The sequence below is a fragment of the Urocitellus parryii genome, chromosome 6, assembly GCF_045843805.1.
Source record: "Urocitellus parryii isolate mUroPar1 chromosome 6, mUroPar1.hap1, whole genome shotgun sequence".
NCBI classification, from domain to species: Eukaryota; Metazoa; Chordata; class Mammalia; order Rodentia; family Sciuridae; genus Urocitellus; species Urocitellus parryii.
In genome coordinates, this window is record NC_135536.1 from 174,664,887 (window position 1) to 174,721,035 (window position 56,149).

Here is a 56,149-nt window from a genome sequence, read left to right on the forward strand (position 1 = left end):
CAAAAACAAAAGCCTCCACAGTAGCCTTTTTTTTTTTTTTTTTTTTTTAAAGAGAGAGTGGAGAGAGAGAGAGAATTTTTAATATTTATTTTTTAGTTCTGGGCAGACACAACATCTTTGTTGGTATGTGGTGCTGAGGATCGAACCCCGGGCCGCACGCATGCCAGGCGAGCGCGCTACCGCTTGAGCCACATCCCCAGCCCTCCACAGTAGCCTTTTTAACCTAATAGACCACAGGGCTCAATAAAGGACTACGAATCATGTTAAATGAAAGGGTCCCTCACATAGTAGTAGGTGCTGAAACACCTGTTCCCTCCTCACTCATCAAAGGTGAGTCTCAAAGGCTAGGAATCTAAGTTTGGTAATGACTCAAACTTAAGGAAATTTTTTCTTAAATATTTTTTAGTTGTAGTTGGACACAACACCTTTATTGTATTTATTTGTTTTTATGTGGTGCTGAAGATCGAACCCAGAGCGTCACACACGCTAGGCGAGTGCTCTAATGCTGAGCCACAGCCCAGCCCCTCAATATAAGGAAATTTATAGGCCTAGAAACCTTGCAGTCGGACCCATGCTGGCTCAGAAGTCAGCACCCTGGAACCCTGAAGGCCATCACAGTATGAAATTGCCATGCCGATGCTCCCATAGGAGGACTGAGTTGTGAGTGTGACCTCCCACAGACAACAGTCTAGCTACATCACCGATGTGAACAGACAAAAACTCACTCCTGATACTTGGCCTAAGCAGATCAAGATACACTCCCCCCGTTGCCAAGAATCTATTCAGGAGTGGCCAGGTGATCCAGTTCTAGCCAATTCAGATACAGGGCCAGGAAAGTAACAGTAGGTTTCTTCTGGAAAGGTTTCTTCCTTTTTAAGGGGAGACAACAGCAACTGCTATATCCCATTGTAATGCTTAGAGGCATGGCTACCACTTAGCACCAATCCAAGGACAAAACCAACATAAAGGATGGCAAATCAGAGAAGAAGGCCCAATTCCTTGAAGATAACATCGAACTCAAAATTACATAGGATGTCCCACCTCTGGATGTTCATAGAAGGTTAAAAAACATATACAGCTAGAAACAGTGGCACACACCTGTAATCCCAGTTAGTTGAGGCTGAGGCAGGAGAATTGCCAAGTGTAAAGATCAGCCTGGGCAACTTAGAAATAAAACAGGGCTGGGAATGTAGCCTAGTGGTAGAGCAACCCTGCCTTTAATCTCTGGTTCCCTCCTCACAAAAAATATTGTTTAGGGTATAGCTCAACTGTACAGCACTTGCCTAACACACATAAGGCCCTGGATTCAACTCCCAGCACTACAGAAGCAATAACAACAGGAATCTGTTGAGTCAAAGAGTTTCCAATGAGGTTGGGGTTGTGAGGCTGGGGGTTGTAGTCAGTGGTAGAGCACTTGCCTAGCATGTGTGAGGCCCTGAGTTCAATTCTCAGCACTGCATATAAATAAATGAATAAAATAAAGGTCCTTAACATCTAACAAATATTTAAAAATAAATAAAATAAAATAAAGGTATTGTGTCCAACTACAACTAAAATATAAATATTAAAAAAAAAAAAGAGTTTCCGATGGTTGTCAATGAAAGCATTGCTACAGTCAGCCCCCTAAATGGCTGGTGCACTGGAGAGGGAAGATAGCTTGAAGGGAGTTTTTCCTTCTGCTAAGGAATTCCAAGTTTCTTCTCTGGATGAGAAAACAGGCTAAGGGCTGTGAAGTGTGTGGAATCCTGGAGAGAAGGCCATGGCTGCTCTCAGGCCTATTAGCCTTCCAAGTAAGGCCTGTTCCACCACAGCCTGGTGCCAAGGAGCCCTGGTGCCTAGGAGCCCAAGTGCCCAGGTCGCACCAATGGGGGCGCCTGTAGAAGGCCCTCGGATTTAGCAACTCAGGTCAACTTTTAGTTCTGTTGAGCAAAGGCAAACAGAGATACCAGGGACTTCCTTGAATTTTTGTGCTGAAATAGCGTCCTTAGAGGAAAATATCAAAGTCCCCTGAGCTATAATCAAGGCAGTTGCAGATTACAAGTAATTACCCCAGTTTCGAGACATCTCAGATTGAAAAATAACTTGTCCAAAGTTCTTTTCCAGGCCAACAGAACAGGGCAGACAGCTGAGATGAGATGAGCAAAACCTTGGAATCCACAGCTCATGTTTGAACTCCACACCACAGCAGGAAGTCCCCTCCTTACCCTGCCACCTTCCTCCACCCTTGGCACACGTGTAAGCCACAGGACGTCTCTCTGTAGCAGGGATCAAAAATGGGGACAGAGGTATTTACTGCTCCAACTCCAAGGCTGCCTGGAAAATGTTTGCCCCTTGGATGGTGAGGAGTGTTTTGTTTTTGGTTACCAGGGATTGAACCCGAAAGGCCCTGAACCACTTAGCCTCATCCTCAGCCTATTTTTAAAATTTATTTATTTGTTTGTTTGTTTAGAGACAGAGTCTTGCTTAGTTGCTTAGGGCCTTGCTAAATTGTTGAGACTGATCTTGAACTTGGGATCCTCCTGCCTCAGCCACCACTGGAATTACAGGAGTGTGCCACCACGCACTTCGGTAGAATTCCTTTTTTTTTTTTTTTTTAATATTTTTAGTTGTAGATGGCATAATAACTTTATTGTATTTATTTATATTTATGTGGTGCTCAGGATCGAACCCTGTGACTCAAGCATGCTAGGCAAGGGCTCTGTCACTGAGCCCCAGCCCCAGCCTTAGAGTTCTTATCCCTAGAGAGTCAGGCCCAGAAGGTCCTTCAACAGGCTTATGTGCCTTGTAAACATTGTCTCCTGTCAGGCTACTTGTCTTCCCTCTGCCCACCTGAAAATTCCTCTCTAGCCTCAAGGATGTGGAGCATTCATTCATTCCATAAAGAACTACTGAGTCTCCAGCTGTGCTGAGCCTGAGGGAAGGGAGACTCGGCAGTGAACAAAACAAAGTCCCAAGAGTGTAGAGAAAAAGGCAAATGCATAAATGAAAGTACTGGATGAGATCCTGTGGTGAATGCTAAAGCAAAACTCTAATTTAAAAAAGAGAAGCCTGTGAGGTGGCATGGTGGCACACGCCTATAATCCCAGCTTCTTGGGGAAGCTGAGTCAGGAGTTCAAAGCTAGCCTCAGCAACAGCAAGGCACTAAGCAACTCAGTGAGACCCTATCTCTAAATAAAATACAAAATATTGTGCCCCTGAGTTCAATCCCCAGTACCAAAAAAAAAAAAAAAAAAAGGGAAGACGGGAACAGTGATTGAGGAAGACTTCCCAACAGGAATGAAATACTCTTTTTCAAATGTTATGAGGTACAACATTTGAGCTGAGAAGCCTTAATGAAGTAAAAAAGAGCCAGACTATAAATAATCTGGAGAAGTTTCTAGGCCAAGGGAATAGGAAGCAAGACTAGCAAGAGGCTGGTATAGATGGAAAGAAATCCGGGGAAGTGAGTAGAGGTCAGATCATGAGGGTCTTGCAGGCTGTGCTGAGCTAATTGGCTTTTCCTGTGTGAGATTGGAGTCACTGGAGGATTTGGAACAGAGAGGCACAGCTCAAATCAGTTTAGAGACCTACACTGCTATTTCCCTGTAAGCCCCTGGCATGTAATAGGTGCACAATAAACATTGGTGGTCAATATCACTGTTTTTCAACCTGGCTACTGGACCTTGAGCTCAAAAGGCAGGAACAGAATCATCTTATGCCTTGAGAGGGGTGCTGAGATGTGTGAATACACGAGTGAGTGATTCATCGGGTTCTCACCAGGTGTGCTGGTGCACACCTGTAATCCCAGCTACTCAGGAGGCTGAGCCAGGAGGATGGCAAGTTCCAGGCCAGTTTCAGCAGTTTATTGAGACTCTGTCTATAAACAAAAGATAAAGCCAGGTGTGGTGCAGTGGCACATGCCTGTAATCCCAAAGACTCGGAAGACTGAGGAAGAAGGATCACAGCTTTGGAGCCAACCTCAGAGACTCAGCAAGACCCTGTCTCTAAAAATAAAAAGGACGGGAGATGTGGCTCAGTGGTTAAGCATCCCTGGGTTCAATCCCTGGTAACAAAATTAATAAATATGGCTGGGGATACTACTGCAAAAGTGTTCTGGATTCAGTTTTCAGTACCCAAAAAAAGGGTAGGGGGTAGGTTTCTCAGCATGAAACTCATGCCCCAGAAGAGTGGAGGGAACTGTGGTAGCTTCAGAGTTACAGAGTGACAGAAGCATGTCACTGAATGTACAGAAGATAAAAACCTGTTTTACTTAAGTACCATTGTCTGGAGCTAAGAGATCACATGATGTACCTGGGTCCAAACCTGGGCTGCAGGAGCCAAAGTACACCTGCCAATCACCAGGCAAACCGCATGGGGCATCAGCTTTTAAAATCACCAGGATCTTAGAGGCTCATCCTGATTCCCCTTGGAGTGTCAGGAAAAGGTGTTTGGCAAAAGAGAACCCCAACAAGTGCAGCCAAGTCTGGCCCCTGTACCCAAAATTTGGGATTTAGGCTGTAAATCCTAAATTTGGGAGGTGTCAGAGAGTAATGTGGGCCAAGGCAACCATGGAGGGCTTCCTGGAAGAGGTACAACTTGGGAGGGATGGATAACATTCATAGTGAAGAGATCTGGAGTTGCACTCTCCTCCTCTTTCCTTCAGCTGCCCTGTGACACTCTGACCTCTGAACCACACCTGATTCCACTCCTTCCTCTCTGCAAGATAAAAAGCCTTGGCTTGGCATTCCGAGTTCCGCTTTCAGAAGTGGCCTCGGCCTACCTATCCAGCTTTGCCTCTCAGGCAGCCACTCATCGTGTGTGAACATCCCGGCATCTGCAGACGCCAGTGCCTTTGCTCATGCTGGTTGCTCTGCCAGAAGTTCCCTTCTTCAGTCCCGCTTTTCAAATTGCTGCCCAATCCTCAAGAGCCAGCTCCAGTGTCCTGACCAGAGAAGTCTCTACCCGTAGCCTCCTCCTTCTACAGTTGTGGTGAACTCTTTGCCAAGCTGGACTTTGTTGGATTCTGTCTGCTTGGGATGACCATTATGCCTCTTTTCCTGGTGTAATTATTAATACTGACTCCTTCCACCTCGAGATGTGCTTCAGTGGATGAAGTTGTGCAATCAGCCGTCACCACCCCACCCTTCCCCACCCAACAGAAACTTCAGGAGAAACCCTGCTCATTCTTTATCTTGTCGGAGCCTCCCCAGCATGGTAACTCGTTTGGATAAGGTCACTCCCTCACATGGGTGATTGTGGGGTGCTGGACACTGAACCATGTGAGGCCCAGTGGCAGACAGACCAGTACCTGTTTCCCTGACTCCTGTGAGAGGGAAGAGAAGATAAGAGATCAAGGTCTTTTTGGAATCACAAGAGATAAGAGAAAACTGTGAAGGGCTGGACAGGACCTGAACAAGTTGAGGGAGCGGGAGATGTGACACCTGAAGGGAGAAAATTGCTGAGAGGGAAAAGCAAATGCAAACACCCTGAGGCCAGAACGAGCTGGCTGTATTTAAGGAGCAGCAGGGGCTGTGTGTAGGGGCTGGTGTAGAGAGATCAAAGGGAGATGCATGAGAGATGCTAGCAAGAACCAGAAAAGGCAAGGTTTGCAGTGGCAGTAGGAACTGGGGCATTTGTGTGTGCTTGTCAAGAGAGTTTGGATGGGGGAGTAACAAGAACCAAGCCATTTTTTCCCCAGACCAAAAAGTTTTTATTTTTCCATCATGCATATAGAAGGCAAAAGTGCCACAAATCCTCTTTAGATTGGACAAAGTCAGTCTGGGCATATTTGTTAAGAAGTAGCGATATCAGTTATAGTGATGTCAATTACAACACGACTCCAGGGCACAGATTCGTCAAGACCATTCTGGAGATTATTCTCACAAAACATGGTAACAACTTCCGTGGTAGGTCCTAAAAAACCACCTTCTTCAAACTACTTCTAAGAACAGGTATAGTATCAGGCCACAACTTGATAAGAATCAGGAAGAGTCACATAAGTTTCCGAGTGACACAGAACAATTACATTGACAGTTTTACAAATGTTCTCAACTAAAAGCAACAAACAGGCCTAAACAGCTCCATTTTCCAGTGGGCTGGAAACAGAGAAGGGGATGCTTCGGTTCTTAAAAGCAGCAAAAACCCTATAGCGTTAACTTTACACACACAAGGTCATACCTGACTAGGAGGGAAAGACTGAAGTTGTAGTGCTCTCTCATTCTCACAATTTACAAAACATATTGGTGAATCCAGGAAGTTAGTAAAAATCAGGGGACTGCTCCCTCTACCCCGCAGGCCCCCTGCCACCCCACCTTTCCTACCAGCTCCAGCTTGTTGCACTGCCCTCCCCACTATTTTGTGTTCCTAGGTCCTAGGAGCAAAAGACAGGCCTTATGTGGGCAGGGGCCACCACCTCCCCTAAATAAAACAGAGACAGCCCACAGTCCCAGAGGGCACTTGGAGGAGAGGAGTAGCTCAGCCCTTGTACTTATAGAAACCTGCAACCTATGGTGGGGAGCACAGAGGGGGCTGGGTCTGGAGGAGGGAGAAGAGTTGAGACTAAAGTTCCTCCAAAAGAACATCTTGTAAAATGAAATGATTAACTCTCCCTGCCCCTGGGGACTTCCTGGTCTGCTGAGCAGCCCTGCCCACCTTTTGAAGATTCTAGGCCTTGCTAAATGGGGTGGGGCAAGTGAGCAGAGGAGGCAAAGAGAGCCCTGGCAGTTTACAGGACAAGCTTTCCCTTTCTGGAGACAAAGATGAATTCAAGAAAGTCTGTCTTCTTAGCTATTTGCAAACACTTTGCTTCTTCAGTTTTCGTTTCTGAGCTGTGACTTTAAAATGGTGAGATCTAGGCCAATGTAGACACAATTCCCAGCATCCACAACTTGGCAGCTAAGAACACGTGGGCAGGAGAGCCAGTGAAGGGTATGGATTCTCTGTGGGTCCAGAAATAGGGTTCAGGAAAGTGGGCTCCTGGAGGATCTCATCTTTGCCGCCACCTTGACCACGTGCCCAGATATGCCAACCTGGCAGAGCTTCTGGGCAATTGTGAGATCTCCTGTGCATTGGCAGGTGGCCCAGCAGGGTTCACAGACAGTTTTTGAGATTCTTATAGACCTGGGAGTAGGCCAAGGGCTGATGGCTGCCTGGGCAGAACTTATGAGAAATGTGAGAGCCAGGCATTCATGGGGCATAGTGCAGGCCTTCAAGAGCAAGCCCCGGCAGGGACCCAACGTGGGGAGGAAGAGCAGGGGAATCACAGAGTGTGCTGCCCGCTGCTCCCTGCTCCAGACCTCCCCCAGGCCTGCTCTGCCCATGCCCAACAATCCATTTGGTGGTAACCTGGCCTGTGGTCCTGAGGCCTTGGGATGTCCAAGTCTGGCTGGCAGGCAGCACCAACTGCCCCAACCATCTGAGTCTCAGCCACAGCCAGTGTGGGGAGCTGTCATGAGCGCAGCCAGCACAAACTCAAAGCCCATCCAGCTGCGGCTTTGAAGCACTAGGCGGCAGAGAGGCACGGGTCTTCCTGGTGATGCCTTGTGAGGGCCAGCGTCAAAACTGGGTGGGAAGGCCAGATCCCAGACAGGGCCAGGCCAGGAAGATGGTGGCGGATACATGGACAGCACTGGACGTGCTGGAGTAAATGCAGTGGCATGTTTCAGTCATGTGATGTTGACAGAGAACAGCATGAAGTTCACATGGAAACTGCAGAGATTGGCCACGAAGGCCACAGTCTAGGAGCTGAGTCCATTGAACATCCAGAGGAGCCAAAGGGTGCAAAAGAGAAGGCAGACAGCAGGGCACCCACTGTGGGCCTAACCTAGGTCCACAGGAGGTGGAAAGGAGTCTCTGTAGGACTCAGCCAGACTGGAACCTGGAGGCCCGAGGTGGGGCCTCTGTGGGCCACCTTGCTAGGCCTCGCCTGGCTCTGAGGGGCCTATCCCCCAGCAAATAGTACTGCAGGGGGTTAGGCCACAGGTCATCTTTGATGATCTGGGCAACCCTGTCGGCCTCTGGGAGGCTGTGCTGTGAAAACCAGCTGAAGAAGCTTCGCACTGTGTCTCTGTTCCTATGAACCAGGGCTGGGGGTTCCTGACCTCGATGCCATCGGATCCGAGTTGCAATGGACACCACCCGGCCTGAAGACCTACACTCGTACTCCTTCACTATCACCTTGTTTTGAAAGTAGGGGTTGCTCCAAAAGCGGAACTTGAACTTGCAACCTGACCTGGCATGCCTGAGTTCCCTCACCTCCAGATTCATCAGGTAGCAGAGCATGTCTTCATCTCGGGGGCTGATCATGGTTGACAGCTGCGGGTGGTTCAGGAAGGCGGTGACCCAAAACCCGGGAATATTCTGGATGATGAAGCTTCTGCGGGCTAGGTGCAACCGGCGCATCCTCCCAAAACTGCGCTCAAGCCAGAGGTAGGCCCTGTCGGCCTGGCCACTCAGGACTTCCAGCTCCCACTGGATGGCCTCCAATGGGTCCACAATGAGACCATCAAGGTTTAGGGGCCTCGGGGCCTCCTGTGCCTCCGCGCCCACCTCCAGCCTCTCCTCCCCCACCTGCTGCTTCTCCACCTCCTCCGCCGCCTCCTCCATGAAGATGGCGCCCTCCTCAGTCGTCACTTCCTCGGCCTTCCCACCGGCCCCCGCCCGAGCCCCCCACTCTTCTGCGCCACACGTTTCTGGGGTCTCATCCCCGTGGGGGCCGCTTTCCAGGCTTGGGTCAGTCGCCACCGAGGCCACTTCCCGAAGCCCTGGGGCAGGTGAAGCGGTCCCGGGGCCGGCTGCAGGGTGGGGGTCCCCGCGTCCCCCAGCTCCCGGGACCCAGGCCGCGGGGGCCAGGCGCTCGCACCCCTCCTGCGCGGACCCAGACGGTGGGCTAGCGGCAGCTTCCAGGGCACCCGCCCCCTGGTCCGCCATCACCTGCGGGCAGCCTCTTGGCTGGTGGGGCTCAGGCGAGCCTGCGGGCTCTGCGACAGGGGCCGCGGCAGTGGCAGGTCGCGGACAAGCGGCGGGGAGGTGCTGTCTCCTCCTCCGGGGCGCGCTCCGCCCCTCGCACCCCTCTTCCGGATGTGACTCGTTAGGGTCCTCCCGCGCGGGGGAGACAAGGGACCTGGAGTTCTGGTGTGTATGTGGGGGCTGCCCTGTGGGGACGTGGCCCCCGGCGCTAAACAGAACTGGCTCAGAGGCAGTGGAGGTGGGGGAAAGTGCAGGGGTAGACCAAGCAAGGGCAGCCCATCACAGCCACCACGGCTGGCATTTGTTCCCCTTGCTGGGCTCTCTTGGGGCCACTGAGGACACTTGCACTTTCACACAGGATACATTTTCACAGGCACAGCCGAGGGGCCAAGGGGTGTTCCTTGCAGAGGCTGACCACACTTGAACCCGGAGCCGAAGATAACAGTAACTGTGGCACCCAAGGTGCTCCTCTTGTGGAGAAAGGGAAGAAAATAGTTATTAATGAGTAGAAAGATCCCAAGCAAGGAAAGGCCTCAAACCACTGCAGAGCAGGGAGCGAGAGCATCAGCCTGGTCCGCATGTTCCTCCTGGGCTGGCTGGCTGAGACCAGGCGGCCCTTGCTTCATTTTATGCCAGGCCAAAGGGGTTAGTTACCTTTTGCTCAGTATCACTCATTTCACAAAGCCGGACTTGAGTCTGAAGTGATCTGTTCCTGGGTAGACCAGCCCCTGCAGTCCAGGACCGGCAAATACATCCACACTCCTATGGTCTCAGTTCCTAAACTTGTGGCATATGGAGTTCAGTAGACCTAATTCCATTTCTGCCAAATCCCTGCCACTTACTCCAGAAAGCCTTGAGCCTCTTTCCTGCCCAATGGACATGACAGCTCCTTCATCTGAGCCACCGGGGCTAGCCTAAGGTATACACAACTTAAGAAGGCAAGGTGGATTCTCCTGAGGCCCCAACTCATTGGGGTGGCCAGTGAACATGTAAGTAGAATGATGGATGAAGGGTCAGCTCGCTGCCTTTGTTCAAGCACACACTCACACCTGCTAGTGCCCTCATGGGCTACTGGGCTCATGGTTTGGATCTGGAGCCTTTGGTCCACCAAAGGCTCCTTCTCATGTTGGAGACTTGGTCCCCAATGCAGCAATATTCAAAGGTGGGGCTTTTTGGAAGTGATTGGATCACAATTCCGATCTCATCAATAGGTTAATCCATTGATAGGTTCACAATTGAATGGACTATGGGAGAAGTGGGGGAAGCTGTAAGTTGGGGCTAGCTGGGAGAAATAGGTGACTGGAGATATGCTCTTATAAAGGTGAAACCCTGGCCCTTGATGGAAGGATCTCAGCATAAAGGGTGGCGCCCAGGATGGTGATGACATTTGTTAGGACTGGCCAAGCAATGTCACCTGAAAGCATGTCAGCCTCTCAACAGTTGTTGGGCACAGGCATAGGTGCACCTTGGGCAGTGTAGGTGACTGTGGTAGACATGTATATTTTTTGGACAACCAGTTTCTCGTCCTAACAGTTGCCCATGTTTACTGTGAGAAACCATTCCTCCTTGGTTTCAGTCTCAAAGTCACCGATAGGGTCTGCTTTAGTTGATGGGGGAGAACACCACGGAAGCCAATGGAATAGGATGCTTACTGGGGCGTCTGTGAACAAAAGGACTCCTCCCAAAAGCCTGAAGATCCTCTGCTGGTCAGTCCTGTGTGTGAGTGACAAGTCAAGAATCGTGGCAGAATTCGGATCTCACACAAAGGAAGAACATACTTTGTAGAGCCTGAGGATGAAGTCAGGGCGGACACACGGCAACGCTGAGGCCAGGCATGTTCCAACCTCTGAGTTAGGCCTGACCTAAAGACTGTGCTGCTGCTGGCGTTTTCAGTTACCTGAGATGTTGCTGTTTGAAGTCAATTTGATTTGCTTTTTCTGATCCTTGCACCCAAGATTAACTGATAGAATGATACCACTTACCTCAAAGATACCCAATTAAGAGCTTCCATTTCAAACTCCATCTTTAATGCGAATGGCTACTGCTATCTGCCCTACACTCACCATCCTCACCCTGGATGCTACAGATGTCTGGAGATTCCAGTTTTTCCCAATTCCAGGCTTTCTCCAACCCTTTCCCAATTAGGTTCACAACTGCCAAACACATCATTCAGAAGTTTTTAATAAACAACTTCATTATAAAAACTTTTTTTGAAAATGTAATTCTGTAAAACATTGAAAAAAATCTACTTTAACAAAGATATGCCCTGTGCATTTTCTAATGGCACTTATATTTTACAATTAAAAACCTTGTTTTATATAAAGCCAAAAATACTCCAAGAGGTTATTCACTGTGTTTACAAAGTGCTAGAAGGTTTTTGTCTTGTATTTTTCTCTCTTTAAATAATCTGGCATTACGAAAGGGTGGCTCCGAAGCCTCGACCACAGGGAAGGAGGGGAGAGCGTGAGAAGAGATGTTCAGGAGTTCTAGTGCCGGATATGCAGAGGTGGAGAGGTGTGGGGGGAGAATCAGCGCAGGAAGTCAGCCGACACCAGAAGCCACTGGACTGGAACACTTCCACACCCTCCATGGAGGCACTAGATTATGACGGTGAACACCCCTTTCCCTCGCTAGACCCTACTCTCTGGTGGTGAAGGTCACAGCCAATTCCTTCCACAGCAGGATCAGAGCTCCAGGAGAGGCCAGGGTGGGGTTCCAGACGAATCTGGACTTTTCTGGCCAACACCTGCCTAAGGCAAAGTTTCTTATTACATAAATATCCTTGTTAAAAAGCAAAATATTGATCCTGTACAATATAACCTGTTAAAAAAAAATCGTGCTTAAAAACAGCTCCTAGATAAGAGGGGAGGTGGAGAGGGGTGGTGGAGAAAACAGCTACCAAAGGGGAGGAGGGAATTCAAAGGGGCTACTAGGGAAAGTTTAGGGTACTGGGAGAATTTCAACTTAAGACAATATCTACGAGCAAAAAGTAATCACACCTGCTTCCCGGATTTCCATTAACAAAATGCCACTTATAAAATGGTCGGGGAGGGGGGGCGCGCAGAGGGTGTTGGGGGCTGACACTCACTGGTGCATCTTTCCCTGCCTCCCAGCTCACTTAAGATGGTACAGGGACCCTTTGGGCTGACACCTGGGTGTGCCAGCACTGGGCCCCCAGTACTATATCAGCTCTGGCCACCTACTGGGCAGGGTGGGAGTTGCCTGTCCTCCTGTACAGGTCAGCTCACTGCTGACAGGCTGGAAGAGGTGGCAGGGAAAGAGAACATCACTCCTTTTTTCTGGTCCCTGACTGGTGTGTGCCACATGCCATGCATGGCTCCTGACCTGGGCACATGCCCTTCAGGATCTCATGGCCTCAGTAGGGGTACTGAAGTGAGCACAGATTAAAAATCCTTTGAACAGTGAGGCCAAAAGGGCTTTTCTGGGCAGTGGATGGGAAGAAGCTAAGAAACAGCAGGGATATGGTCCAAAGATGTAGGCAGATAATGTTCTTCTGCACTAGCAAAGTTCACAGTGACAGGAAAATTCCTTGTGGTGGTAAGGGCACTGAGGAGAGACAGGAAGAGAGATGGGAATAGGCGAGGGCAAAGGAAAAAAAAGGTCGTGGCCAGGCCCTAGTTATAAGATTTTAAATAGTTGCGCTGCCTGTCCTATGAGCTTCTCGGTATCACAAATGGAGGGGAGAGTCAGGAAAGGGCAAATGGGGCAAGACTCCCTAACAGTCCAGGACTTCATCTTGTACGGTCGGGGAACCCTGCAGAATCTGAGGGTGCAGGGAAGGTGGCAGGCAAGGCAAAGAGGGCTGCTGGGTCTAGGGAAGACCAGACACAAGGAGAATGGCAGCAATGAGTCCCTGGACTCTCACAGATCATCTCCTGTAACACCAGTCCAAATAACACGCACTGCATGCAGGAGGTGGCTGCGTACCAGGGTAGATGCTTTTAAAAATATATTTTAATTAGTCCCTGGGACTCACGGAAATAAATTTTTAGAAGCAAATCATCTAGTCTGATGATAAACTTGTTGATCATATTTATATTTGTTTTTTTAAAGGTATCCCAAGCTTCCCTGCCTAAATCAAAACATGCTTATTATTCACTCCACATTGCTTCCAGTCAAGGGTCAGGGAGCTAAAATTTTAAGGCTTTCACCTAAAACAAGGAGTACTGGCCTGGGCTGAAGCAGAAGCCTGGGTACTGGACCTGGGCAGTTCCTGATGACTCAATTCCTGAAGTAAATCTAGACAGAAGGGGTACAGGAGGCCGAGTAGGAGGGTGAGGCAGTTCCTAGGTAGTTTGTCCTGAAACCCTAGTGGAGAAGCCAGCATGAGGCACCCATTGACAGAAGTGCCCAGAAACGGCTGGCTGCATCTGTAGGAGTTAACAGTAGAGAGGTAGAAGTGTGTTTCTGAGTCAGAAAGGAGGGTCTAAGGAGGACCCCACAATGGTGGCCCCTGAAACTGCCTCCCTTCCACGCATGGGGAGAGCCCATGCAGAACTGAGATGAAGCAGGGTTTGGGGTCTGGTGGGGTTCTGGGAACGGGTTGTGCTGTCTGTTGCAGGGAGCCCCACAAATCAGAAGAACTAAATCACTTCTCTCAAGAAGCCTTGTTGGATACTAGGGGCAAAACTGAGGGGTACTGAACCATGGGAAGTTCTCGATGGAGAGCAGAGAAGCCTATGCACAGTGGCCATGAGTCCATGGGGACTGCGAAGTGGAGGAGACAGAAGGGACACTGTGGATAAGAAAAATTTTGGTATGAGAGGCAACAATGATTAGATAGGACTCAACTATCTGCCCAGTTCTAACATTCTGAAAACTCTTCTTCCAACAATTCCACAACTTCCTGGAAAAGGGACAGGCAGGAGGGAAACAAATAAAGGGCTCATTCCTTCTCCTTTGCAATTCACACCAACCTGGAACCCAGAGTCCCTCCTTCCAAGACAAAAAAAAAAAAAAAAATCAAAAAACAAAACAACAGCTCATGATGTTGCAGGTGGCAGTTAGGGGATGGGGAGGTGATGGATGTGGGCATGCCTTTCATTTCTTCCCCTCTCCAGTTCAAAAGGAGGATGAGGGGGTCATGATGTATTTGGAGAAAAACAGAATTGTAGACCTGTGAGAAAGCTGCTCCAATCTTCTTGCCTGTCTCCTGTGGACACTGCCGAGGAAGGCAGGAACAGACGCAGTCATGGAAGATGGCAGAGACTGAAGCAGTCCAAAGTCAGTTTATTTCCCCACGGGGGAAAAATGTGACCTCAAGTGAAGAGAAGTCAGCAAGACCCGACTCCGCCTTGTAAACAGGGCTCCAGTTAACACCAGGTACCAAGTGGTTCAGGCTGGTGCCAACTGAAATGGACTGGTGGGAATGGATTTATGGTGTGTAAACAGTGTTCACTGCAATCATTCTAAGGCTAACAGCGTGGTAAGGGAGGTGAAATGGTGTGTCTGAGGCAAGTGTGTAAACGGTACCGTTGCTGGACAACACTGACTGAAAACAGAGCTGGTGGTACAGTGGGGATGGGGTGATGGGAAAAACAGAGGCCTTCTGCCCGCTGGCTGGAAGCAGGTGATGGAGCCAAGTGACCTTCCACAGCAGGGCCTGACCAACTAACTGCTGTGGGGTCTGCAGGCTGGGACCAGAAGCAGGCCTCTTGAGCTATTTCTCTTGAGGTCATCCAAGGTAAAGCCCTCTGTGTCTCCAAGAAGCCTTCCTCTTCAAAGAGGAGATGGTTCTGATGCTTTGGAGAGGGAGAGGGCTAAGTGTGGCTCCCAATTCAGATTAAAAAAATAAAAATAAAAGTAAAAATACCTGAAAGTCCTATGGTAGGAGATCTTTTCACGGTGCTGGGGCTCAAAGCTCCTCCTGGAAATGATCCTGGAACCTGAACCCCCAAACCAAGTGCTCCATACAGACACTGGAATTTTTGCTTTTTTGAACCCAGCTCTGAAAGCTCAGCTGCCTTTGCAGACGAGGTGGGTACTGAGGCTCCCTGACAGAGCCAGAGACTGAGCCAAGGGCCTCCTTGGGGACTATTGGAATGCTTGGTGGAATCGAGGCAGGGTGGTGGTACTCAGGCCAGAGGTGAAGACAGGAGGCAAGGAGTGCAGAGGCCCAAAGTTCAGTGGTCCCCCAGTTCCTGGAGAATCTTGAGGCTGAGCTTGCAAAGTGGTGAGCAGGGGCTGTGCCTCAGCCTGGGAGTAGCCCATGACTAGGCCTCCTGTGGTCCCAGGCGGGTTACATGGGGGCAGGTTGAGTGGAAGAAAGCCCAGTAGGTGAGAGAAGTCCACATTAGCAGCGCAGAGGGCCTCAGAGAGGTTGGCGGGGCTCTTGGTGAGCAGTGCTTCATCTAGGAGGGCCGCAGCTGCCGCCGGCTGAGGTGAGGCGGGCTGGGGTTCGGTGGATGAGAGAGAGAGGCTTCCAGGAAGCTCCGCCAGAAAACTATCCACCTCCACTTTGGGCAATTTGTCGGGCAAGTATGAGGTAGATCCAAGCTGGTATTTTGGAGGGAGCTGAGCAGGGGAAGAGATAGGTGAGGATTCCAGAGGGTAGCTCATACCCATGGGCAGCGTGTTGTGCACCAGGGAGTGTGGTACGCCCGCGCTGGGCATGGTAGGGATGTGGGCACCATACATGCCCATGGGCAACATGCCAGGGAAGGCCTTGGCCCCCATCACGTCCCGAGAGGCCATGCACAGCACAGGGCTCAGTTCTTCCTTCACACTGACTGTGGAGCTGCAGCTGAGTAGGCCTAACATGTCCACTGGCTCTGTCTTGATCTTGAGCAGCTCCTGTGAGTGGCTCTTCTTAACATGACGGGTCAGGTGGTCCTTACGGCCAAACCTCTGGGCACAGTACTGGCACAGGAAGTCCTTTCGGCCTGTGTGCACCACTAGGTGCCGCCGAACATCCTTACGAGTATAAAACCGCCGGTCACAGTGGTCACAGGGGTGCTTCTTCTCCTTGGCACCACCTGCTACCCGACGTGAGTGTGCCTTCAGGTGCTCTAGCAGTGCCTGAGTACTCTCAAAGGTCTGCAGGCACACCTTGCAGCTGAGGTCACCACTGCTGGCAGCATGCATGGCCAGGTGGCGACGGTAGCCCAGCTTTGTATTATAATTCTTACCACACTCAGAACAGTGAAGGGCCTCTTTATTGGGGTCGTGGGTCTGCAAGTGGTTCCGCAGATGGTCCTTACGATGAAACATCTTATCACAGTACATGCACTGGTGGGGTTTCTGGGCCGAGTGGGTGGCCATGTGCCTGGGGGTAAGGATGAAGGACAGGGGAGAAAGCAGAAAGAGGGGGATCACAAGGGCTGACTGGACAACCAATGTGTCTACTAACAGGAAACTACATATAAAAACTATGGTAAAGCCATGCAATGGAATACCATGCCAACTATAATCTATACATGTCCCTGCAAAATTACTGTTATTCTTCACAGCATTGGTTGTAGTAGCAAACAAAACCAGAAAGAATCTGAACATCCAATCTATCGACAGGGAACAGGTTACATAAAATATGCTAAATCTATAAAATGAAAAAAAGAGGCACAAAAGTGCAGAGAATGATATTCTGTGTTTGAAAAAAGGTGAAAATATATGTACATTTACTTGCATTGCTGAAAATATTTCTGAAAGGATATATAAGAAACTTGAGGGGGCTGAGGATATAGCTCACTCGGCAGAGTGCTTGCCTCACATGCACAAGGCTCTGGTTTCAATCTCCAGCAACATACACATACTCACACATAAAAAATATAAAAATTTTAAAAAAAAGAAAGAAAGAAAAAAAAAAACTTGACATCATTGGTAGACTGTGGGCAAAGAATTGGACAACTCAGAGACGGGTATGACGGAGAATTTGTATTCTCATTCTCACTTCAAAAAAACTGTGCACCGGGGATGTAGCTCAGTGGTAAAGCATGCAATCCCTAGCAGTGCAAAAAAAAAAAAAGTACTTAAAAAAATTTTTTTTAAAAGGACACAATAAAGGGAAAATGAAAAATACCTAAACTTCCTGATCTGGAACAAGTTCCCAAGATATATGGAGCTAATTTAAAAAAGGAAGTTCAATTCAGAACTGTAATATGATTCTTTTTGAAAATAAAAAAGGAAGGAATACATATTTGACTGTTTCAGGAAACACACACACAAGAAACAAATCCCACTGGCTGCCTTTGGGAGAGGAACACTGGCTTCAAGTGTGTATACAACTCATCTTTCATTGCATACCCATTTATAGCATTTGAACTGCTTACCAGTAAATCAGTAACGCAGAAGAAATATTTTAGTGGTAAGGCACCTCAGTGTGCCCTTAGTTTACCTGCTCCCATCTGGTTAGAAAGCAGCTCAAAATACAGTAATTGTAATCCACAGCTCCATGTATGTTCAGAATCAACTGAGCAAGACAGGGAGGTGCTGAGTGATCCAATCTATTTTCTTCATTTTGCAGATGGGGAAACTAAGCCCCAAAGATATTTAGTAACTCACATAAAATCACAAGAGAATTATGTCAGGGATCCTGCCTCCTGGACCAGGACTTCTGCAGCCTCCCAGGCACCCAGACCACCTCTAAGAAAGACTAAGAGGATGGCCCTAACTGGAATCCCCCTAAGATATAGAAATACACAGAGAATCAAAACATGCCTGAGAACCAAAGAATGCCCTGAGGACAATCCTGGCTTCCACACTATTTAGTCGCCTATTTTAGTTCCTTCCTATCAACTGTTTTCCAGATGAGGAACTGAGGCTTTTTATGGTCCTTTGTTGATATATTCATTTGTTTACCAACTACCTCCAATTTAAAGAAAGTAAACTCAAGAAGGGCCTGTATCCCCATCTATCTTACTCACTATTCTGTCCCTAAGCAATGAATACTATATATGGCAGGGGATCAAAATAATAGTGAATGAATGGTTAGACAACTGTGCATCAGGCTGAGCCATCTCATCTGATGTGCAAATTCATGGTTCCTCTGATAGAAAGGCAGGGGTAAAGTGAAAATCGTTTTCACCAGGCCCCTCCCCATCACGGCTGCTCTGCCATATAGGCCCTAACAAAGGCTTTCACATTCCATTTCACTTTAAGTAGGGTTTCTTGGGCTTATAAGTTTCAGGAAAAGCAGTTGACCCAGAGGGCACCAGGGACTCTACAGAAACAGAGAAGTAGTCATCTGAGTCAAGCTGATTCAGTAAAAGCAGCACTAAGAAGCTATATGATCTTGGATAAGTTACATCCTTGTTCTGAACCTCCACTTTAAAATTGGCTTAGTAGTAGAGCGCTTGCCTAGCATGCGAGAGGCATTGGGTTCCATCCCTGGCACCACATAAAAATAAACAAATAAAATAAAGGTACTGTGTCCACCTATAACTAAAAAAAAATATTAAAAAAAAAAATGTATATAGTGAACCAGAAAATCTTTTCTTCTAAAGTATTAAGACTGATTTCTAATTTCTGGCTAAGATTCTGATAATTTATCTGACAGGAGTGGAGAAAGTAGTATTGAAAACAATATTCAGTCTAGTTTGTTCCCCACTGATACTGTACATACCAGAATCTAGTTACTTATTCAAAAAGACCATTACTTTTTAATGAGTGACTTCAAACTGTTAAGATTTCAGAGTATACTTTGGACAAATTAATTTCCACTCTTCTATCGCAGATAAAGCCCCATGCTTGGTGGCATCTCTCTAGCTCTGACTTCTGGGAACCTCTGGCAGGAAGAGGTACGGGAATGTGACTTACCTATACAGCTTGTATTTGGAAGCAAAAGCCTTGCCACAGTGCAGCTGTGGACAGCTATATGGTCTCTGCTCTGGATGGGGGAGGCTGTGAGGCCTCAGCTTCTCCCCATTTGAGAAGGGTGTCCCCGAGATTTCACATTGGCACTTCACTTGACTCTCTGCCTCCCGGCCCCGAGGCCTGGGAACTAGTTTCCAGCCCACTTCCTCCTCCTGCTTTGCATCTTGAATCCAGGGAGGGACGCTGGTGAAAAATGTGGTCATGGCAAGGCTAATGGCATAGGGCCATGTTATTCAGAAAGCCTCCCCATCAGCTCCACACAGGCTCTCTGATCTGTCACAGCCTTCAACACCGCAGCCTTCAGAAAACAGTCTCTTCACCTGAAATATAAGAACACCTGGTGTTAGGAAGCCCAATACCATGAGAATATGGGCTCTGGAGGAAGACAGATCCCATTCTAATCCCAGCCCTTCCACTTAGAAGCTGTGTGATTTTGAATTACTTACCTTCCTGGGCTGTTTCCTCAATTATAAAATGGGCATAACCATCACCAAAATTTTCAGTGTTTTGAGGAATAATGAGATCATAAATATAAAACACTCAGCAGAAGGTGAGGCACTGTAAATGCTTAGTGGTAAATATTATAACTGGTACTACCTAAGCTAATAAGAAACAGGAAGACAGAAGTAACTAAAAGCTCTAAAACTCTAAATTTTCTCTTCTGACTTCACTTTTACATCCTTTCTACTGAACCCAGAGACAGCAATTCTTCCTCCTCCTCCTGTTTACCCTCCCCCCTTATCCACTACTTTCTGCAATTCCCTTCACAGAGGTGCTAAGGAGCAATAAAATGTCCAAAAGGCAACAGAGAAGGAAGAAGCTTTTACTTAGGAAATTTACACCCCAAGAGCCAGCCCTGTGCCAGATGTGCTTCTTAGTGGCACACTGACACCAGGAAGTTCTGTTTGAGGAGGCAATAGCAGAACCAATACCAGTCCCATCCTGACCTCTACCACCTCTCTGGTTTCTCTTGGCCTCCAGGTCCAGTTCATACCTCTGTGGCAAAGCCTGTCCAACATCCCAAGGTGCTGGGTAGCCCCTATTACAGACTCTCAGGGCATATATGCACTTCTCCATTAGCAGCAAGTAACACACTTGCATTAGAATTTAGATTTCTCCACCTAACTCTGATTCTGAGGGCTCCTATCATCTCTCTTGATGGGTCTAGGTATCGCCATACACCTAATATCTGGAAAAGGAATGTCAACTTGAAATCTGACCCATTCTATTGTTGGCAGAAGTGGTACCAGGAAGGGAGGAGGGCAGGAACAGTGGTGAAACATCTCCTTTCCTGACACCACCTCAGAAGAAAGGGATGGGAGTTTCCATACTGACACTCAAAAGGCGGACAACAGACCTACATTCACACTCATTAGCACACCATATATTACCAACTGCAACGCACCCTGTTACAACAGGGAGATTCCCTTTGAAGAGATCATGTCAAATGTGGTCATATGGCTTTTCCATGTGAAGAGAGCAAAGGGGGTATCTGGGGACTGTCCACAAGAATCTGGGGAGGGCTCCAACTGTACAAACTAGCTGTGGGCTACAGAATGCTTGCTCAGCTCATTAGCACCTGCTGCTTACAGTGACCATTCATCCAACAGACTGGCCATGAACGAGATGATAGTATCAGCGGGTTCATGCCCCAGAGAGCTTTGCTCATCATTAACATGAGCTACATCCTGTTCAGGAACCATTCCCTCTTGTTGAAAAAACGTTGCAATGTAATGCGATAAACATTTCCCCATCAAGAGTGGAGATGTGCCTAGACAGATCTGCACACAGGTGGCCATGTTTTATGTGAATCATGTGCTGGGAGGGGGTAGGCAGCATTAAAAACTAGACCCACTTGAGCCTTCAAGTCATTATGGCATACTTGCCTGCTTCACTAAAAACCTCAAAGGCCTCTGTTCTCTGCCTTTCATTGTCTAAGTCCCCTCCTCCTTCGCAAGGGTGGAATTACCTGTTTATAATACCAGTGCTTACTATGCACCTTGGAACTGGGAAGACGTTGAGCTTGAGTGTGCGTGTCTTGTTTGGAGGGAATTTCCCCTACCTTCAAAGTCAAATTCTGTTCTCCCTTCATATCTGAAATCATGGAATTCAGCCTCTGAAAAGTTGGGAATGGCAGCCAAAGGAAAGCAAGCACACTACAATGGCTGATATGAGAGGGGAGCCAAACCCTGGAAATTCCGTATGAACTCAGAAAGAGAACGGTACAGCCCCACCTCCCACACGTCCACCTCATCTATTCTCTCAAACATGCACAAACAAGACATAGCAGTTTAGCATGCAGCTACTGAAAGAGTGAGTAATGGGCTTCTAGGAAAGAGGCTGGTAATGGCTCAGAAGAGCTCATGAGGTTGTACTGATAGAACCAAGGAAGAAGGCGGGAACCATGTGCTTGCCTTGATCTGCACTTAATGAGGTTAAAAGAAAAGAGTCACCACCCAGATCCTAGTCCCCTATAGGCCTTTTTAAAGGCACAGTGAACTGGGAATGGTGGTGCAGCCCTGTAATCCCGGTGACCCAGGAGGCTTGAGGCAGGAAGAGGACCCCAAGTTTGAGGTCATTCTCGGCAACTGAGAGAGAACCTAGGCAACTTTGTGAGACCTTGTCTCAAAATGAAAAATAAAAAAAGGGCTGGGAATGTAGCTCAGTGGTTAAGCACCCCTGGGTTTAATTCCCAATGTGCACACACACACACAAAATGGCACAGTAAAGACCTTACCTATGCCACCAACAAGCTGTTGGATAATCAAAATTGCTAGTATTACCTAGGAACCCTTTGGGAATCTAGTTCTCTGTCCTTTGTTTGAAAACTCCTGTGATCCAGAAGATTCCTGGATTTGTTTCACATAATCAGGCCTGTTCCTTCAGACTTCTCCTTCCTCCACGAAACTGTAAAAGAATTCTGCTTCTCTTTCAAAGCTGCTCTTCTGGTCTCACGCTCTAACTGTAACAACTACAGAAAGCTGACAGAACCTGTTCCCATAAAACAAACACAATCCCTCCCAGACTGGTATAACTCAGTATATTTTCAGCCTAGGATCCTTTCTGGCATCTGATCTGAAGGGGGAGGTAGTATGGAAAGAACCTTGGACTTGCTATCAGAAGAGCTGCCACTTAACTGGTTGTGAAGTCATAGGCAAGTTACTTTATTTCTCTGAAACACTTTCCTTAATTTCTAAAATAGAGATGATTCTCCTTACTTATAAAATTCTCCTAGAGGATTAAGTGAAATAATTCTCTTAGAAGTGACATGAAACATGCTGAATACATGCAATGTCCTCTCTGAGGTCCAAGTTGCATCTGCCTCTTTTCTGCACCGCACCTGACTAGTACTTCTTTTTTCCCTTTAGTATTTTCTCAAGCCTAAGAGTGAGTTTCCTTCCCTTCCTGACAACTAACCTTCCGCTTTTCCCTCACAACTAACCCTCAGCACATCCATTCTAACCAGTTCCTTCACCTTCCTCTAGCACATCTCCTGGGCCAGACTTTTCTCTTGCCTGGATAGCCACTTTTTTATGCTTTTATTGTACACTCTTCTATTATTAAGTCTCCATACCCCAAATAGGAATGTTTGCTCAAAACTGTGATTGGCCTCTGAAAGGTGAATCGGAGACATACTGCTCCTGTCTGTCCTCTGCTGAATGCCATGATGCCTGCTGCCCTCTGATGAAACTATAGTTTTTATGGTGTTACATCACCTCTATAGAAACTGCGTTCTTTCTCCATTATTAGCCAGTTTCCTCATCTGTAAGCTAAAAATACTTACTTCACAGGCTTGTTGTAAGGATTATTTTAGGCAGGTATGCAAAGAGCTCAGCATTGGGTTTGGTCTGCTATAAGTGCCCAATGAAAGAGAGCTATTACCTCTGTCTTTGTATTAAATTACATGTTCCCACTTTCTATTACCACACTCCAATTCTCCCAACTGCCCCCCAAAATCCTGTTGAGCTAGTTCCCTGTCCCTGCAAGGAAAGGGTTAATCTCTGAGAGTTCTTAACTAAAGAGACCCACAGAGGATTAACAGCTCCACTTCAGTGACTACCCTAAAATAGCTTTTATCCCTCCTGCCCAAGAGCTACTTGGGGATCTGAAGAACTCAATTCAACACCTGCCGAGGAGGAACACACCCAGGAACGTTCCTTGGGGTGGACTGAATCTTCCCTTAAAGCAAAAGTCAAAATAGCAACTAGGAAATTATATATAGAATAGGTCCTGACTTGGGATACCCAAAAAGCACACTGGTTGGCTGGAAAACAGTGAGAAGCAAAGGGAAATGGGAATAGCTGTCGTGCTCACTCCAACTCACACATACAACACTTCAGAGTGGTGGGAGAATTAAATTACAGGGAGGCTGGAGAGTCTCAATGACTTGCATCATTCCAAGAAACATCAAACAGGATTAACAGGGGGTTGGATTTACTCTTGTGCTGCTAGTTCTTCTGTCAGTGTAGATGGGCCCTCTTTGGAGTTCCTTTGATTCCCTACTTCCTCAGATTCCTGCAGCCTCCCACTCCTGGGGAGGCCTTGAGCAAATGGCTGCAACTCACTAAAGCCTCGTTTTCACCGTGAGGAAACTCCATAAGACACCCCACCCCCCAATCTTGTGGCCTCACCTTGGGCACTAGGGGAGGATTAGAAACCCAAGGCCAAACTATCACAGTCCCAAGCTCACAGGTGGAAAAACACACAAGGCAGGAGACAGGCTACACTTACAGGTGAAAAGCACCAACTCCCCCACACTGTTGGCCCTTATCTTCCACCTTACAGGAGGCCACCAAACTGGGCCACAGCATGGGGCTGGTTTTGCAGGAAAAAGCCTGCCCACCCAGACTAGTTTCTAGACCACCCCATGTAAGGTGGGAAATGTTAAATTCCCCAAGACTGGGAGATGGGAGTGGATACATGGGGAGGAAACAGAAATTCAGGATCTCAGGGATGGGAAGGAAGTTCAAACATGGTAAAGAATCATGAGAGCGAGTTATGTGCGTTTCCAAGGGACCCCCGAAAGAGAGAGAGATGGGGATTCTAAGGGTTGGAGGAGGGCTCTGGGAGTTGAAGATGTTCTAAATTCTCTGAATTTCAAAGAATCTCAAAATGGGTACCCCCGATGGAAAATGTCTAAAGTTCGTGAGAACGGTCACTAGGAAGGTTACTACACGTAGAGCTTATTTGGGTTCTCCAGACCCAGGTATTTGATGGAAGCCTCAAAGGGGGTTATGTAAACCTCGCAAATGAAACAGAGGATAAAAAGCGGACTGTTTGGAGCAGGAAAGAGGGGGTTATGTGGGTCGGGGTAGGCGTGTCTGAGGGAGGGAGCAGGTGCAGCTTATCTGCGTCCCCCAGACCGGGGTCCTTGGTAAGGTCGGCAGCGCGTTATCTGGGTCTCCAGGGAGCCTGGGGGTCGGGACAGGAGGACCCTCAGGGCTGAGCCTCTAGATCTAAGAAGGAAGGGGGCCGGCGGGGCTTCTTCGGGTCCCCCAGGCATAGGCATGAGGTCCGGGGAAAGTTTTCGGCATCCTGGGGCCTATCTCGGGCCGGGCTGGCGAAGAAGGGGCCCCCAGTCGGGGGTGTGGACGACCGCGCTAAGGGGCCCAAAATGAGGGGCGCCGCCGCCCCGGGTGCCGGCGTGCGGGCGCAGCGAGACGACCTCCCACCCCGCTCCCCGCTGTCCCCTGGAGCCCTAGCCGCACTCACCGCGCTCGGAGCCCCGCGCTGCGGGCCGGGCCGCGCTCGGGCTCCGCCAGGCCCGCTCAGGCCCCGGTAGTGGCGGCGGTCCGGCCATTGTGCGGTGCATTGTGGGAGCCGCGCGAGCGGGCGCTCGGGCCGTGGAGGGGCGGTGCCGCGGGCTCTCTATGGTCCCGCCCGCCGGCGGGCTAGAGCGGCCGGGGCGGCGCGCGGGCGGCGCGCGGGGACCGCCGGGAGCGGGGCGGACGCTCGCGCCCCTCCTTTCCTCCCCTCCGCTTCTCCCTGGCGCGCTCCGGCTCTGGAGCCGACATGGGCGCCGCCGCGCGGGCGCTGCGGCCTCTGGCACTGCGTGCGTCTTTGCTGTTACTGCTTCTGCCTCTCCCCGGGCTGCCCACGGGCTCCTGGGACCCGGCCGGTTACCTGCTCTACTGCCCCTGCATGGGTAAGGCCTCCCGAGCTCTCTGCTCAAATGGAGAAACTGAGACCGGGAGAGCAGCCACTCCTCTGAGGCGCTCAGATTCCTTGACAGGTCCAGGAGAAATCCCCAGAGCGTTGCAGGGTCTGCGCTTCTCCCCTCTGCCCTATTTGCGAGGGCACAGGGGGCCACGGTGTCCACCTTTCCATTTGATGGATGAGAAAACTGAGGCTGGGAGAGGTTATGTCATTTACTCGAGGTCTAAGCCAGCCTGGAGTTCAGTAAATGGAGTTAGTGGGGCAGGATCTGATGTCACTGATCCATGCTAGCTCCAAGCGATTTTTTTCATTCGTTCAACAAATATTTATGGGATACCTTTTCTGTGCCAGGCTGTGTTCTCTGTTCTGAGAGTACGGAGGTGATGAGACAAATAAACCCCAGCCCCTTTTAGAGCTGTGTTTTAAATGGGGAAAATAGACAGTAGAAGATAAACGTGAAAAATAAGTAAGTACATGATTTTTTCAAAGATAATGAAAACTACAGTAAAATAAAAGAGATCAGTGTAAGGAAGAATCTAAGGGCCAGCGAAGAGTGCAGTTTCAGTGGAATGAAGTATCATTGTAAAAGTAATTCCTTCTTAGAATCTTCCAATGGCCTCCAGGCTCCTGACCATGGCCCTTGGGCAGCTGCATTAATTGGTCGACTGCTGTTCACCTCCACAACTCTCTTCTCTCCTAACCCTCCAGCTGCAGCCTTTCTTTTCCTCACACCCAGGTGTGTGAGGAATGCCCTCCGGTTCACTTTTCCCCTACCAGCTCCTTCCTATCCTCCAGGTCTCAGCATAAATGTCACCAGAGAGGACTTGACTAATTTCTACCCAAGTAATCTCCTTACTAGTTTCCATCATCATCCTTTCTTTCTTGAAATTTTAAAAAAGTCATCATTATGTATTTGTTTTCATGTGTAGTATCTCCCCATCGGCACTGAGTGCCTTGAGGGGAGAGATCTTATCCATGCTTGCTCCTATATCCTAGCATGGAGATCATGCTGGGGATAGCAAAAGAAATCAGATACAATCCTTCCACCTGAGGCATTCACAGGCTGAGAAAACAGCCAGTATGAAAAGCCAGGAAATGAGAAAAGACATTTGAGGAAAAGAATTGAAGAAACTCAAATCCAAGGGCCGGGATTGTGACTCAGCGGTAGAGAGCTCGTCTAGCATGTGTGAGGCCCTGGGTTCGATCCTCAGCAGCACATTCAAAAAAAATAAAATAAAATACAATAAGATATTGTGTCCATCTACAACTAAAAAATAAATATTAAAAAAAGAAAAAAAGAAACATCCAAGTTGGGAGAATGCAACTGGGTGGGGGTTTGTGAATGGATCTTAGGGATAGGGGTAGTGTGAGAATTGTAGAGTTATGTTGGGGGAAATAGCAGGGAATCTGGAGTTGCTGAGGCTTAAGGAGCAGAACCTATAGGGCCTTGAATGCCAGACTCAGGAGTCCGACTTGCTCTCCTAGCTCTCCTTGGTATCCTGGCTCTCCCCATCCCTGGGTGCCCAATGTCCTTGATGCCCGAGGCCTCACCTTAGCCACAACATACCATTTCCAGGGCGCTTTGGGAACCAGGCTGATCACTTCTTGGGCTCCCTGGCATTTGCAAAGTTGTTGAACCGCACCTTGGCTGTACCTCCGTGGATTGAGTACCAGCATCACAAACCTCCCTTCACCAATGTGAGTACTTCCCACTGACCTTGGCCCTTGTCCACGCTTCCTCAGTCTTGCTGACTTCTGCTTGACCTCCAAGTCCTCTGGGCTTTACCTCCTACTCCTCTGACTTTGTCTTACTCTCTACTCAGAACTCTTTTTCCCTGGAATAACAATGGCTAACATTTTTCCAGTACCTGCTGTGTGCTGACTCTATTCTGAGCACTGCATGAGGATTAGCTCATTTCTCCCACCTCTCATCCTCATGAGGAAACTGGGGTTTAGAGAGGTTAGGTAACTTGCCCAAGGTCACACAGCTTATAGGAGTAGTAGACCTAGAATTTAAACCCATGTCTGTCTGACTTCAGAGTTTGAGACCTAAAGTTTCCATTTCTAGTCCTGATTGATTCCACCATCTGTGCATTCCCATTAGTAGGTGATGGGTGCAGGGCACAATAGTGTATGCCTATAATCCCAGTCTGAGATAGGAGAATGGTAAGTTCAAGGCCAACCTCAGCAATTTAGCCAGACCCTGTCTCAAAATAAAAAAATGAAAGAGGCTGGAGATGTGACTCAATGGTTGAGTACCCCTGGGTTCAATCCCTAAAAAAAAAAAGATGGATATAATTATCAGTTTTGAAGAAGAAACTGAGGTTGCTGAGTTCAGTGGTGCATGCCTGTAATCCCAGCAGTTTCTCAAGCTGAGGCAGGAGGATTGCAAATTCAAAGCCAGTGTTAGCAACTTAACAAGGCCCTAAGCAACTTAACAAGACCCTGTCTCAAAAAATAAAAAAAGGGCTGGGGATATGGCTTAGTGGTTAAATATCCCTGGGTTAAATCCCTAGTACAAAAAAAAAAAAAAAGAAGAAGAAGAAGAAGAAAGAAAGAAACTGAGGCCAAGACCACAACCCCAAGTATTCTGGTTGCAGTACTGCCTCTTATCCCATCAGGGGACTCCCTCAGCATGGTCTGCTTAGCATCCTCTGATTCCTGGCTTATCTTTGTGTCTTAATGACCCCATGTCTGCCTTTGTTCACACCATATCCCATGGGCCTGACAGTAGGAACTTAATTAGTATTTAATGAGTTGACAAAAAACTTTAATAGAAATAACACTAAGTATATACAAAACACTACATTTTATTTATAAAGCCTTTTCTCTGCATAGATTGGTCTTTTGTTTTTTTATACCAGGAATTGATACCAGGAGCACTAAACCACTGAGCCAACCCTTTGTATTTTATTTTTTATTTTGAGACAAGATCTCACTAAGTTACTTAGGGTCTTGCTAAGTTGCTGAGGCTGGCTTTGAACTTGTGATCCTCTTGCTTCAGCCTCCTGAGTCCCACAGGTTTTATTTTCCATTTTTCATACAGGAATTTGAGTTTCCATTTCCAGTCCTTTTCCACCCCTCTTACAAGTGATGGGGAATCACACCCAGGGCTTTGTTTTTTTTTTTTTTTTTTTAAGAGAGAGTGAGAGAGGGGAGAGAGAGAGAGAGAGAGAGAGAGAATTTTTTTTTAATATTTATTTTTTAGTTCTCGGCGGACACAACATCTTTGTTGGTATGTGGTGCTGAGGATCGAACCCGGGCCGCACGCACGCCGGGCAAGCGCGCTACCGCTGAGCCACATCTCCAGCCCACACCCAGGGCTTTGTGAATGTTAGGCAAGCATCCTACCATGGTGCTATAGCCAAGCCCTGGAGGGATTGAAATTAAAAGCCGGAGTATCTGAGACCAGAGCTTAGCTTATCCACTTAACTAATTGTGTGACCTGGGCAAGGTACCTTTTTGTACCTCAGTTTCCTCATTTTTTTTTTAAGTACCAGGGATTCAACTCAGGGTGCTTAACCACTGAGCCACATCCCCAGCCTTTTTTATTATTATTTTTTAAATTTTGAGACAGGGTCTCACTAAGATGTTTAGGGCCTCACTAAATTGCTGAGGTTGTTTTTGAACTTACAATCCTCCTTCCTCAGCCTTCCAAGTTGCTGGGATTACAGGCATGCATCACAGCCCAACCAGTTTCCTCTTCTTTAAAATAGCTTGGTAATAACTGTCCCTATATCCCGTGTAAAAACTGAATGGGTTAATGATGGTACCATGCCTGGGATGTTGTCATCTGCCTCCTCCTTAGAGTCACCTGAGCTCCTCAATGCGAAGAACCTAGGACACGAGAAGTTCTCAGTTCTGGGACCTGTCAGCGTTCTCAGTTTTTGTTTTTGTTTTTTTTTTCCTCACTCTTACCTTTAGATGTTGCCCATCCACCTCCCTCTAACTTGCTTGCTGTCTCCTTATGGTCTTGGCCAGTTGTGAGTCTCCACTTCCTTTATTTCTGTGGGTTACTCAACCTGCCCCAAGTGGGCTTTCCTTCTCTGCTGTGACTCTTCTCACTGAGGTCACCAGGGACCTCAGAATTGCCAAATCCAGGGTTTATTTCTCAGTCTTCATCTCACCTGACTTCCTGTGAGTCTCTCTACTTCCTGAAATTTCTTATTCCCCTGGCTTCCAGGACACCACTGATTCCTGCCACAGCCCTGACCTGTCAGCATTTCCCTCTTTGTGTTGTGCTGGGAGCACCTCTCTCCATCCACTGTTTAGTTGTTGGTGTGTGGCCTCTTTCTATTTTCGAGCTCTGTGGGGTCAGATGAGTCACCTAGGTTCTGTATGCCCAGGTTTCTTTATAAGTATACTGGAGTGGTAGAATTGATGAATAAATCCTTGTAGAGTGATGAGTGTAATACCTGGCACTAAATCAACACTCAATAAGTAGTAGTTGCTATTATTATCATTATTTGCTTTGCTATAAATTTCTGTTGACTCTTATGGCTTTCACTGTTTTCCATGTACCTATCCAATTTATGTATGGCTAACACTCTTTGATCACAAGCCTGAATTTCTGACTCCTAGACCCTTGAGTCTACTTGGATGTCCTTCAGATATCTCAGATCATAGCCCGAACTGAACTTGGCATCTTTCCCCACAAACCTGTCACTGTCTGTAATCCCAACCTTATTTTATGCCACGCCATTCACCTGGATGCCAAGCCAGGAACCTAAACGTTCCCCTTTGTGCCTCTCCTTATGTACATACATACAACCCCTGTTTCACCTTCCTTTGCATCTTGATCTGTCTGAGCTGCTCCATCTTTCACTTAAATGTGTGGAAGCTGCCCAGTGAGTGCATGCTGAATGATACTTGAACAAAGAAAAAGACCATTGCAGTAACCTCCTAATTCCTCTCTCCTCTGCCACCAGAATGATCTTTCAATATTTTTTTGTGCTGAAAAAATCCTTCAGCTTGGGTCTGGGGTTGTGGCTCAGAGGTAGAGCGCTCACCTAGCACGCATGAGGCACTGAGTTCGATCCTCAGCACCACATAAAAATAAAATAAAGGTATTGTGTCTGCCTATAACTAAAAAATGAATATTAAAAAAATCCTTCAGCTATACTATCATTGCTAATAGCTAAGGTGTCTAAAATCTATTCATTGGAACTCCAATTTCCAGTCTTAGAAGGGTGCCATAGTTGAATCAGTTTGGGAAATATTCTTAATTCCTTATCCCCCAAAATTTTCAGATTCACAATGCACATTAGCATGTTTAAGGCCCTAAAAAGACCTGCTGCAATAAAGGAGCAACTTAAAATAGCATTTCCTTGGCTTCGTTAGCTCTGGAGCTCCTTTATACAGAACCTTTTATCCATCTGAACTAGTGCAACATGTTTAGGAAACCCTGACCAATAGGATGAAGTTCAAGTTTTATTCCATGGTGTTTAATTTTTTTTAATCTAAAAAGAATACAAAGATGAATACAACCATCACTCATATATCACTGCTAAAAGTGATCATTAATACTGTCTCCTTTTTGCTTCACTTTTTCTTTTTGTTAATATAAGAAATGAAGCATTGCAGATAAATTTGGTGTAGGACAACTTCTCTTGGCCTCTTTGCGAATCCCAGTCCCTCTCCCCACCCCCAGAGGCAGCCACTCCATAGATTCAGTGTATTGGGTGTAATTTCTGTGCTCTTCCCTATTCTTCCACTGTATCATTGAGCATCCTTGTACTCAACTCCAGTGAAAAGTGCATGAACTTCTCCAGGGCAAATACCTAACAGTAGAAGGAACATTTTAATTGTATTGAATTAAAATGCTGACAGCTTGCATCCCCAAAGTGGTTTGTCCAAAATATACAGGTCAGCTGCCAGCCATGTGTGAGAGTGCCTAACTCCCACATCCTTTATTACAATTAGTGTTAGCATTTAAATGTTTTGCTGGCCTCCTGGGCGAGAAGTGATGTCTCTTCATAACTGTAATTTGCATTTTCCTAATTATTGGTGAGGTTGCACATCAGTTGAGAGTATTGGCTATTTGGGTTTCCTTTGCTGTGAGTTATTCACCTCTATCCTTTGCCCATTATTTGTCATATAGATCAGCTGTCATTTTTTAGCACGAGGGATACTACTATTCACTTTTGAATTTGCAGATTTCATCCCCCATTTAGTCTCTGTCCTGACTTGAGTATTCTTTTTCTCAGTGCTAAGGATCAAACCCCGGGCCTCACACATGCTCAGCAAGTACTCTACTATTGAGCTATGTCTTGAGCCTATTCTGGTGTCTTTTAACAAAAGTTGTTCATTGTCACGTAATCTGCAGTGTCTGGAGTTAGGAGTGTATGGTTTTAGTTAAGGTCTCTAAACTGGAACACTGAGGTAGGACCTTTGCCCCTCCTTTCCCCGTAGCTCCATGTGTCCTACCAGAAGTACTTCAAGCTGGAGCCCCTCCAGGCTTACCATCGGGTCATCAGCCTGGAGGACTTCATGGAGAAGCTGGCTCCCACCCACTGGCCCCCCGAGAAGCGGGTGGCATACTGCTTTGAGGTGGCAGCACAGCGAAGCCCTGATAAGAAGACGTGCCCCATGAAGGTGGGTCCTGGGAGCCTGGGGGCCCTTTCTTTTCTTTATCTTTTTTTTCCAAGTTATAGATGGACATAATATCTTTATTTATTTGTTTATTTATTTTATGTGGTGCTGAGAATTGAACCCAGTGCCTCACACATGCTAGGCAAGTGCTCCACCACTGAGCCCCAGCCCCAGCCCCTTGGGGGCCCTTTCTGCCTGTTCTATGTCCACTGGACTCCTGAGATTGTATAGTAGCACGTTGTGTAGGGGAGGGTCCCAGAAGGGCTTAGAATAGAAGATGGAGATTTAGGTTTATTTTTGGCATTTATCAGCAGTGTCACCTTGTCCAGAATTTGCTTCTTTGAGCCTTAATTTCTACCTACAAAATAGAGATGCTAGGTCTGGGGTTGTAGCTCACTGGTAGGTAGAACACTTGCCTAGCACATATGACGCACTGGGTTCAATTCTCAGCACTACATATAAATAAATAAAATAAAGGTCCGTTGAAAACAACAAAAAAAACAGCCAAATGAGGAAACTTAAAAAAAAAAAAATGGAAATGCTAGTCTCTGTTCCTTCTTTCTCAGAAAATGTCAAGACGGCCAGGTATAAGAATGCTTGTGAAGTGTAAGGTGCCATATCAATAATAATAACTAATCCTCATTATGTCAGATGCCATACTAAGAGTTCTGTGCGTATTAATTCATTTAATCTCAAACTGCTCCATGAAGAAAGTACTAATGATATACCCATTACATAGACAGGATGTTGAATATGGCAAAGAGGTTCAAAATTTTGCTCAAAGTCATACAGCAGATGTGGTAGAGCTGGGATTCAGCCCCAGATAATTTGGCTTCTTTGTCCATCCTCTTAACTTGAAGACTTTTTTGCCTCTCAGAAGGTAGATGAGAAGTGCCATATTTTATTAGTAGAAATTTGCAAAATTTCTGGCACTTTGGGAATAAAATAATCCCCAGATCTATCATTCAGTATGGATGCTGCAGTTTGGGGAGAGTGGTTAGCAGAACCATGAAATTTGAGAAAGGAGATCTAGCTTACAGCTTCAGCAATGCCCTCACATGCTGTGTGATATTGGGCATGTGTCTTACTTTCTCTGAGCCTTGGATTCCATGTTGGAAAACAAGGGTGGTCTATTAGCCAGTCTTGAAAGTCTACTGAAGCTCTAGTCCATGGATCCAATCCCAAGGTCTGTTCCTCCTTGGGCCCACCAGTTCTTCAGGGGTAGTGGAACTTGACTTGTGAATGGGAAAGACTATCAAACACTAGAGAATATTTCCTACTGGAAACTGGAATGGAAACCAAGCAACTCTTTTCAGCCCTCAGCCCAGGGAGCCATCCTAAGAGGGTATTTCATCCTGAGTCAGAGCACCCAGGGTTGCCCTACAGTTCCTTAACCCCATCCCTGGATAGTCTTTCCTTCGTCTCCCAAGTGAGTCTTCCATTACTCTTTTCTTACAGGAAGGAAACCCCTTTGGCCCATTCTGGGATCAGTTTCATGTGAGTTTCAATAAGTCGGAACTTTTTACAGGCATTTCCTTCAGCGCTTCCTACAAAGAACAATGGATTCAGAGGTACTTTGAGGGGACAGCAGTGGTGGGGTCAGGGAGGGACATGGGGCTCATGGGCATCCAGCACTCCTAACCCTCTCCCCTCTACTCCACCCTGATGTATGAGATGAAAGGTGTAGGCACTCTGTCTGTTGAACTTGTGAACTTGTGATTCTGTGCGATCTGTTCCCATCTCAAAGCCTGACACAGTGGGACATTGACCTGCCACAAGTTGAGCAAGAGTTTATTGGCTGATAAGGGATGTCATAAAAAGAACATTGTGCAGTCACATGCATCTCGATTTCCTCCTCCGGGCGTGAGAATCACTCCCCTGTGCCTTCTTCTTCACAAGGTGAAAATTGGAAACAGCTCTTAGAGAACAGCTTCAGTTGCAGACTGAGAAGTGATGTCATCCTGATAATTACTAGATATGCTTTATTAATTGTATGCCAGTAGGCCCTGTTAAGAAAAAATAGGTTAGCAGGGCACAGGCAGAGGCTGTGAAATATTTATAGAGCGTTTGTCATGTGTGAGTCAGTACTTAGAAGCCACAGGTAATGTGTAAAAATGAAGGGGCAGAAATGGTGGGGTCAGGGAGGGACATGGGGCTCATGGGCATCCAGCACTCCCAACCCTCTCCCCTCTACCCCCACCCTGGGGAGCTGTAATCTAGTCCTGGTGATGATAACTCACTCAGGGTATGGACTGTGGCATGGCAGGAAAGAGCCTGGTCTTAGCAGTCAGGCTGGTTAGGAGACGAGAGGAACATATGAATTCAGGCATAGTCATAGCACTTGGCATTCAGTAGGCCAGAGGTAGACAGATGTAGAAAACAAGCACAGGGTCAGGAGTAAGACAATCCAAAGCTCTGACACAGCTCAGCCTCCTTCTCAGGAATCTCTGGAAAAGCCACTCCAGCTCTCTGGCTCCAATTTCTTCCTTGGGTCAGTGGAAAGAGTAGTGACAGTATCTTCTCCTACCACAGAAGATGCATAGCAAAAATGCATAGCAAATAATAAGTGGCCAGCCAAAGTTAGCTCTCATGTGCCTTTTTTATATGAGATTTTATAAAATGGCTATTATCAGTCCCCCCACTTTTTAAAATTTTTAGTGTTAGGGATTGAACACAGGACCTCACGTATGCTAGGCAAACATACTGCCACTGAGCTACAGATCCCCAGCCCTCAATTTCCATTGTACAGGTCTGAACTGGCTTGATGAAGTTAAATAATGTGCTCAAGGTCATAGACCTGTTGCGTAGGCTTCTAGGATCTGTATGTAAAAATTTTCCCCCATTGTGGGGATTGAACTTGGGGAACTCTGCCATTGAACTACATCCCCAGCCCTTTTTATTTTGAGGAATTTGACGGTGCTGCTTGAGATTGAATCCAGGAGTATTTAACCACTGAGCAACATTACTTTTTTATTTTGAGAAGAGGTCTCACAGATTTGCTTAGATCCTTTCTACATTGCTGAGGCTGACCTTGAAATTGCAATCCTCTTGCCTCAGCCTTCTGAGTTGCTGGGATTACAGGCAAGTGCCACCACACCCAGCTTGAAGCAGAGTCTTGCTAAATTGCCTAGGCTGGTCTTGAATTTGGGATGATCCTCCTGGCTTAGCCTCCTGAGTTTCTGGGATTGTAGGCATGTGTCACTGAGCCTGGCTGTGTATATAAGTCTTAAAGAAATAATAAGAGCTGATATTTATTTCATGCTTAAAATGTGCCAGGTACTGTTCTTAAGTCTTCAAATGTATTGACTTGGGTTTAATCTTTCCATGAGTCTACAGGATATATTGTCATCTGTGCTTAACACATAAAGAAATGGAAGCAGAGAGGAGTGAAGTTACTTGCCTGAGGTCACAAAGGTTGAAGTAGCAGACTCCCTGGTAACTTGCTTTCTGTCTTTACAGATTCACCTATTTGCCAGGTGTGGGGTGCATGCCTGTAATCCCAGCAGTTCAGGAGGCTGACAGGAGGATTGCAAATTCAAAGCCAGCCTCAGCAACAGTGAGGCACTAAGCAACTCAGTGAGACTTTGTCTTTAAATAAAATACAAAATTGGGCTGGGGATGTAGCTCAGTGAGTGAGTATCCTTAGGTTCAATCCCTGGTACCAACCAAACAAATAAAAAAAAATCACCTATTCTGTGAACCTGTTATAGGTGGAATCATTCAGTATTTGTCTTTTTGTGTCTGGTTTATTTCATGTAGAAAAATGTCTCCAAGGTTCATCAGTATTGTGGCACATGTCAGAACCTCAGTCTTTTTAAGACTGAGTAGTATTGCTTGTATGTATATAACACATTTTGCATGTCCATTCATCTCTCTCTCTCTCTCTCTCTCTCTTTTTTTTTTTTTTAACCGGGGATCGAACTCAGTGGTGCTTCACTAGGCCACATCTAGTGTCTTTTTTTTACTTTGAGATAGGGTCTCAATAAGTTACCTAGTACCTTGCTAAGTTACTGAGACCTACTATTTTTTTCTTTAATATTTTGTTTTAGTTGGTCACAGTACCTTAATTTTATTTTAATGAGTGCTGAGGATCGAACACAGCACATGCTAGGCGAGTGCTCTACTGCTGAGCCACAACTGAGGCTTCCTTTGAACTTGCAATCCTCCTGCCTCAGGCTCCTGAGCCTCTGGGATTACAGGCGTGCACCACGGTGCCTGGCTCCATTCATCTCTTGATGGACTCTTGTGTTCGCTGGGTAGTGTTTGCATGTGGTTCTCTTATGGCTGCAGTCAGCTGCCATGACTCAAGTCATCTGAAGGCTTGATTCAGTTACGTGGCCACATCTCACTCTTGACTGATGATGATGCTGGGTATCACCAGGGAGATCAGCTGGGACCATCCACAGCCTGTGTATACATGATCTCTCCTGTGGCCTGAGGTTTTACAGCATGAGAACTAGTTTCTGAGAGGGAGCATTCAGGCAGTGTCCCAAGAGACAGAAAGTAGAAACCGCTGGCTCCCTAATGCCTGGCCTGGCAACCTGCACAGTGTCACTGCTGTCAAATTGTGAGGAACACAGAACTCACCTATGGGAGGAGATTCAAAGTTTTGATGGCCATTTTTTTCTTGAATGTTATTTTGCTCATTTGTTTTATTTGTTTTGAGATGGTGTCTTAGTGTCTTGTGTCTCACTATATTGTCCAGGCTGGTTTTGGACTCATGGGCTCAAGTGGTCCTCCCACTTCAGCCTCCTGAGTACCTGGGACTATAGCTGCACACCACCATGCCTGGTTTTGATGGCAATCTTTATTCGACACACAAGAGCCAGGCATGGTGGTACATGCTTGTAATCCCAGCAACTCAGGAGACTGAGACAGGCGGATCTCAAGTTCAAGGCCAGCTGAAGCATTTTAGTAAAACCCTCAGCAACTTAGTGAGATCCTGTCTCAAAAAAAAAAAAAAAAAATGGGCTGGGGATGTAGCTCAGCGGTAAGGTACTCCTGGGATCAATCCCCTGTATAATTCATAAAGAAATAGATAGACAGATAGATGGATGAACTGCCACATAAGAAAGCAGGGGCCAGACTGTACAGTACTTTATAGGCCTTTGTGAGGCAAACTGTTAGGAGCCTGTGGATGATCAGTTTTACAAGTGTGAGAGAGTATTTTATTTTAACTATTTTGTAAGCAGACACTTGCTTGCTGTAAAAAAAAAAAAAAAAAATTGTCCTTGGGGATGGAAGATAGAATGTAGAGTAGCAAGGGTGCAGCTATACCTGGATTCATTGTATGACTGGGCAGCTGTTGCCCTTTTCTGGCCTCAGTGCTCCATCTATAAAAGGAAGGGGTGAGCAAGATCAGTCCCCACCGAGTAGATCAGTGGTTTCCAAACAATCCTCAGAGTTCCTGAGAACTGCCTGCAGAGCCGTTGTGGGGACCAGAAGGGTCCCCCAGAGACCAAGTTGGAAGGGCTCAGTTCCTCCTGTCCACTACCTTCAACCAGTACTTAACTCTCTTGTATATCAGGCCTCCAAATAAAGTAAAAGTACTTTGTGGGCCACAGATTTAAGGCATATTGGACTTAAGTTAGGGTACATGTAACTGGAAACCCAAAAATAACTGCAGACTAACATAAAGTTTACTGTTCTTAAGTAAATGAAGTATTGGAATGTGCAGTCCAGGGCAGGGTGGCACTTCCATAGTGACATCAGGAATAAGGCTCCTGTCTTTCTACTCGTTTGTCCTACTAGCTTTTTTTTTTTAATATTTATTTTTCAGTTTTCGGTGGACATGCATCTTTATTTTTTATGTGGTGCTGAGGATTGAACCCAGCGCCCTGCGCATGCCAGGATAGCACGCTGCCATTTGAGCCAAATCCCCAGCCCTGTCCTACTAGCTTTTATCTGCAGTATGACCTCCTGGGCCAAGATGAGAGATGAAGCTCTGGCCATCACACATCATATTCCAGGCAACTTGGAGGTCAAAAGGAGCAGAAGAAAGGCAAAGCCCTGCCCTCCCCCTGACCCCACTAAAGAGGGCGTACTGTGTTACCTGTGCTGGCTTTGAACTCTTAAGATCAAGCAATCCTCTTGCCTCAACCTCTTGAGTAGCTGGGACTACATGCCTGCACCATTGCATCCAGATAGCCTTGCCTTTTTAAGGAGCCTTCCTAAAAATTCATTGTAACTCTTTTGTTTACATCTCACTGACTAGTGCAAAGACCCATAAGCCATGCCTGGCTGCAAGAAATTTGGAGAAATGTCTTTATTTTGAGCTTCCAAGTATCTAGCTGAAAGTTGGATTATAGGAAAAGAAGACAGATAATTCTCTCCCACCAAGTGATTTCTGAGGTTCTTTTCAGCTCTGCTGGTTCTGAGTCTATGAATACCACAGCAGAGCTTTAATTCAGCAGGTATTTATGGTACATTTCCTGTTGGGAGGCTGTGGGATACCTTGTTGAACCATTCTTATAAAGATACATAATATGTCATTCTCCCAGCCTGCACCCTCCCCAAGAGGACATAAACAGGAGAAATCAGACTGAGACCTGAAGGATGAGAGGGAGCCAGCTTTGCAAAGAGCTAGAAAGAAGGTAGTCCTTTCTGGCAGGGACATCAAAAGCAAGGCCCTGACATTCTTTTTTTTTTTTTTTTTTTTAAGAGAGAGAGAAAGAGAACCCCAATATATATATATATATATATTTTAAATCTTTGGCAGACACAACATCCTTTTCTGTATGTGGTGCTGAGGATTGAACCCAGGCTACACGCATGCCAGGCGAGCGTGCCACCGCTTGAGCCACATCCCCAGCCCTTGGCCCTGACATTCTAATGTCCCTGTGTCCTCTGCACTCAGCATGATGTCCAGCCACAAAGGTATGCTGAATTGATGCTGTGCAGAGAGGAACCCCGACCTGTTGGAGAATCTTAGCAACATGGGTGAAGTAGTGAAGTGAGCCCTAGAGCCAGCTGCCTTCTGCTAGATAGTGACCAGGCTAAGGGCTGACCTAGGGCTAATATCAGGGGGCATGGCATGTGGAACGGTCCAATTTTCTTTCTAGTCAAGACCCTACTTCCTGCCTGCTTTCCTGACAACATCCTCTGACCTCAGAGCAAATAATCAAATCAATCTTAGCTTCTTGCTGCATGTTGGGTCAGAGCTGATATTGTCCCACTTGGGCAACTCTGTGCTGGTCCATGTAGAGGGGTCAGACATTCAAGGGTTAGTTGCAGGATTTTCCCAAGAGATCAGGGACAGCTCAAATTCTGATTTTATCCTAATGATCCAGTCCCTTGGAAGATTAGAAAATGTTTGCTTTCCTTTCAAAGTTCTTTGAGTTGGGGGCTGGGGTTGTGGCTCAGTGGTAGAGCGCTCACCTAACGTGTGAGGCCCAGGGTTCGATCCTCAGCACCATATACAAATAAATAAATAAAATAAAGATATTGTGTCCAACTTAACTAAAAAATAGATATTTTTTAAAATTCTTTATGGTGATATCTGAAAGGAGTTTAGCTAAAATCCTGACCCTCAGGTATTAATCTGAGGACCTAGTATGGGCCAGGACTTTAGCTAGTATATTAATATTAATATATTCCTCCTCCAGCTCCTGACAGCCTGACTTGGTCTTTCTAATAAGATCACTGACTCTCTCATTCATTCATTCAGAAAGTATTTATGGCACCTACTGTGTGTTGAGGCCTGTGCTAGGGCCTGAGAATCAAAAGAATAAGTCACAAACTCAAATGTTGAGATGCTCATTGGACTGGGTGGGGAGAAGGGAGTGAAGTCTTAGGAGTTAAGAACATAGGTTTTGAAGGAGGTTGTTTAGACTCAAATCCCAGCTCCACCAATTCTTAGCTATTTGACTTTTGCACGTTATATAACCTCTTTGTGCCTCAGTTTCCTCATCTGCCAAAGAAAAAATAGTAAAACTTACCTCACAGGGCTGTTATGGAAATTTCATGAGCAATTAGAACATGGCCTGTTACTTAATAAGACGCAGTAAGGCCCTAAAAAGGTCTGGGAGTTGGGCATGTAGCTCAGTAGTAGAGCACTTGCCTAGCATGTGCAAAGCCCTGGGTTCCATCTCAGGACTGTAAAATAAAGGGGGTGGGGGGAGTAGGCTGGTGATGTAGCTCAGTGAACCCCTTGGTTCAGTCCTCAGTACCACACACACACACACACACAAAAGACAGCCTTATGAAGTAGGAACTGTTATCAGCTCTATTACAGATAAGGAAACTAAGTCATGGGTAGGTAGATAGATAGATAAGTATAATCAGGTATAATAACACATTATCTTCTGGGAAGGGGAGGGAAAGGGAAATATGTTAGGATAGGGCTTTTGTTTAGGTGGGTATTTTTTTAATCTGAAGCAAAGCAAAGTTTTAGTTTCTGTTGATATAGGTCATAGGTATGTGGATTGCTATTTTCTGTATTTGCTTTAAGGTTTGAAATATTTCAAAATTTTATTTGAAGATTTTGTTGAGGTAATTGTAGATTCACATGCAGTTGTATGAAATAATATAGAGGTCTCATGTACCCTTTCCTCTTTTCCTCAGTGATAACATCTTATAAAATTATGGTACAAGCCAGGTACGGTGGTGCACGCCTGTAATCCCAGCGGCTTGGGAGGCTGAGACAGGAAGATTGTGAGTTCAAAGCCAGCCTCAGCAAAAGCGAGGCATTAAGCAACTCGGTGAGACCCTGTCTCTAAATAAAATACAAAATGGTGCAGTGGTTGAGTGCCCCTGACTTCAGTCCCTGATACCAAAAAAAAAACAAAACAAAAAACTGGAGTGCAAGATACTGACATTGATAACAATCCACCTCTCTTACTTAGATTTCCTATTTTACTTGTACTCACCTCTGTGTGTTTGTGGTCTGTGCAATTTTATCCCGTGTGTGGGTTCATATTATCCACCACCACAGTTAAGATACTGACTGGTTCCATCACCACAAGGATCCTTGTTTTGTCAACTTATAACCCCGCCTAACTCCCCAAACACACACCATCACTAACCCCTGGCAACCGCTAATCTCTTCTGTTTTGGTTCTCTACTCTCTTTTGTCGTTTCATTATTATATCAATGAAATCATATAGTGTGTTACCTTTGGGATTGGCTCTTTTCACTTGGGATAATTCCCTTGAAGAGCCATCCAAGTTGTCGTCTGTGTTGATAGTTGACTCCTTTTTATTGCAGTAGTATTCCATGGTACAAATGTGCCAGTTTGTTGAACCATTTACTTGTTGATCGACATCTGGGTGGTTTCCAGTTTGGAACTGTTATAAATAAAGCTGCTGTGACATTAGTGTAGAGGTTCGTGTATGAAAATAAGCTTTTATTTCCTTGGCATAAATGCCAAAGAGTGCCATTGCTGGGTCCTGTGGTAATTGCATGTCTAGTTTTATACGAAACTAACTGCCAAACTATTTTCCAGAGTGGCTGTGCCTATTTCCTAATGTTAAGAAAAGGGTTTTGCCGGCAGAGGCAGGTAGTCCAGGAAGATGAAGCAGTATACAAAGATCTGGAGTTTGAAAGTGTGCTGCCAGATCATGGAACAGCAAGCTGCCTCATGTGGCTGGGATGGAGTCTGGGTTTAGCTGAGGAGGGAACATAGGTTGCTCCTCATTCAGTCAGTCAGCATGTGCTTACTAAGCTCTTATCTTTGCCAGGTGCTCTGCAAAGCGTATCAGAGGCACTGTCTCCACAGGCCTAGGTCCAACAGAAAAGACAGATGTGAAAAATTGCAAAACACGTATGGTGTAAATGGGGAAAGAGAGCCTGGGAGGTTGTGATGGGGACATCTGGGACCTTTTGTACATCCCATGAGGGCAGGGACTATGCCTCTCTTTCTGGATCCCAACACATAGTAAGCAATCAATAAGTATTTGAAAAGTGTTGAATGAATGATCTAATCCAGTGTACACAGTCCCTGTGAGTGTGACCCAGCCGTTGCCTCTGTAAGCAGCTGCACGTCTCAGTCCCGCCGTGTGGGTAAAAGGGCAAAGGCTCGGTCCAGACACCCCACCCTGGAGTGAATTACTGCACCACAGATTGGAAGCCAGCTTGACATATAAAAGGCTGGAATGCTCTACTGTAAATTTTTAATTGTTAAACAAGCAAAGAGGGTTGTAAATTCCGTGCGGCGGGACAGTATTGCATATTGTGCCTGTTGCCACCACTGAAGTTTCTTATCAACCCGTTGGGATTTCACAACCTCTTGTGCTTCTTGCATGTTACAGGGGCCTCCTCAGGGTCTCTGGGGCATGGTGCAATACCATCTTTTTCTCCGTGGGGGTGATAGGCAGGCTCTCTGTGCACTTTCTGTCTGACTTTTCCTCATCCCGTCTAGATTTTCAGCAAAGGAACATCCTGTGCTCGCCTTGCCAGGGGCCCCGGCCCAGTTCCCTGTCCTGGAGGAACACAGGTCACTCCAGAAGTACGTGGTATGGTCAGACGAGATGGTGAAGATGGGAGAGGCCCAGATCCGTGCCCACCTCATCCGGCCCTATGTGGGCATTCATCTGCGCATTGGCTCTGACTGGGTAACTTCCCCTTCCCTTCCCTGGCTCTCTTGACATGTGCCTGAGCTGAGCAGCCATATCTATAGGAATTGACCCCAAGTCCGAGCCAGGGCAGAGAGAGCTCACTTGACCAAGTCTATGGAATTGTGTCCCATGATCCCACCATAGCACCCATCAGAAGTGTGACTCTGGAGCAGTCTAGAGCCAGCTCTCATTTTAACAGCTGCCAGGAGCTAGGCCAGAATTTTTTTTTTTTAATTTGTAGTTGTAGATGGACAGCATGCCTTTATTTTCGTTGCTTATTTTTGTATGTGGTGCTAAGGATAGAATCCAGTGCCTCACCCATGCTAGGCAAGCGCTCTGCCACTGAGCCACAGTCCTAGCCCCTGGGCCAGAATATTTTATGAGTGGTTTCAGCCAAACATTCAAGGAACAGCTCCTGTCTGTGCTTTCCTAGAATGTAAAATGATAAAAAAGATAAAAGATGCTTTTTTTTTTTTTTTAAACTAGCATAACACTAATACCAAATTCAGATAAGGTCAACTTGGAAAATTATAGGCATTCTCACTAATCAACATAAGTGCACATATTCTAAGTAAAATATCAGCAGGTAAAGCCAAGTAACATTCAAATAAAATCTATCCCAGGAATGCGATGAAATTGCTGAGGACAGTAGGACTGTGAATTCTAAGCCAGCCTCACCAAAAGCAGTAAAATGCTGGTTTTAACACCCAAAGAAGAAAAATCATGATGATCTCAGTGGAGGATAATAAAGCATTTGATAAAAGAAAGTCAACACCCATTCATGATTAAAAACAAAAACTCATAACCAGCCAAGAATAGAATGGACGGACCCACCTTAACTTGATAAAGGCTATCTCTCTGGAATCCACAGCAAACATTGTTACCTCCTGACAGCTATCAGAAGTGTTTCCACTGAAGTAAGGAATCAGATAAACCTATCCCTTATCAACACCACTCTTCACTATTCTACCCCATGTCCCGTAAGACTAAGAAAAAAAGTTTTTACAACACCAGGATCCCACCATTCAGAAATAATCACTGTTATTCCCATGATTCATTTCCCTCTTCCCTTCATACTTTTAAAAAACAGTTGGGGGGCTGGGGGTGTAGCTTAGTGGTCCAGCATGTGCTCAGCATGCACAAGGCCCTGAGTCTTTTCCCAGCCCACATACCAAAAAATGTGCAGCTGGGCTCCTCCTGCTTGTCCTTTTCTACTTACCAATTCTTGATGCTGGGGACAGTTGCTGTTTAACTCTGCCTCCACCCCTCCTGCAGAAGAACGCATGCGCCATGCTGAAGGACGGTACTGCAGGCTCGCACTTCATGGCCTCTCCACAGTGTGTGGGCTACAGCCGTAGTACAGCGGCCCCCCTGACCATGACCATGTGCCTGCCAGACCTGAAGGAAATCAGGCGGGCCGTGAAGCTCTGGGTGAGCGCGCTGAACGCCCGGTCAGTCTACATTGCCACTGACTCTGAGAGTTATGTGCCTGAGATCCAGCAGCTTTTCAAAGAGAAGGTATGCAAGGGCCCTAAGGGAGTGTGGCAAGAGGGAATGGGGAAAATGCCAGCCGGTCCCCCTGCTGCCATGTTGTGCTTCATGTTCTCCCCCCACCAGCCTCTTGCCTAAACACTCATTCCTCTCCATTCCTACCCTTCCCTCCAACCCCAGCTTGAACATCTCCTCTGCAGATTCTTTCCCTCTTCCTGTAGCTTATGGGTTCTTGTTGGGAGTATTCATGGCACTTTCTAGACTGTCTGAGACTAGTATGGAAATGTGTTGTATTTCTTTCTAGGAATTGTGGGTTTCTTGAAGGCTGAGCTGAACCCTACTCTTGTATTCCCCAATATCTAGCCAAGTGCTTTGATCTCTGGAGGCTGAGACCCTGCCTTATTGCCACCAGTACCTAGAACATAGAGTGGGTCCTGGGAAGAGATCCAGGACAGCAGAGGGGTTAAAGGCATAGACTCTGGAGCCAAAGAATTGGATTTAACTCACTGAGCAGCCTCACAAGCATTATTTGACCTCTCTGGGTTTCTGTTTCCGAATCTATAAAATAGGACTGATAGCACCTGTCTCATAGGACAAATGTAAAGATCAGGTAGAAGGAAAAAGTTTCCCACTACAAAATAAGTACTTAATATAGTTGGCTATTGCCAGATGCAGTGGCACACCATCAGAATCCCCACTACTCAGGAAGCAGGAGGAGTCCAAGTGTGAAGCCAGCTCGAGCAACCTAGTGAGACTCTGTTACAAAATAAAACAAAAATAAAAAGGGGCTGAGGATGTGGCTCAGTGGTAAAACACTTGCCTAACTTGTATGAAGCCCTGGGTTCAACCCCCGATACCACCAAAAAGTGATGATAATAATAATAAAGTTAGCTCTCATTAATAATAGAAATAGTTGGTTGATAAATAAAGGAAAGCTCTTTTATGCTTAGTGAATGCTGAAGGAAGCTGTGTATATTTAAGGAAATATGTGCATAAGTAGCATAAGTGTCTGGTAAATGCCTGCTGTAGCAGTGAAGAGTCTGGTCATGGGAAACTATGGATCGGTGAAATAGCTGAATTATAGTAACTGGGGTTGCAGCTCAGTGGTAGAGCGCTTGCCTAGCACACATGAGGTACTGGGTTTGATCCCCAGAGCCACATAAAAAAAATTAATAAACAAAATAAAGGTATTGTGTCCATCTACAATTAAAAGTATTTTTTAAATTAAAAAAAAAAAGACGTTAAATGAACGAAAACAGTAAATGCTGGGTAGACCCTAAGAGGCAGATGTTGGAAGCCATGGGCTTTCTTTCAGCAGGCTCCTTTTTTTTAACCATGACACAGACAGGAAGTTCCAGCCGTGGAGGAAGTGCTGGGTCAGTACATTTTGTTCTCCTAGCCCCCTTTTAACAGAAGATCAGAGCTGGGAGACATTAGGCGTCTTACCCTGCCCCTCCGTTTTGTGGCTGAGGAAACCCAAGTCCCGAGAAGGGACAGAATTTACCCAAGAGGTCCCAGAGCTAATTATAGCAGCCATGACACAGAATGGGTAAGTTTCAGGTGTAAGTGGAATTGCTTGGGGGATTTTGGCCATGATTAAACTGGTATTATTTCTTTGCTACAATCCACACAGTGAGATGATGGCTTTTGTTACATCAGAAATCTCAGTGGAACAGCAAAGCACTTTCAGCCCATCTCAGCCCACACCCCCTCGCCTCTGTACTAAGTTGAAGCATTTGGAGAGTCCCAGGGAGTTTTTTGTGAGCTTTAGAGTTGATGCGTTTGTTGCGCCTTGAGCCTTTTGCTATTTTCTATTTCTGGTTCCTGTGCCAGTCTTCTCATTTCTTCCCCACTCCTCAGCCCTCTTCTCCATGGGCTCAGATCCCTGTCTTGCTTCTGACTTAACCTTTGCCCTCCATTAAGCTGGGCCAGTGCTCAGGCAGGGATACTGATGTTAAGATGTGCTCCTGCCCTCCGGGGCTCACAATTTAGACCCAGGTAGAGAACTGTATGTGGGGTGGGGGGTGCTGGTGGGTGGGCATTTCCTTCTATCATTTGTCCATTCAACCACCGATGTTTACTGAGGTAGGCTGTGGCTGGACCTGGCCAGCACAGCAGTGGAAAGCCAGCTGACACAGCTCCGGCCCTAGTCAGGTGCAGGACACAATATCAATCAGAGAATCACTAAGGAATGAAAGTCACAAACTGAGATATGTGCTCCAAAGCAGAGCCAAGGGGTTCTGTAAGAGCCCAGAGTAAATGGCCCTGGCCCATGGGGAGAGCTTCCCCAGGGAGCTGCCACTGGAGCTGAGAAGTAAAGGTAAGTAGAAGCTAATACCCTGGCCTTGCACAGTGGCCTATAACCCCGCTTCTCAGGAGGCTGTGTTTCAGACAGGAGGATCAAAATATTAAGACCACCCTGGGCAACTTGGCAAGACCCTGACTCAAAAAGGACTGGGGACGCTGGGGATATAACTCCATTGGCAGAGTGCTTACCTCGCATGCACAAGGCCCTGGGTTCAATCCCCAGCACCACACAAAAAAAAAAAAAAAAAAAAAAAAAAGGACAAGGGATGTAACTCAATGGTAAGCATCCCTGAGTTCAGATCCTAGTACTAGAAGAGAAAAAAAGAGGGTATACCCCAGACAGAGAAAGGTCCTTAGAAGGGGAGGGAGGGAGCCTGGCCGTCTGCTGGCTGCTAGATTTCAAGGGATGTCAGGGACAGTCTGAAAGGTGATCTGAGTACAGTGATGTGGGGCACCTTTGTGAAAGGCAATAGGGCACCTATTATGTGGGGAAGGGCAGGGGCAGGGGCATCTTAAAAATTTCCTCCAGTGTTCTGTGATGAGCAGGTCAGGAGAGGCAGTAAGGAGGCTGTTGTAAGTGGATCAAGCAGCGGATGGTCATGGCTGGGCTGAGCGTGGGGCAGCTCCTCAAGGAAGGATCCATCTTTGGGGAGAATCTTGGGCATAGATTGAAAAGGACTTGGGGCTTGGAGTGAGTATGTGGAGAGAGGCATCCACGTAGCAGAGCTGAATGGGTGGGCACTGTCTTCTTAGAGCCAGGATTTGGTGAGGGAAGGCCATCAGGCCAGGACTTCATGAGGAAGGCAGAATATGAGCTGAGCCTTGAGAGTTTGCTCAGGGTTTTCTTTTCCCTCTTTTGATGCTGGAGATGGAAGCCTGGGCCTCGGGCATGCTAAGCACACACTCCACAGAGCTCCCAGCCCTGGTGAGGAAAAGGGCGTTCCGGGCAGAGGCACCCAGAGTGGGGCATTCCGAGCCGAGGCTGGAGGGCCTGGAGGAGGACACAGGCACCTAGGAGGCAGCTGGGCTGCACTCCTCACACCGACCCCAGGTCTTCATCCTCTCCATTCCTCCCTAGGGAAGGAGGTCGAGCCTGTGGCCGGCAGCCACCAGGTTGATGCACTCTGCCTTCCTTCTGCAGGTGAAGGTGGTGAGCCTGCAGCCTGAGGTGGCCCAGATCGACCTGTACATCCTTGGCAGAGCTGACCACTTTATTGGCAACTGTGTCTCCTCCTTCACCGCCTTTGTGAAGCGGGAGCGAGACCTCCAGGGAAAGCAGTCGTCCTTCTTCGGCATGGACAGGCCCCCTCAGCTGCGGGATGAATTCTGATCCTGGCTGGAGAACGTCACCAGTCACAGCTGATCCTTTCAGCCAGGCCTGGCAGCCAGAGGTGCTCTCAGGACTGCAAGCTCCTCTTCTTGCCTGCCAGAGCTGGAGAACAGTATCAGGGAGGCATCTCCCGCCTCCGTGCTTCCCCATTCTCCTGGGAATTCTCACAAAGGTAGAGCAGTCAAACCTCTCTCCTTTGTTCTCCCTGGGATGAACAGCCTGGGAAGCTGAGAGATTTTTTTATAGAAGGGGATTTTTATAGTTTTGATACAAGGTCATGGCCACCCTAGAACTCTCCTTTATTTTTAAAAGTCAGTGAAATCCATTAGCATAGATACCTAAAGTGACCTTAACAGCAAGTGGATGGATCCAGGGCTGGGGTGGGTCTTTTGGCCACTTTTCCAAGTATCCCCAAAAGTGGCCCTCAGACCCATCCCCACTGCCCAACCAGAGCCAGTGTCATCCCCACCTCCTAGGCCATGTCCAGGATTGGGGTGTGTGTATGCTCCTCTATCAGAAACACTGCAAATGGGAGTAAACAGTCAGGCACTCTGCAGTGCTTTGGGGGCTGCTGCCTCTCACCCAGCACGTTCCCTGCTCAGAGCACACCAGCAAGCCTGATGATCATGGTATTTCTCTCATAATTGATGGTTGGTGGCTGCTGCAAACCTGGCACCATGGGGACCTCAGTGCTTCACTGGGGTCAGGGCTCGTGGGCCTAACAGGATCCTCTGAAGGCTGCCCTCTCAAAGGGCCTATGGGTAGAATTTGGGTTGATGTCCAAAGCTTGTTCTTCCCCTGACCCCCGCCTTGTGGCTTGGGAGCTTTCACACAAAGCCTTCACAAAGGAACATCTGGCACATAGAAGGTGCCCAGGATCCAGAAACCATTGGAATTCCCAGTTTAGAAGCAACCTTTGCCCCTTCCCATTGAATGTAATCTCTGCCCAAGCCATGAGATGCAAGGGGTTATGGTCATGAGGTTCTTTGTCTCTAGAGGCTGCGATTTCCACAGTACATGACTCCTGAGAGCCTGTGATTTTTTTGACCTCGTAGTTCTAAAATGCCACAGCAATTGGGCTGGGGATGTGGCTCAAGCGGTAGCGCGCTCGCCTGACATGCGTGCGGACCGGGTTCGATCCTCAGCACCACATACCAACAAAGATGTTGTGTCTGCTGAGAACGAAAAAATAAATATTAAAAAAATTTAAAAAAATAAATAAATAAATAAAATGCCACAGCAAGACCTGTGGCCTCTGATCCTGGATAGGTGGCCCAGAGCTCCATGCAGGGGCTTCTCCCCTGATTGCCTTTAGGAGGAAATGCTTTGTTGTCCTGGGCACACTGGGTCAGGGGTCAGAGATTACAGGAAGATCTCTAACACCCAAGTCAGCATTTGCTGTGTAGAATTGCTGCCCGACTTTACAGAAGGCTTTTGTAGTTTTCCCTCCTGGAAAAACAGTCAAGTGTTTTAAACCCTGGTAAATGGCTTATCTTTCCAGACTTGCTCTCAAGCCTTACCCAGAGGAAAGGGCGCAGACAAGGGAGCCTGTGCACGCTCGGCCTCCAGCAGGTTGTTGAGATGCCGTGGCTTGCTGGCCAGTTCCGTTTCTGACTCTGCTGTTCATTCTCATCTGCTGTTCACAGCCTCACACCAGGCACAGCTCTAGAGTCAGGTAGAGTGGGCCATCCGGATCCGCAGATGGGCGTCGGCAGTAATCTGGTGCTCTGGAGGCAAAGGTGCTGGAGCCCTTGGCGGTCTCAGCTCTGGCCTTTGGGCACTTGCTTTATTCTTTGACCCAGGTTCCTACCCTGTGAGAAAATGGTAAAATCAACGGGTTGTTGAGAGGCTCAGATCAGTTAAAGCATATATGCATGAGAGACACTGAACTTGAGAGATGCGGGGGCACACGTAGCTTTGGATTAACTGGGCTGCTTCTCATGCACACCTCCTCCGTGCCAGGCAGCATGCTTGCCAGGTGCTTTATGGGCATTCTCCTGTTTAGTTCCCAGCCCTGGGAAGTAAGAACTAGTATTAACCCTGTCTTTCTGGATAAGGGAAAAAAATGAATGCTCAGAGAATTCTCTTAATTTCTCCAATGCTGCACAGCTGGTGGCATTAAGCCAAAATTTGACCCCTAGAGCCAGTTCTGTTAGCCACCACCATGTTCCGCTGCCCTCGGTTCACAAATGCACTTTACCCTGTGTGTGCCGTGGTGACCTCTGCTGGAAAAGATCGGCCACTTTGATTTCCAGTGGGCATTTGCTGTGGGTTTGCCAGGTCGCCCAAGAAACAAAGTCCATGTGAAGTCGACAGGTTCCTCTGGTAGTTATTTAGTTTGACATTCTCATTCATCATATGTTTTCTGAGCACCCACTATGTTCCAGGCTCTGTGCTAGGAACAATGGTGCAGCGAGAAACCAACATAGTCTTTTTTCTCAAAGAATTTGCATTCAAGAAAGTAGAAGACATAGTGATCATATTGGGAGATATTGGTAAGTGCTATGAAGAAAAATGAAGGATTTAGGGGTGCAGTCTATTCTTTAGACAAGAATAGCTGACAAAGGAGGGGAGGCACACAGGTGTCCAGATACCTGGAGGCAGCATATTCCCAGCAGAGGAAATGGTATGTATCAAGGCCCTGTGGGGACACAGGCTCCTGAAGAGCCACGAGGAGGAGGTCGGTAGGTGTAGCTGAGTGGCTGCAGCAATCCAGTGCCACTCCCATAGCCAGAGGACTTGGCTTTAGTTGGAGAGAGAAGAGCCACTGCAGGCTTGGAGACAGAAGAGGATACGATCTGATCTACACTCTTGAAGGACCCTTGGAACTGGCATGGGGAGGGGAAGGGTGAAAGCAGAGACTGGTGTGGGGCTGGATCCCGGGTACAGGAGAGAGGCGAGGGGCTCTTCCCCCCTGAACTGGAACCCCAGCACCCTCTTCTCCCAGGAGGCAAAGGCATTGAAGGAGGTAGGAAATGGTCAGAATCTGAATGTATAAAATTATTTTTTATAATTCAGTTTTTGAAGATATGAATCTGCATAGTTTTAATCATGCAATATATACAATTTAATGTCCTTTTTTTACTCAATAGTATATCATATTTTCCCTGTTCATAGCCTGAATAAATTAATTATATCAACTTCCATTGAGAGGTTCTCCATAGTTCACCATTTCCTTTTTTTTTTTATTTATTTTTTAGTTGTAGTTGGACACAATATCTTTATTTTGTTTGTTTATTTTTATGTGGTCCTGAGGATTGAACTCAGGGCTTCACACGTGCTAAGTGAGCACTCTACTGCTGAACCACAATCCCAGCCCAAGTTCACCATTTTCCTATTATGAGGCCTTAATATGTTCCCAATTTCTCACTATTGGAATTTGAAAAATATTTTTGTTTGTAAAGATTTTTCTTTATTTGAAATATGTGTTAAGGTGCAGGGCATAGTGGCATACACCTAAAATCTTGTGACTTGGGAGGCTGAGGCAGGAAGATCTCAAGTTGCCAGTTTGGGCAACTCAGACCCTGTCTCGAAATTAAAAAATCAATGGAGGTGTAGCTCAGTAGTATGGTACCCATGGGGTTGATCCCCAGTACCACACACAAAGATAAATAAAAATATTTATTGTGGGAAAATTCACATACACCCAAACATTGTGAGTTATAAACTGAATTCACATTTTTAATAATTATCAATATTTTACCAGTCTGGTTCCATTACTCTCCCATTCCCAAATCTGCTTGTTTACTGGAGTCTTTTAAAAGTTACCTGTGTGTTTTGAGGGGCAGGCCAGCAGGATTTGCTCACACTGAGGGCAGATGAGGAGGTAGAGGATCCCTGACTGCTGGAGAGTTTAGGGCCCCAACCACAGGGAGCTTCCCTGACTTGCAGAGTGACCTCAAGGCAGATTTTCTTACCCCCATACCTCACTTCCACATTACAGGTGCTACTGCAGTGTCCAGAGCTTCCTTGGAGTGCTGCTGGATAAGGCAAATTCCAAGAGCCACCCTTGCCTGAAGAATCCAAGTGACTGGTGGGTAGTGTCCAGGAATCTGCAATTTTTTTTTTTTTTTTTTTTTGGCAAGCACCTATAGGTGGGTTTAATGCCAATGGCTCAAGGCCTCTTAAATTGTGGTCATAGGACCCGCAGGTGGCCTCATTTGGGGGAACTTGTTAGACATGCTGAATCCCATGGGGCTATAGGTTAGCCCAGTGACAGAGCTTCGGCCCAGTGTTCATGAAGCTTTGAATTTGATTCCCAGAACCATAAAAAGAAAGAAAAAGTAAGACGTATGGAATCCCAGACCTGCTAAAACAATCTCCAAGGAGGCAGGTCAGAAGCAACATTGGTGGGTAGAGGATCTCAGACAGTACAGAAGAACCCTAGCATGCCCCCCAGGTCCCACCAAGCGCACCTTAAGGAGGTGACTTAAGAGTTGCCGGAACTGAATCCACTAATGTCTCTCCATATACATGAGGGTGGAAATATGCAACTAGACCAAATCTTTATAGAAGTAAACAAAGGCAATTAAAATTTTTATAAATAAGTACCAGTAGAAATGGGTTATGATAAGGCAGAAATGGAGAAGGCTGGGAAACAATGTCCTGAAGCATCACAGCTGCTCTAGGGGGTAGGAGAGGAGAGAAAGGGCAGAGGGAGGAAGGAAAGAAGAATGGAGCTCTCATTTCCATTTTCTGTTCACCTCAAAGAAGCTTGGTGCAGCCTGGTGGGCGCACACCGCAACCCGAGTGGCTCTGGAGGCCGGAGCATGGCAAGTCTCGGCCAGTCTCAGCAACTCAGTGAGTCCCTAAGTGCTTAGCAAGACCCTGTTTGAAAATATAAAAAAGGACTGGACATGTGGCTAAGTGCCTTTGGGTTCAAGTCCCAACACCAAAAAAAAAAAAAAAAAAAAAAAAAAAAACAGCTTAGTGCATAATAATAGTAACAGCAATAATAATAAGGTTTCACTGGCTTGAAAATAAAGCTCCTTCCTCTCCCCAGCTCTTTCTATCCTTAGTGGAGTTGACAGAAAAAACTCCTCGCCTGAAGGCAAATCCTGCACTGGATTATGTTGTCAGAATTAATTCAGATTCTTACTTGAAAGCTGGTTTATTCCAGGGTTGGGACCTTTCCCTGGAAATGACACTATTTAACTGGCAAGCAGGTTTGCTTTGTTTTTACGTCTAATCCTTTATTGATCACCAGCCCAGGATGCCAAGTAAACAGTGAGGGGAAGATGACAAAAGGCATTTCCCAGAAACCTTCCTCCCAGGGGCATGACTCAGCAGAGTGGAGGAACAATACCCACCTGGGGTGGCAGCCTGGGTTGGACATCAGCCTCGGAAAGTCTGCCTCTAAATAAAACCGGCACCACATCAAGCCATTGACATTGATTCTCTTGGAGTGTGGGGGCGTTTTCAAGTCAGACGGTGTCCAAGATGGTTCCGGAGGTACTGGGTACTCTAAGAAGGAGAGAACTAGCTTTCCAGTGTTTTCCCATCCTGCCAACATTCCCAGAGAGAAAGTCCCAGTTCAGTGCCAGTGTCATTAGCTCCTGTCTGTGCTCGCTAGTACTTGTTCCTTGGAGAGAGCAGAGCTCGGACTCAGATGGCCTTAGCCAGCTACAAGTCACTAACATTGTCTGTTATATTTAATTTTTGCTACTTGGGATTTTTCTGTTTTTTTTTTTTTTTCACTTACAGATGTGGTTCAAAGTTGGCTTTTAAGAAATTTATTTCAGTTTAAAAAGTAGAACGGGCTCTGAGAAAAATATTACATAAACCATGGTTATGAGGTTTGGGCGAGTAGCTCGGTGACAGTGGGCCACTTAGCACGCCCTGAGGCCCTGGGTTCAGTCTTCACCCGAAAAAAAAGATGGAATGAATGAAGAAGGTAAGATTGGGAGAAGCTCTTTCAGCCACATTTTATTTTATTTTATAGTGTTGGGGATAAAACCCAGAGCCTTGCACAAACTAGACAAGCACTGTACCATTGAGCGCTACCAGCAACTCATCCTTGTGCCCTAAAGACACCTCCCAGTAAGAGATGGGAGAGGCACATTGAAGTGAGGAGGAGACTGCCCTCCATTCAAACGCCACTGGCTGCACACTGCCTGCGATTGCCTAGACCATCCCCTCTAACAATTCCTAATGCCAAGTCGGGTGCAGTGGCATGTGCCTGTAGTCCCAGCGACTTGGGAGTCTGAGGCAGGAGATCCCATAAGGCCAGCCTAGGCAACTTACTGAGGCCCTGTCTCAAAATAGTAAAGTTGGTTATGTAACTCAATGGTAGAACACCCCTGGGTTCCATCCAAGGGACAAAAGAAAAAATGTAATCCTATGAAATTTTCCTCTCAGAGTTCCACAGCACCTTTAAATTGTAATAATAACTGACATAATTATTATCATTAATTATGCTCCAAACTATGTCCTAAGCCCTCATAAACTAATTCATCTGATTCACAGAACAACACTAAGATGTTGCTTTTCTTATTATCTCCATTTTACAGATAAGGGCATGGAGGCACAGAGAGGTAAAGCAACTAGCCTACAATCACTCAGCTTGAGTAATAGACCCAGGACTCAAAACCTGAGAGCATGACATATAGTCAGTGCCCTTAGCCTCTGTACTGTGATGCTTCTTATGTCACTTATCAGAAGACTAGGCTTGTTTTCCCCGCTGACCGGAGGTTCTCCCCAAGAACAGGACGGTGCCTGACGTGTCTCCCTGTATCAGCTCTTCACCAGTGCTTGGCTTATAAGTGTCCTGTACTTACGTGTTGAATGAATATGCAGAAAGTGACCTGAGCAGGTGATCTGACTTCTGGCATCTTGGCGAAGGTAGAGTTGAATGGAATGATAGGCATATTTTAACAGCTGCACCTCGGGGAGGAGAAAAGGCATTAGAGACGCGGGATCTCGGAACCAGTGTGCAAAGAGCTGAGGTATGGAGGCCCCGAGCATGGACTTGGGGAGATGGAGCCCCAAGAGGAGGGGACACAAGGAGATTTGAGCAGCTCATAAAGGGCTAGAACATCAAACTAAAGTCTGACCCTCCCCAATGGGAGCCAGACAGAGATTGTCTCTGGGCTGGGGCAAAGAGGGGTGAAGATGGGAGCAGGGGATTTTCAGGGCTCACTAAGGGGTCACCTGAGCCAGGGATAAGTGAAAAGGTCCCTGTAAGCACCCCTCAAAAGGCAGGGCCCTGGTTTTATAAATTAGTTTAACATACTATGTCTGTAGATTAAAAAATGTCTTGATTCCTTCTCCCTGGAGGCAAACATAGTACTAGCAATTTTCTGAATGCCTTCCAGAAATTTCTCTTGCCATACATAGGCATATGTGTGTGTATAAAACATATCTGTGTATGTGTGCATATATACACACGTGCATATATATATATACACACTTAATTGTTTTCCATTCCCTTTTTATCTGCCACATAATATTCCACAACATGATTGGACTATAATGCCTTTAATTACCATGAGGCCTTAAAATTTGCTGTTTTTAGACACCATAAACAAAGGATATGTTTCTGGAAGTGGTGAGTCATAATGGTGTGTAAGTTTATAATTTGACAGACTTGGCCATGTTGTTCCCCAGAGAGGTTGTGTACTCCGTCCTTCCCAGCATAGTGCCCATTACCTGTGCCATCTGGTTTCACTGGCTTTTCAGGTGGTTTAAAATGGAGGTGCTGGTCTTGACCTGACTTCTGTCCTGGGGCTACTATGTGCTGACCATCCATATCCTGGGAGGCTTGGAGGATCAAATCCCAGTTCACCCACTAGCTGATGTGTGACTCAAGTCATTAGCATGTCTGAACCTCTGCATTTTGTGTCTGTAAGATGTAGATAATGTCCTAAAGCCAAGTCATAAAGTATTGAAGTATTTTCTTTCTGCTCAGTTTGTTTTCATTTTTTTTTCTTTTCTTTTTGGTGCTAAGGAATAAACCCAGGGGGTGCTTAACCACTGAGCAACATCCTCAGCCCTTTTATTTTTTAGTTTGAGACAGGGTCTCTCTAAATTGCTTAGAGCCTCACTAAGTTATCAAGGCTGGCCTTGAACTTGAGATCCTCCTGCTTCAGCCTCCTGACTTGCTGGGACTGCAGGCTGTGCTACCTCACCCCACTTGAAATTATATTTATTTTTAACTGGCACATTAAAGCATAAAATTTTGTATTTACTAACATCTGCCCCAATTTGTTAAACCTGCATATGATGTGACTGTATTCTTTGAGTGTTGTTGTGAGAATTTGAGGCACTGATATCCTCATGGCTTCTGATACATAGTAACTCTGTGAACTTGCAAAGCCTTCTGAGCCTCAGTTTCTTCAGTGTGAACGTGGGTTGGCACAGGGCTGCCAGGGCTTGCAAAGTGCATGAAAATGCTCTGTAAACCCAAGGAGGGCCTGAGGGAGGGGGATTAAGCTTTATTAGAGCTCTGGCAGCCCTGCAAGGCGCTGCTTGCTCTAAGCTTGCTTTGTACCTCCCCCTGGCTTTTCATTGTTGTGTTTGCTCAAAGTGAGGCCATCTTCTCCCAGCTGTTGCCAGTGAGCAAACAGGAACCCTGAACACTTAGCCTGCTGGGTAAATGGACCCCGCCTCCAGTCTCCAAAGGATTAGACTTCTTAGGAGAAGGATTTAGAGGGAGCCAAGAACTCACGCCAGTAATGCAGAGGGGAGAGGACTCTGAGAGTCAGAGAACTGCCTATTTGTGGCAGATTCTGGTCCACTCTGAACTCTTGTCTCTTCATCTGTAACATGAGGGCTTTGGACTGGGTGACCCTTTGAAAAGGGACTAGGCTTGGTGTCCAAAGACTTGTGTGTAAGGCCTACATTAACCATTAATCCAGTGTGTAACTGGTGGAACTTGGTGTTCTCATCTGTAAAATGAGAATACAAATTGAATTACGGAGCCATTATGAATTAATGGTTTGCTTTCTGG

At 46.7% G+C, this 56,149-nt stretch overlaps 3 protein-coding genes across 4 annotated transcripts; 1 reads left to right on the plus strand and 2 right to left on the minus strand.

The window, feature by feature from the left end:
- Positions 1 to 7,591: 7,591 nt before the first annotated feature.
- Positions 7,592 to 8,907, minus strand: LOC113192118 (putative testis-specific Y-encoded-like protein 3). Its single transcript, XM_026402138.2, has one exon. It carries the CDS (start codon positions 8,905 to 8,907, stop codon positions 7,840 to 7,842), a length of 1,068 nt encoding a protein of 355 aa, XP_026257923.2. The 3' UTR covers positions 7,592 to 7,839.
- A 5,059-nt stretch (positions 8,908 to 13,966) lies between these two features.
- Plagl2 (PLAG1 like zinc finger 2) lies at positions 13,967 to 24,570 on the minus strand. The gene is made up of 3 exons (XM_026402163.2): positions 24,487 to 24,570; positions 18,718 to 19,094; positions 13,967 to 16,231 (listed from the first exon to the last, which is right to left on the minus strand). Exons 2-3 carry the CDS (start codon positions 18,975 to 18,977, stop codon positions 15,001 to 15,003), a joined length of 1,491 nt encoding a protein of 496 aa, XP_026257948.2. The 5' UTR covers positions 18,978 to 19,094; positions 24,487 to 24,570; the 3' UTR covers positions 13,967 to 15,000.
- Positions 24,571 to 24,729: 159 nt separating this feature from the next.
- On the plus strand, positions 24,730 to 50,378 carry Pofut1 (protein O-fucosyltransferase 1). Of its 2 annotated transcripts, XM_026402119.2 has the most exons (7): positions 24,730 to 24,919; positions 26,507 to 26,628; positions 31,342 to 31,524; positions 32,980 to 33,092; positions 41,879 to 42,071; positions 43,350 to 43,592; positions 47,014 to 50,378. In XM_026402119.2, the coding sequence occupies exons 1-7, from the start codon at positions 24,787 to 24,789 to the stop codon at positions 47,200 to 47,202; spliced, it is 1,176 nt and encodes a 391-aa protein (XP_026257904.2). In that variant the 5' UTR covers positions 24,730 to 24,786; the 3' UTR covers positions 47,203 to 50,378. The 2 variants fall into 2 exon arrangements, with proteins under 2 accessions (XP_026257904.2, XP_026257905.1); XM_026402120.2 differs by lacking the exons at positions 41,879 to 42,071; positions 43,350 to 43,592; positions 47,014 to 50,378 and adding an exon at positions 40,084 to 40,162.
- Positions 50,379 to 56,149: the final 5,771 nt, after the last annotated feature.

Bases quoted from the DNA above. Each gene is read 5' to 3' on its own strand.
- LOC113192118 (XM_026402138.2), bottom strand. From the start codon at position 8,907: ATGGCGGACCAGGGGGCGGGTGCCCTGGAAGCTGCCGCTAGCCCACCG.
- Plagl2 (XM_026402163.2), bottom strand. From the start codon at position 18,977: ATGACCACATTTTTCACCAGCGTCCCTCCCTGGATTCAAGATGCAAAG. The intron at 16,232-18,717 runs GTAAGTCACATT...CCTTACCCCCAG, and splicing joins TCCAAATACAAGCTGTATAG to GCACATGGCCACCCACTCGG.
- Pofut1 (XM_026402119.2), top strand. From the start codon at position 24,787: ATGGGCGCCGCCGCGCGGGCGCTGCGGCCTCTGGCACTGCGTGCGTCT. The intron at 26,629-31,341 runs GTGAGTACTTCC...CTTTCCCCGTAG, and splicing joins ACAAACCTCCCTTCACCAAT to CTCCATGTGTCCTACCAGAA. The intron at 43,593-47,013 runs GTATGCAAGGGC...TTCCTTCTGCAG, and splicing joins AGCAGCTTTTCAAAGAGAAG to GTGAAGGTGGTGAGCCTGCA.